This window comes from Oreochromis aureus, linkage group 3, assembly GCF_013358895.1.
Source record: "Oreochromis aureus strain Israel breed Guangdong linkage group 3, ZZ_aureus, whole genome shotgun sequence".
Classification (NCBI taxonomy): Eukaryota; Metazoa; Chordata; class Actinopteri; order Cichliformes; family Cichlidae; genus Oreochromis; species Oreochromis aureus.
Genome location: NC_052944.1, coordinates 43728339 through 43796711, shown reverse-complemented (window position 1 = coordinate 43796711; position 68373 = coordinate 43728339). Strand labels below are relative to the sequence as shown.

General features: G+C 40.4%; 3 protein-coding genes and 1 long non-coding RNA gene across 4 annotated transcripts; 2 read left to right on the top strand and 2 right to left on the bottom strand.

Moving 5' to 3' along the window:
* The first annotated feature begins 9035 nt into the window (after window positions 1-9035).
* LOC120438176 lies at window positions 9036-19033 on the top strand. The gene is made up of 4 exons (XM_039608620.1): window positions 9036-9057; window positions 14305-14625; window positions 15561-15778; window positions 18802-19033. Exons 1-4 carry the CDS (start codon window positions 9042-9044, stop codon window positions 18886-18888), a joined length of 642 nt encoding a protein of 213 aa, XP_039464554.1. The 5' UTR covers window positions 9036-9041; the 3' UTR covers window positions 18889-19033.
* A 10707-nt stretch (window positions 19034-29740) lies between these two features.
* On the bottom strand, window positions 29741-33070 carry LOC120438209. Its single transcript, XR_005611721.1, has 3 exons — window positions 32915-33070; window positions 30299-30457; window positions 29741-30082 (listed from the first exon to the last, which is right to left on the bottom strand). It is a non-coding gene; the product is annotated as an uncharacterized LOC120438209 (long non-coding RNA).
* A 4746-nt stretch (window positions 33071-37816) lies between these two features.
* LOC120433760 (oocyte zinc finger protein XlCOF6-like) lies at window positions 37817-41110 on the top strand (the record flags this gene model as incomplete). Its single annotated transcript, XM_039600616.1, has 3 exons — window positions 37817-37827; window positions 38507-40466; window positions 40787-41110. Coding segments are annotated over exons 1-3 (2295 nt in total), but the record flags the coding sequence as incomplete, so codon positions are not given.
* A 16234-nt stretch (window positions 41111-57344) lies between these two features.
* On the bottom strand, window positions 57345-59858 carry LOC120438162 (tripartite motif-containing protein 16-like). The gene has a single exon (XM_039608595.1). It carries the CDS (start codon window positions 59750-59752, stop codon window positions 58079-58081), a length of 1674 nt encoding a protein of 557 aa, XP_039464529.1. The 5' UTR covers window positions 59753-59858; the 3' UTR covers window positions 57345-58078.
* Between the last annotated feature and the right edge of the window lie 8515 nt (window positions 59859-68373).

Genomic DNA, 68373 nt, shown 5'->3' with positions numbered 1-68373 from the left:
ACTGAAGTTAACAAACAGTCCTTCAGTTTTGTTCAATGCAGGAGGATAATGATCCTAAACATACAGATAAGGCAGCCACTGACATGATGCTTATGTTGCATTTAAGTTTATGTTCATTTCAATTGTTTCTGTCCCTCAAACACCATCAAAGGTGAGAGGGTGCAGCAGGTGTCGTAGTTGGTATATGAGGCAGTAAACAAATTAAAGAGTTTTCAAACACATTCAGCTCCACAAAAATGTGATAAATGTTTGACAAGAAAAAAAAGAAACTCTGATCCTTCTTTAAAAGTATTTTTCTGTTACTATGGTCGAGTTGATCACACAAAATCATCTTGAGCAGGGACGTGGCTAAATACAGGTATGTGAGAACCAGTCAATATTAAGGTCTCCACTGACTGACTGCAGCATTGTTCATGTGACCTGGAGATACTGGATATCAGAACTTGGTGGTCTGTAACAGCAGCCCACTAGTATAGGTTTTACAGGAGGAAGCTGGACCTGTAACCACAGAACTTCCAGTTGGATCAACAGTCACAGCAAGAATCAACATCTGCACATTTATCATCAAGAGCAGCAGGGGGCGCTGTTACACACAGAGGCAGGTTCTCTCCCAAATTTGTCCAGAACAAGAGCTGAGCAGCTTTTTCTGTGAGTCAAAGTATTTCTAACAAAATACAGCAGATCACAGAGCCTGTGTCAGCTCAGCTATCAGAATCAAACAGTGAAGCTGACCTGTGTAAGTCAGCAGGTCAGACAGTATGTTAATGAGGGGAAATCTACAAAGCAGTAATGAACTTTTCACAAACCACATTTAAAAATGGTACAAATCTATGATACGTCCATAAGTCTGCACAGTCTGAAACCTCCTCACATTTCAGCCCTCATTTCTCATCATATTGTAATCTACAGTTATTTATGGTTCAATGAGTTTTGCTTGGAGTTTCCAGCTTCTGAGAGAATTATTTACATCACTGAAGTATTTATGATTCCCCTGGTATAAAAAAGCTTCACAGTAAAATCTAATTTTTCTAACATTCACACTGAAACATGTTTATTATACTGCATGATGAACACAGCTGAACACGACGTCCCCAGAAACATGTTTTATTATCAGAAACAGACAAAAAGAATCAGCTTTCCTGACCTACAGTTTGATGCTTCAAAAGCACGAAGGACAAAAAATGTGAAGAATTGAAATGTAAGAAATCTGTCCTCTCCTCATCCTCCCCACCACCCTCAGGGTGACCTTCATTTTCTTTGCTCTCTTTACCTTCATCATCCTCTTCATCGTCTTCTTGCTCACTGTCTGCTGCACACACACACACACACACACACACACACACACACACACACACACCTCTACATCAATGAAGGAAACAGCACAGATATGAGCCTCTTAACCTGCTCACAGTCTCATACTGTTTTTAACATCAGAGGTCAAACCAGGTCACCAAGGAGCGCCATGACAACTGTAACTAATACCAGAATAGGTCAAAGGTCAGAGTTGTTAAAGTAGTTAAACATATGAAATACTCAACAGTGTGTCAGAGAGAAGGGAGCAGCTATCAGTCTGAGTCACACACTGAGCAGTTTGGCAGCATTCATGGTTTTATTGACACAGTTATGATCAGTTTGAACTGTTGCAGCATTTTCACTCCTGCTCTGCATGTTGTGCAGTTACTGATGTGTTAAACCAGTGGTTCCCAAACTTTTTTTCCCAGGCCCCCTTTTTTACAAGAAAAATGTTCGCGCCCCCCCCCACCACCTAACACCCCCCCCCCCCAAACACCCACATTTTGTTTACAAACTCCATTGCGGTTTATTTCACACCTCAAACATTTAGTAAACGATTAAGCAAATACAAGTAAACGGCAATAAATTACAGGTAGTAATAAAATATACTACTAACTCTTTTACGCTGCGTCCACACCTACACAGGTATTTTTGAAAACTCAGCTGTTTCTATGCGTTTGGGCTTTTCGTCAACACGTAAACGGCGTTGCGATTCACCGAAAACGGAGATTATTTAAAACTCCTTTATTGCGTTTACGTGTGGACGAGGAATACAGAGTTCGTCACGCAACGTCAAGGGTATGTGCCTCTTTTCACGTCACGCTGTGCGCCACGTTATTGTTTACATGAGATGAATTGCAGAATCGCAGATAGAGACAAAATACTGTTTCTGTTAATCTGATTATCTTCAGGTTTTACACGCTTACACAGGCAGTTACTGTCCCTCCATTTAGAAAGGCAGAGGCGTCATGGTGTAATTATTTTACGTGTAGTTGTTTTTTTTCCTGTGTAATAATATTCAACATTGCTATCAATACATTTTTCAAAAAATGTCTCTCTGTGCAAAATGGGTTTAAACACATAAACAGCTGTGGGATACTGTTTGTCCGTGATTTGAACCGGGGAACAAATTACGGCAGGATCAGCCTGATATTATTTGTATCCCACTGTAACTTTACTGCATAAAGAGCTAACATGTCCAAAATGTCAGGAGCAGAGATGGGCAGTAACGCGTTACTTGTAACGCGTTACTGTAATCTGATTACTTTTTTCAAGTAACGAGTAATGTAAGGGATTACTATTGCAAAAACGGTAATTAGATTACCGTTACTTTCACGTAGGAACACTGCGTTACTGCGTTACTAAAACCGTGATTTTTTGCCAGAATGTCTCATGACAGTGACGTAAGCGAGTGCGACGTTCTTGACAACAGCTGTGTGCAGATCATAATATATCAAGTGCGGGAGAGAGTGTAGCATGCAGCGTTTAAAGCGTGGAAGTACTGACCTTACTTTGAGTTTGATTCCATAAAAAGTGACAAAAACATTAGTGTCCGTTGTGCGTGGGAAGAAAACTTCTTTTTACAGCGAAAAAAACCCCCTAAACTTCCAAGCAAGCGTCGAGTGCGCTACGACATAATGTGAAACTCACAGAGAAACTCGCGGATTCTTCCACTGACCGCTGCGGCACACCTGCACCAGGGTAAACCTCCGCCTACCCCCGTCCTGCTTTACAGGTGAAAATAGAGCAACAGGACTGCTAGTCTTTGATTTTATTTATTTTCTGCTGTGTTTTACTTTCATCTATTTGAAAGAGTGAGTGTAAATACAAAAAAATATTTTATTTTATGTGCTGGAATGTGCAGAAAATAGGTTTAATTGTTAAACAAATTTCTTCCAGTCAGAGAATGTTGCATATAATTAAGTTTTTGCTTGATGCATAAAGTTAAAAGATTTAAAGTTTAAAGTTTTAAAAAGAGACGTTTCCATTTGATTACATTTTGTATGATGGATTATGCAGAAAAAGTAGAATTGGGCTGAAAGATCTATCGCTTTATCACCTATTCAGGTTGTAAATCGTCTTTTTAAAAAGTAACTAAGTAACTAAGTAACTAATTACTTTTGAAAATAAGTAATCAGTAAAGTAACGGGATTACTTTTTCGGGGAAGTAATCAGTAATTAGTAACTGATTACTTTTTTCAAGTAACTTGACCAACACTGGTCAGGAGTAGTTAGTTATTACAAGAAGTGTTTGTGAACTAAAAATCAAGAATGTGGGATACTGTTTGTCCGTGATTTGGAGAGCCCAGCGTGTGCTCCCGACGCAGGGAAACTAATTCTGCAGGGGAGACCTACCTTGGCACTTGTGCAGGTGAAGCCAAAGGGAAGATATGCTTCACCATATTTTCCTGTCTTTGGCTTGGAAGGAAGTTGGTTTGGAAACATATTTGGCTATGCTTCATCTCCTGCTTTATGCGTTTATGTGGGAGCCCCGTCAAAAACCTGTCCACAGTGTCCAAGCACTCTTTTTTTTTTTTTTTCTTTTCATACCGCGCCCCCCCTGCAATGGCTCTGCGCCCCCCCTAGGGGGCGGGCCCCACACTTTGGGAACCTCTGTGTTAAACTGTGTGTGTGCAGGCTGTGGCTCTGTTTCACTTCCACAGTTCAACTACAGAGGGCGCTAAAAAAGTGTCCAGGTCATGTTAGTCTTAAATGCTTGAAAAGAAGTTCAGTTTCCTTCTTTTTAAGATATCCAGGCTGAACTTCATTACAACAATTAAAGCGTCTACCAATGAGAGTTCAGGATACTGTGATTGATCTACGACGGGGTGGTAAATACATCAGAGGGTGACCTCAACTGTTTTTATGTCTAGTTAACAGAAAGAGTAGGATTATAAGCCATGTTTGTTCAGCAGCAGCTTTATATTAAAGGTTGTAGCTTTAGTATTTTAGCTTTTATATAAATCCCTGTTTCACCCCCTGCTATGTGCCTATTGTGAAGAGGGAAGCTGTGACCACTAGAGGTATAGTAGTAGGTGGTCGGAGGAGGCTTTAGTGGAACTACAGGGTTGTTTTGAGGTGACAGACTGGGAGACACTCTGTGAGCCTCACGGTGAGGACACCAGTGGGCTTACTGAGTGTGTCACTCACTACATAACCTTCTGCACCAGCTCCATTGTCCCAGCACGAACATTATTTGTTACCCAACTAACAAGCCGTGGGTGACTAAGGGCATCAAAGCTCTCCTCAATAACAAGAAGAGAGCGTTCAGAGCGGGCGATAGAGAGGAGGCTAGAATGGTTCAGGTGTTACTGAAGGGCAAGATCAGCATGAGGGAGTTGTGGCATGAAGACAACCACTGGATTCAAGCCATCCAACAACAGAGGAGCTGGGGGCAGTGAGTACAGAGTGAGATACTTGAATGTGCTTTTCAACAGATTCGACACTGCAGTGAATGCTCACCCCCCTACTGACTTACCTGTAGCCAGCCTGCAATCCACAACCATGCCACTCTCTCTCCCTCCCTCACCACATTGCACCATTGCCGCCTCTCCTCCAACATTCACTTCCACTCGTGACCAGATTCAAAGACAAAGGAGAAGACTCCAGTCACGCAAGTCTGCTGGACCAGACCAGATGAGTCCTGTGTCCTCAAGGCCTGTCCCACCCAGCTTTGTGGAGTCTTTTATAAATTGTTCATGTTGAGTTTGCCATCTTCAGAAGTTTTATGATGACTCTGCAGTGGTTGGATGTATCAGTGTGTCATGGTCCGGGTGAGTGCAGGTTTTTCCATAGAGCCGGTGGTTCCACCTCTGGGCGGAGTCATTGCATTACAGCCTGCAGTCCACACCTGTTGACAATTAAGCTGCCAATACTTAAGACCAGCGTCACCAGATCTTCAACTAACCTCTGTTAGTGTAGGCCGACACAGCTCTTGTGATCTTGTTCACAGTGATATTATCTGCTCACTTGGTGTTTCTCTGCCTGTAGTCATCCACCTGATCCCGATGCTCAAACTCTGACAATACTCACCTTCATTTGGACGCCAGTTTTCTCTGCAGCTCTTCCTCCACAGCTCCTGCTCACTTCTCCTCCCTGCTACAGTTACCGGATACCACAGATCATCATCGGCTGGAACCATCACCGCCTCACTCGGACCACTTACCCCTCCCATGCCAGTCCTCCACCTACAATAAGTAACACAGTTCTTGTCCATATTTGCTCTTTCCTGACCTGCAGAAAACACCTTCTGAACTTTATCTCCTCTCGTTACAGTGACTCAAAAGACTCCTGGTTTCGTTCCCCCGGCCTGACTTCCCTTTCCCCATGTCACAGAATTCATATGTATATAGTTTCCTAGTACTTCATGTTTGTTGTACAGTTCACGTTTGCTACATTATTCCTTAGAATCTCACGTACATCATGGTTCACAGTTCATAGTCACATCATAGCTGTAATTCTCTGTTTGTAAATAACGTCTTGTTACCATGTTTACCAGTGACTCTGTTTGTTTCTGCAATGGAGTTCGTTTGTCTGGTTTGGCCTCTGGCTGTGACACAGTGACGGTGATGAGGCTGAATACTGGGCTGTTCTGTCACATGGTGCAAGCAGAATCACCTGCAGCTCAACATAACAAAGACCAAAGTGATGATGGGTGTGAGGCAGAAGGATTTGGGGAAAAATACATTACTTGTATCTAACTCAGAGGAGCAAGAAACATAAAGGGAATTCCTTTTCTTAAGTGTCAGGTCATTTCAAACGCTACATTTCTATCACCTCAACAAACATCAGCAAACACACAAACTGTATGTTTGCAGTTTGTCGCACAGTGTCCCACAGCTAAAGGTCCAGCTGCAAGGTGCAGTCTCCACACACCTACTATTACTTATTTCTAATTTCAAAGTTGCACATTAGAGCTGTGAAACTTTAAACTGCACATGTTTAAACGATACTGGTTACTCCCTGTATTCAGCTCTGACGCTCACCCACAGACTGAAAAGGAGACGAGGAAATGACTTTAGTTTGTCGACAGATCAGAGTGGAAACAGTTTTATTGGTTGAACAGAAGTTCTTGGTGATAAATAGCCTGTAAATGCTGCTCCTGCTTCTCCTGCATAAAGTTCCAGCATTGCTACATTTCAAACACCCACACCTGTCTGCTCCCATCTTCCCACACATATACTGGGAAACTGTGGGAGCCATCTGTACATTTTCATACTTGATCCCTGATATAAACTGGGGGTGACACACAACAAATAAACACAACAAATAAATGGATCTGGCTGTATGGGTACTTAATGATCAAGCTGGCAGTAATGTTGTGGTGTTTAGTAGACAGGAGGGTGGGGAGTGTAAGAGGAAATGACACACAGGACATGGTTTGAGGTAGATTCATACCCAGGCCCTGCAGTGAGGACTATAGCCTTCAGTACATTGGTCATCTGCTCAGCCATGTTAACTATAACAACACTATAAATTCAGTCTGACAGTGAGTTAGTGAGAGTTAGTTACAGTGAGTCAAACCCACTCCCTCCTCCAACTATGACGGCCTAGACAGAGACTTTATGCAAGCTTCTTTGAAGTTGGCAGACAGTGAAGGTGAAGGTGAGCATAACTGAGTTCTAGCGACTCGTTCTTACTTTAATAACTGGTAAATTTCACTGAAGTTCAAAACAACTCTCAAACCTCCAGGAAGGAGACAACAGAAGTATTTATTTTTACCTTCAGTGTAATTTCTTCCTTTGCCTAAGCTGGTGAAAGGTTGTTGTTGTTGTTGTTGTTGTTGCTTTCAATTTGTAAGATTCCTGCATGAAATGATTTAATCAAATTTTTTTAATTTTATATTTTTAATTTTATATTTATATTTTATGTTGATTTCTAAACAAATTAATTATTATGCCTCTTTATTCCTAAGAAAACAGTCAGCTTTGAGATGTGGTGTTTTTTTGTTTTAGATAGCAGAGTGCAGAAAGGAGACAGGAGGGTGATAAGAGTGTGAGGGGATATGACACAGGAAATGATCTGAGGTAGAATCAGACCCAGGCCCTGCAGTGACGACTCTAATTTTATCCATCTGTTAAGCTGCTGAGATGTTGTTGTTGTTGCTTATAAATTTAGTTTGTAAGATTTCTGCATGGGATGATTTGATCAGATATTTTTAGTTTTATATCAACTCTACGATTTATTTTGAGTATTTAATATTAAATAATTTCAGAATGCAACATCAACAAGTGATGGTGATTTATAAGTAAATAAATAAATATTCCTCTTTATTCCTTAAGCCAAACACGATATTCAGATGAGAATAAAATGCCAGAAACGTTTTATAACCTGGAGAAAAAAAAATCTATCTGCTTCATGTGTTGCTGTCAGAGGTTGAACCAGCTGTCGTCAAGTTTTCAAAGTCAAATTTGGTCTGAAACTTTTTTCATTCACACTTACGGCATCAGGGAAACTTCACAGTACTGATCTACATCATTGTGTGATGGATGCATCTAAAAAAGTTAAAGGAAGTGATAAAAAGGAAACAACTCATTCAGTAACTTGAGTTTTCTGATGATCTGACAGAGTGAAGAGTCAGACGCTGTTCTTCTGAAGTTTCACAACTTTTCTGCATCAGGATTAAAGTCAGAATGAAAATCCTCCATTTTCTCTTCTTCTGCTTCTTGTCAGGTGAGGACTGATGATCGTAATGTTGCTCTTTAACTATAATATTAACTCAAAACATACTCAACTTTATAAAACACCTTATTAAATACATATATTTACTAGAGCTGGATGTCTCGAGACCGGTCTTGGTCTCAAGACAACTTTTACGTGGTCTTGGTCTTGCTGTCTCAGATCAACATAGTGGTCGGGAGATTTGGAGTCAACAGTGTCCATGACACACAACATAACGTTCGATAATGTGTCATGCGCAAAAGCATCAGCTCTAAGAGCCGTGCTTAGAGAGTGCTTTATAGTGAATCAGAAGAGTCGACTCCCATTGAGCGAGAGCCGGCTCCTCGCTTAATTTCCTTTCGCTGCTCAGCTCTCACACAGTGGCTCAGCTGTGCTCCAATCCATCTATATTGTGGCCAATCACATGCGAGGATATAGGATAATATCATTATGTGAAAAACAGAGGGTGACGGATGCGACAGTCGAGAGGAGCGTGCGTCTGTCCTCTCAGTAAGTGAGTGAGACAGTAGACAGCAGTGAGGAGGGCTGTGCGAAAGCAAAAACCCGTAAACGAAGCAGCATCTGGCTGCAGTTTAAAGACTTTTTTGTCTCAGTCTGTCTTGGTCTCGATACACTCTGGTTTTAGTCTTGATTTAGGCGATCTTGACTACAAGTCTAATATTTACATACACTAAATAATGTTGTGATTATCCATATTGTTTTAACTTTATTGTTTTAAATTTTAAATTATTATTTTTCATCTGACAGGTCCAGCTGGGCTCGTCAAGGCAAAACATAATATTTGGTCTGCAGCTGAAGGACTAAATGCTACACTTAACTGCAACTTACCTTTGTCTGGAAGCACAAAGTTCTTCTGTAAGGAAAAATGTGAGCGAGATGAAGATATCCTCATTAAAACAGATGGAAGCACAGCTCAGAGTGGGAGATACAGCATGAAGTATAAAAATGGAGCTTCAGGAAGAGGAATTGTGTTTTTGACCTTCTCACAAATGATCAAGTCTGACTCAGGAATGTACAGGTGTGCTTTGGGAAGACCTTCTGCTCCAGATTCATACTCAGACTTCGAGATGAGAGTTTCAAAGGGTGAGTTTTTACTAAAGGTCACTGAAATTGAAAATGTGGAGACCCCAAGGTCTAATTTAGTAATGTGGACAAGGGCGTAGATTTGGTTTTGGCATTGGTGGGGACGGATGATTCAACCGCCGAACCCGGTTTCTTTTTTTTTTCCCTTTTGTCTTTGCTTCTTGATAAAAGGAGAATATACTTGCCTACATATGCTATTCTACTTGCTTTTAAACCATTTAAAATTACAATTCATAGTTTTATATGCAGTGTTGGGACTAACGCGTTATTAAGTAACGCGTTACAGTAACTACATTATTATTGTGGTAACGAGCACGGTAACTAGTTATTATGCCAAAACCAGGAACGCGTTACTCGTTACTGGGATTTAGATAGGCTCGTTATTCGTTACTTTGTGTGGTGGATATCGCGGAGCTTCCACAGATTCAGTAACATTAGCAAGTGGTGGAGGCCAGCAGGTGGATGAAGGAAAAGGGAGGCAAGAGGAGAGACCTGAAGCGGCCGCCGGTCCGAGTGTCAGGTGAACTGAACTTCAGGTAAGAAGTTATGACCTGCAGTCTATCTGGGTCAGATATAAACCAAGTTTAGGTGGAGTTTATTTTCGTTATGCTGACTTTTTCGTACTGCATGCTAGCTAGCATGACGGAGTTTCTATACAGCTGGGTGGGTGCTATGTTACTGATGTTGAACTTGATTTTGTTCATGCACAGCTGCCTCTTCTTCTCTCATTCTCTCCTCTCCTGTTTCTACTTCAATCATAAAGCTGATCGGCTTTTCTCTCTTGTTTATTTATCGCCCACTTTGCGCCAGAACGAGGAAACCAGCGCTAAACAACAGCAGCACATTTAAGCTTGATCAGCTGTTGTTAGAATTAATTTAATATTAATTTCTAGTATCAGCTGACGTTTGCTGGAGCCACAGCTGTGAAAGCTGCTGCTCATGATATCGGTTTGGTTATCTGGTGAGAGGGAAACATGAAGATGAGACCAGGAGATGTCCTTACTGAATCATCAGAGCTGAACAGGTGATGGAGAAACAGGTTTACCTTTTAGGTGACATGAATGAGTTGAAGGGAAGTTATGAACTGTTTCTGAGAGACAAATAACACCAGGATCCTTTTCTAAGTAGCTGACAGCTGGTAACTGTGCAGGGGCGGGTCTAGCAAAGTTATGCCAGGGGGCCATGTAGGGCATTAACGGGGAAAGGGGGGCACAAGGAAATACTTTTCTTTCTTATTCTCATTTAAAATGTCTAGCTTTAAAAAAAATAATTATCTGAGTCTTACAACAAACAATTGATAGATTGATACATATATACCATCAGAACAGTGTACCTCAGCGCTCCCCAACCCCCGGGCCTCGGACCGGTACCGGTCCGTGAGTCGTTTGGTACCAGGCCGCGAGAGTTGAGGCTCGGGTGTGAAATGTATTGTTTTCAGGGTTTTTATCGGTTTTCAGCGTTATTTTGTTATCGTTTTTATCGTTAACTCGGTTTTCCTGGGTCTTTTCACGTGTGTTATGAATAAATCTTCTTTTTTTCGGTACCGGTACTAGTTTTATTTTGTTGTATTTATCCGCGACACCTTAAAGGCCGGTCCGTGAAAATTATTGTCGGGCATAAACCGGTCCGTGGCGCAAAAAGGTTGGGGACCGCTGGTGTACATCACTGTCACAACAGTGTTTATTTTCATTCAAAGGCTTTATGATTTTTCCTATAATGGTGGGCTGGTCTCTAGTCAAATTCCCCGGGATGATTTTTCTTGTCCCAGTCCAGCTCTGTATGCAGCTCATCTGCAGTCTGGTGTTACCTACATCTTCCTATTCAGAAGGCAGAATTTCCGAGTTCTGAGTACAATCGAAAGCACCACGACTGCAGTTTTTGTGTTGGATGTAAAAAGCAGGCTAGAATCATGGCGGCGGTCAACGACGGTCCAGGCGTGGGATTTCTCTCGTGGAAATATGCACATTATTTTTTCCTTTCTATTGGTAGGTGGCACAGTGCACTTGTGGCAAGTAAGCAAGCTAGAAGACTGGAACTCTCGCTGGGTATCCAGTTACGGAAGCAACACATTAACAAGAGAAGTTACTTTCCCTAGTAACTAGTTACTCTGAAAGTAACGAGTAACTTGAAGTAACTGAGTTACTTTTGGTGGAAGTAACTAGTAATGTAACTAAGTTACTAATATAAAGTAACTTATCCAACACTGTTTATATGTGAATTATATAATGTTAAATTAATATTAAACAAATGACTGAAGTATTTTAGACTTTAGTTTACTTCAGCCATATTCCATATAAATCAGGTATCATACAAAAAATAAAAATAGCTTCAAATACAGTCATGACAATAAAAGAATATGACTTTAAGGACTTAACAGCATTACTTCAGTTATAGTACACCAACATCTCTGATACATTAGCACTAAGGGAACACTGAATGACCTGGTGGTTTTTGTCCATAAAACTACTCATCTAAGATTACCACAAAGTAAAAGATCTCTCAGCAAAATGATGCAACATTTTAGGCACTATTGCCCCGATCAACTCAGTGACCTGGGATTTTTTATTCTAAATGTGAACTACTGTTACAGCAACACACATGGACTACTGGTGCCTCACACAACAACTCAATGTCCACTATGTGAAGGAGCCAAACACATGCCTTCTCCTCTCGTTAACTGAGATAAACTACTGGCATATTGGTTTTACATCTGTACTGTCCAGTCTGTCCTGGTGGACATGGCATACAGCAGCATTTTTTAATCTCATTTGAGTCATTGTTGACCTTAGCCATGTTTTTAGTCTTGTGAGAGCACTGAAGCTTCTTTCAGCCTCAGTACATGCGTTTTATCCTCAGATTAAAATTATTATTCTGTGCTTGATGTGCCTCACCTTTGACCCTGGCTCTTCCCCTCTGACTGCACTAGGACATATTGCTACCTAATAAAATAACACATTGATTTGTGTCATATAAAAAGTGAGACATGTCAATTCAGATTCTTTGTCAAATATACACTAATGAATCAATTTACATCAGCAGCCTAACAATTGTCATGATAATAAATACTAGTTAATCTATAGCACCAAATCATCAGTCAGACACCTGTGACCTCGCCTCTTCACCTCTGTCTGAGTTACAACATGGCAGAGCTGCCTCTGACTCTAAATAACAGCGAGACACTCCAAATACATGCAGTCACACATGTGCTTCAAATACAGTAATGAACCATCAAGTCATCATCCAATTTCACCTGTGATCTTGTGTCACCGTTACTCTCTGAGCTTTGTGTTGGTTCTTCTGTCACCTGACAAATAGGACATACATGACAATAAGAATAAAATGTGTAGCTGCTTCAGTGTTTCTGTCACTTTGTGCAGATCTTGACTCGTCAGTAATGTTTGTAGGGTGAGTGCATTTTTAAAACAATTTGTGCAAACTGCACTACAAGGTGGAATATTTGCAAAATCCTGACTACCTCATGATATTTTGTCTCAAAAACTAACCCTATGAATATGTCAGTGCCATTAGGATGAAATTATTGTGTCACCAACATTTTAACGTTAGACAAATAATTTTAACAGCCTCTGTAAACTAATATCCTGGCTTGCTCGAGGCTCAGTTTTCTCTGACAGGTTCAATCAAAATTAGAAATCCTACTCTGGGACTGAGATAACTAATAGTGCTGCCTGTCGTGCAGTTAGTTTCCAAAACACGTTATTCATGGTTACATACACTTTTAGACTGATGTGGGCCAAAGCCTAGCATAGCCTGTAACGTTATTATGACGGACACATTTTATGAGTTAATTTGGCTTTAAGTGACTTACAGGTTTCTTTGAAAAATACTTTCTTATATCCAGGTTCTTCCTTTTTGCTGCCGTCCTCCTCTCCTCCTTGCAGGTCCTCGCAGCGCAGGCTTGGTGCTGCTAAAACTAAACAGAGCTCCCTGAAAGGCACAGCCAATCACATTGGCCTATTTGTCACATGAGGTAGGACTCCAGTAGAGAACATAATTTAACTCTTTCTGCACCGCTGGGTGAATGAGACGTTGACAGATCGTTTTTTTCACTTTCTATCGGGTTTGATTTTCTTTACTAGAAGAGATCAAATTATTGGTGGGGACATGTCCCTTCTGTCCATGCCAAATCTACGCCCTTGAATGTGGACCACTTTTAGATCAACCTGTTTAATCAATACATACAAGCACATTTTACCTGTTATTCCATGTCCATATTATATGGCATGTTACAACTGTACTAAGATAACGTTTTACCATCTCAGTGTAAAGCCTACAACAATATTCAATGATTTATTAATTCATATTTAGGCTCTGCTAAAACTAATTCAGTTTTACACCACCTCCAACTATCAAAGTCTAAAGCAAAATCTTGCTTTTATTCAGATTTTCTTTTCTCTATAACTGATTTTGAGCATCAGTATCATGGTTTATATCATGATTTAAATAGATAAAATCTACTAATTTAATTCCTACGATGGAGAGTAACAGAAGAAATGTTTGACCTAAAAAGTTGATGATCTTCCAAGAGTCTCATCATGCTAAAATGAAGTTACTCACCTTTTTATATACCAGGCTCATTTCTAGCTCTGAGTTCTGAGAAATGCCTCAAAAATAAGACAAATGAAAAAAAAAAAAAAAATTTGTGCTCACACCAGTGAACTTCAAGGGTCTCTAACGCCGCCCTTCAAGTTCATAGTATGAATGTAACATTTTGCATGGCTTCATTAAATATGGTGCAACAAAAAAGTTTTGATTTTCAGAGGATCAGGTAAGAATGTGTTCTTCAGATTTTTCTGATTTATTATGAAATGATAACTGTGCTTATTTGATCCATGAAATATAATCATAATGTAACAGTGTAAAAAATGACCCGACATACTAGTATGTTTTATGCTTGTAGGGTGCTCATTGAAGTGCCACACACATGTGGCTGTACGTTTCGGCACATAGTTCACCAACATTTCAGTAAGTCATAAGCACACAAACTCTCTCTCTCAGGTCTCCGCCTTCACTATATATATATGGTTAATCCTTGTGTCAAAAATGACCCGTAGGTGAATGGCAAACAAGTATATGGGAATCCCGAGGACAACACAAGGTTAAATCACCGCCACCAGTCCCTCCCCCTTGAGCTCACTGCCCCACTCCTCCCCTGCAGCTGAGCCAGGGACCACACCTCCCCCACAAACTGGTTCAGTTCAGACTAATTACTGTTCTTCTATTTCACAGATCTAGATAAAAACGTTGGTTTTTATCGCACACAAACTGAGGGCGAAAAGATCACATTGGTATTTTCCAACAACACGTATGGACACAGGAAGTTCTTTTGTAAGAATCAGTGTAAGAATGAAGGGGAGATCCTCATTGACACAACTAATAACAAATCTGCGAGTGGCAGATACAGCATTGAATACAGACCAAGATCCATGTATGGACTGTATGCAACCATCACACAGCTGACCAAGTCAGACACAGGACGATACAGGTGTGGTTATGGAAACCCTCTGTCTCCAGATTTATACAGCAGTGTAAATGTTCTCGTCATTGATGGTAAGTATCTTTTCAGAATAGTAAAAACTTTTTTCATATTTCATGTAGCTTAAAATACTACTAATAATAGATAATCACAACTCAGAAAGTAAGGTAAACAAAATTAGAACAACAACAAATAAAAACATGAAACTTTTGGTGATTTGAGGTGAGATTGTTGTTACTGCCAGAGATCAGCTGATGTTTGAGACATCATTAAATATTTCTAACATCAAAAACAGGACAAATAATGTCCATACTTTTCTGGATGTCCGATCTCAGAGTATTAATTTCCTGTTGTGCTGATAAATTTATTCCTGTTTATTCACAAATATAAACCATATTTGTTATGATGCTTTTAAAAATATACAGATATTTAAATATAGTAAGTTTCACAGTCATAATGTGCACTGAGGATTTTTAATCAGAGCACATATTATATATGAAACATCATTTTTTATATTATTAAAAGTTTTTTAACAATTTGAAATCTAAGGTTATGTGTGTTTAAGAAGTGTGTGCTCTACTTTGAATCATTTTTTAAAGTTGTGATTGTGGAGCTAAAATTGAGGGGAAAACATCATCATCATCATCTTTCACTAAAGCTGAGTGTTTCTACTCATACAGGTGAAAACATATGTAGTGTGCAGGATATGAGATTCCCCAGTCTAATGTGTAAAAGAGTATTAGCTTATCCATCAGCTGATCTGATGAGACTGAACGTGACTTTGTGGTTTATCTGAAAAAGTAATAATGATGTAAAGAACAGGAAAGCAGGCAGCTGAGTGATTACAGATCTTCCCTATTGAACTTACACATAAGCTTCATGTTAATGCTGCATTTAGTGAATGTGAGAGTGAATGAATAATGGCATTGTAAAGCGCTTTGGGTGCCTTGAAAAGCGCTATATGAAATCCAATCCATTATTATTATATTTTTGTGTTTGTTGTTCACAGATTCAAACCCACCTGCTTCCACACCACAAACAGCAACACAGAGTGAAAGTGTCACTGCAGGAGTCTCTACACATGGTCCTGACTCCTCCTGGCTTCTGGTTGTGCGTGCGTCCTTGGATGGTGTTTTGCTGATGGCTGTTTTCCTCATGCTCTTCTACATTAGTAAGACAAGGAGGAACTTTGGACTGAACACCAGAGAAAATGACACAAACATGGAGGTGAGTTTGTGTCACTTGTTTTCTGTCTGTTGTTGCAGGTTTCAGTGAGTGTTGTTGATTCATGCTGTCAGTTTGACTTTCTCAGTGAAATGTAGTGAAAAGAGGTGATGTTACCTGTTATTAAAGTTTCCTTAATAATACCATCTTCACCAGCAGAGGGAAGTGAAGACAAAGTGAACAATATTTAGACCAGACAGAAATATTTTCTATAATTATGTAGATATAAAACCATACAACATATTTTATGGTCCTTTAAGGTTATTCCACAGCATCATAATTTCATGATGTCATATCTAAAAGTGTGAAAGCACCTTTAGTTCTGTTTCCTGACACTGCAGCACATGTAAGCTGCTCTGAAGCAAATCTGTTGAACTTCTTATGATATTTATAATGTTACATGTTTTTGTTTGTTTGTTTCTCTGGAATAAACTTTGTGCTTCTTATTGTGTGGATGCCCTAAAGGGCTTCCACACTATTGTTTTCCTGTTTCTCTTTCTTCTTTATTATTATTCCCCTAGTTGCTTCCGTACACTTTTTGGCACTTATCTACTCCCTCAGTTTTCAGCCGATTTTCTCCGTTCAAACTCTAAACTGTTCTGCTCTTTCTGCTAATGCCGGCTATGACTTTTGGTGTTTATTACTGTTATACTTTTTAAAATATTACACTTTTTTCCTTTAATTTGTCCCATTGAAATGAATGGGAAACTTCCACAATTCTGCTAAAACTTGCTTGTTTTTGAAACTTAACTACTTTGTCATACTTTCACCTAGAAACTCCATTCAAACTTTAAAATGTTCTCAGATTATTGGGCTATTCCTGTCTGATTCAGCTTTTTCAGATCTTCTACCGTTTTAATTTTATACCTCTTTAAGTTTTCAGTTGCAAAATTGTGATTTTTCAGAAAATACATGCGTTGCTATGGTTGCTATGCAATTAAGTCAGAGTGAGTGCTGGTCCGTTCTGAATTTTCTCTTCATGTCTAAACAACTTCTTGCTACTCACTCAATTTCCACTCAACCCCCACAAATTATACATCAAAACGTAGGTATTTTTGCTGGCTTTCAGACAATGTCACTATCTTTATTGTGAGATTTACCGTTTTTTCGCAATGTGCCTCGGAGTGACACAAGGTCTGACAACTCCTCATTCAAAGTCTATGGGGAGGTTTTGAAATTCAGAGCTGAAATTCTGTAACGGGAGGCATTTTAAAATCGCCATATCTCTTGAACAAAGCAAAGTTAGGACATGAGGCTTGTGCCAATATATCTTCAGACACTGCTGACACTCACAGTGGAAGCAGTTTTTACAATTATCTTACCGTTGAGCAATGAATTACGTTTGTTTGAGGGTGGAAATCTGTCCTTCTCTCAGTCTTCAAACTCTGGAAATGAAGCCGTTTCTTCTCTCGTCATATCTCCGCGGCGGAGGTAGAACGAGCTATGAAAATCGCAGTCAAAATACACCAAAGTCCGCTGATTCACCCAGTACAAGAATTATGCTGCTAGCCCTCCTAGTTTTTGAGTTACACGACGTTTTGTAACTCCAAAAAGCGGCGTTTTTCGCCTCTCACCGCGATCTATTTTCTGACTGCTCAAGTATCTGTCTTTCAGACCGCCGCCCCTTTCCAGGTGGCGCAATCAGTAATGACACGGCTCTGCAGCTCAAAGGTCGTGGGTTCAATCCCACCTTGGTCCACGTTTTTTTTTTTTTCACTACAAATTTATACACTATCACAGACCTGTAATTTACATTGCTAATTTATTACAATTCTGCAAAGTTTTATGATTTTAGCAGCTTTTCTAATATGGACCTCAGATTCTTGTTAACGCTCCATGGCAGAAACAAGTACACAGCCTGATGAAGCAGACTGAGGCAGTACCTCTGATTGGTGAATTTGAGCAGAACCAGGTTGTTCTTTCATTTCATTTTCATTTATTTCACACATGGTTCAACAGTGTTTCTTTTTCTACATACAGAACCTTCTGCCTCTTTTCAGCAGAAATTCTGCTCATTCACCTCATCTCTTGTGTTGGAGTGCCCTCTTGTGGCGCCTTTTGGGTAGTGCCTTAGTAAACGTGAACACTGCAAAGAAGTGGTATCAGACTGGTTTGTAGTGGAGGAATTTGTTGCCAGTTTCTTTCATCTTTAATCCGTATTCATGTTGTAATGTAGTAGTACCACAATATGGCAGAAACACTATGTTTTGGCACAAATACTTTGATTTGGTATGCTTTAGCTTCTTCACCCCTTTTCAGCAAAATTTTCATTTTTTTCCACCCCTTTTCAGCACAAATTCCAGCTTTTTTGGCTGTTTTCAGAAAAAAAAAAAAAACTCTTTTCAGCAGAAACTGTTGATTCATCTCTTTTCAGCGCAAGTTTTATGATTTTAGCAGCTTTTCTAATATGGACCTCAGATTCTTGTTAACGCTCCATGGCAGAAATACATACAAGAACCCACCTGATGAAGCACACAGAGGCAGTACCTCTGATTTGTGAATTTGAGCAGAAACAGGTTGTTTTGCCTCTTTTCAGCAGAAATTCTGCTGATTCACCTCTATTCAGCACAACGTTCTGCTTCTTTGCCTCTTTTCTGCAGAAATTCTGCTGATTCACCTCTTTTCTGCAAAATTTTCAATCATTTCACCTCTTATCAGCGCATTTCTCAGCAGTTTCTGCTCATTTCACCATAATTGTCAGTCTCTCCATCTCTTACCTTGTGAGAGTGAATTTGGCACAGTGAGATGAGTAGCCGCCTTGCGCCCTGGAGGTCCAGGTTCGAATCCTGCTCAGGGTGACATTTTTTTTCCACCACCATACAACTTTTTGCAACTTTTCATCTTTTTCAGCTTTTCAGCAGACAGCTTCAGCGTTAAGGCATCCACACAGCATTTTCGCAGGAAATGCAAATTTTTCTAGTTTGTTTTAAAGTTCAATTTGCATTAAACTGTGATGTTGCATGAGGCTATTGAAAATCTGTTTGCATCTAAGGTTTTAAGTGTTTGTTTGTTTTTTTCATTTTCAGTTATCTGTAACACATGAGAACTGGGATCCAACCTCCAAACACAAAGAGTCCAAAAGCAGCAGGACCAAACCCACTCTGCATTATTAAAGACCAAAATCTAACAAGTAAAAATGAATTTTGATATTTTTGGACCTATATCTGAGATTTCATGATCACCTCCATATAATTTGCTTCACTATGCTTCATTTTGTTCCTGTTATTCAAATGCATACATGTACATTGATGTACTTCATTGCAGAGGTGGGAAGTAACAAAGTACAAATACTGTACTGCACAATTTTCAGGTATCTGTACTTTATTTGTTTTTCTTTTGTACTTTTTAATTTACTCCCTACATTTTTAAACAAATATCTGTACTTTCTACTTCTTACATTTTCAAAACAGGCTTTTTACTTTTGCTTTAACACATTTCAGGAGAGTTATTATTTTGTCTCTTCAAATGCAACGTTTCTATAATCTCAACAAACATCAGCAAATACACAAACTGGTGAAGCTGCTGTGTTTCACAGGGAGAGAAAAGAAAGAGCTAACTTCACTCAGAGAAGGAAAAAGATAACAAAGAGGACAGGAGAGGATTCAAAGGGAAGGACTGCTAAGTGGAATTTGATAACCTGGAAATGTAAAGCTCATGTTTTGAAGTTACACATTGGTTGAGTACAGCTTACGTTTTGTGTGAAACTTGGTGCAAAACAAACTGAGCCAGGCTGTGTTATTTGAAGGTTGCATGTTAGTGCAGGATAAACAGGTTAGTTTGCTGTGCTGTAAATGATTAAAGTAAAGAACAGTGTGGAACTGCTGCAGTGGCTGTGGTTTCATGCTCAGAGGTTCACATCAAGTGTGGCAGTCTTAGCTGATGATGCTGAAATCCATTGACTGAATTCCACCTTCATACCATCTAGAATTTTTTTCCTGTATGTATGTATATATATCTGTATATATATATATAGATAGATAGATAGATAGATAGATAGACATACATATATATAGGAGGGTGCAGCCACCCTTCGGAGGAAGCTCATTTCTGCCGCTTGTATCCGCGATCTCGTTCTTTCGGTCACTACCCACAGCTCGTGAACGTAGGTGAGGATAAGGACGTAGGTCGACCGGCCAATCCGTTGAGAGCTCAGCTTTTATGCTCAGCTCTCTCTTCAACATGAGGGACCGGTACAGCACCAATTGCTGATCGGAGCTGGCTTGGCCCTGGCTTATCGGAGAATTAAGAAAGCGGAACCGGCTGTTCAAACCCCCCCAAGGCTGCCCGCTGGGATTGAACCGATGGGACGAGGCGCGACTTCTCAGAATGGGCTCACTGAGTGCAGCATGGTTAAGATCTTGGAGAAGTTCACAGCTGCCGTGAATACTCAGAATAAGACCTCTGAGCATACACTGGATTACATCAAGGAGAACACCTCTGAGCGAAAGTTGGATTACATCTTGGAGCAGCTCACTGCGGTCGTGAGGTCTCAGAATCGGCTCTTTGAGCACAAGAATGACAAGACCACGGAGCGCAAGTTTGATAACATCATGGAGAAACTCACAGCTCTCCAACGGGAGATTAAGAGACCAGTATCAGCGTTGGAGTGTTAGAGAACAACTTGAAACTCTCATGAGCTGTTCGCATAAAAGAAAAACCACCATCTTAACTCCGCTATCCTTTTGGCGCCAGCTGTGGGCTCAAGGCTGGAGCCGAACAAAAACTCCCGGATAACGACTGTGTTTAGACTGTTGCTTCCAGTGGCGGTCCTAGCCTGTTTGGCGCCCCGGGTGAACAGTCCTACTGCCCCCACCCCCACACACACACACATACTCTAGGGTTTATTTATGGGATTTCACACAACCCAGGATTCAAGTCATGAATACATAATGGGCTTGGATTTACATCATTATGAATGAAATGTGCTCTATTTGGAAGCAGCTGCCCCCCCTCCCCTTTCGACAGGTTGTGTGAGACTTTAAATCATCAAACTGTAAATTATAGATTTTAAATTGTTATTGACAATAAAGTTTACTTTGACTTCAGCAGCGCGCAGGCGCACCGAGGGCTCTCGCGCTCACTTTTTGTGTATAGAATTTCGAAAAAACATTGGTGCAAATTATAAGTCTGTATCATGATGTCTGGTGTTTTCGTGTTTGTTGGTTTGTTTTTATTTTGTTTTATTTTGCGAGTTGGTTATTAGATGCTGCTCCAGCCAGAACAGAGACTCCCCCGCCGCCCCGCCCTCTCCTCCCTGTGCTGCAAGCAGCAGGCGCACCTCGCAAACGGAGGGCACCCTTACTCCCAGCAAATGGGCGATAGAAAACCGATCGGTGCCTATGACATTCCCAAAATGCGCATGATGTCGGGGCAGCATGAGTACGAGCAAATTTATTTATTTATTTTTTGCCGATGCCCGTGATGCCGCTCCCCACCACGATGCCGCCCCGGGCAACCACCCGTGTCGCCCGTATCAAAAACCGCTACTGGTTGTCACCATACTAGTGATGAGCAAAACGAGACTTAGTGAAACATTTGAAGTATTTGTGCTTGTCTTGAGGATTCCAAACAATCTGAAACCATCTCCACAGTGGCACCTGCTGGACAATTTGGCTATTGTCACATCTTGATCATATTCTGTGAAATGGTGACACAGACAAGTCCTGCACAACTTCAAACAAAACCACTTATTATACCAGACCATCAATAACTGTGATCATCACATGTTTTGGAGAAATCCTCAAACAAACAAGACGCTTTCTATTGGGTAGTGAAAGTGAGTGCGAAGAGGAAAGTGCAGAAGGGAGGGGGGGAGCATGCGGCAAAGGGCAGCAAATGACTTTTCCTATTGATGTTATTTAATTATTTCCTGTTGATGGTCTTTTTATAACTAAATATGTTGTTAAAGTATTTTTTTTAGAAGTTGGGTAATTAGTGGTACGATAGAGTACTAAGGTCGCATTAATGAAAGGAAAAAAATGAGTGTCCATTTTGAGATTAAACTTGAAATAGTATTTTGAGAAAAGTTGAAATGTGGAGATTACAGTTGTTGTTTCAAGCCAGACAAATGCCACAGCAGCTACACCCTCACAAAATGCCTCAGAGAAACAAATCAATCAGCTGTCTTATCGTGTCTTGTGATACAGCATGCATCCTCTTCATTGCACAAGGGTGTAAACATCAATATCCTTGCTTCTGTCCATTGCCAGACACTTCATTTTATACAAATCCAGCCAACAAGTTTGTGTTTTTTGTTTTTTTTTTCCCTTCTGACCTGATGCAGCTGTTGTCACAGAGGGTGGACGGGGAGAAAAAGTCAGACCTGGTATTTTTGGCACTGTTTCTGGTTCTTCTGTTGAAGGTGCAGCTGCTACGATGCCGAGTAGACTGACACATTTTACTGATACTTTTTCTTGACTCTTTCTTCCCCACTTTCTTTTCAGCTTTTCAGCTCCACCTCTTTTTCGCTTTTTTCATATCTCTGTTTCATCACCACTTGTTCCTTATTAAACTCTGATGTTGCTTTAAGACATTTAAAGAAATAATGCCAAACAAAAGTGAAACTGAGTGTGAAAAAGCTTCAGTGCAGTCACTTTTGTGCTGTACATGCTGCATCCTGTAGTGCCCACATTTTTGAAAGATGTCGTTTTCAAAGTTTGCGTGATGGTGGATAAAAACAAAGCTGTAGCTGATTTAATTTTGGTGGAAATTGGGGCAAAATTGGAACAAATGTTGTCGTCAGTGCTGGAGAAGTGAAGGCACAAAAGATGTCCCAGGTATGCAGGAAAATATTAAATTCTTATTCCTGTTGTCGCCTCTTGTTTCAGCTGGTAGCTGTTTATTCTCTTCAAACATTCGCTGCATCCTTGTTGTCCATGACTCTGTCCTGCAGCTGATGGAAACACCACTCTGTGGTTTCAGGTTTAAATGTTGTGAGCGATCAGGTAGCCAGTACAACAAAGTCCAGTGTTCCCACTTTTACTTTGTTCAGATTTCCCTGCTCTGACTTGGCCTCAGGATGTCTAGGGGAAAGAATCATATTCCCAAAGGAACAGTTTCATAGGACTGAGATGATTATTTGTCTCAGTACTTTGATGCTCTGTTGGTAAGATTAATTAGCGCTAATTACATCCAGCTATATTAGGACTTAAGTTAAATGACTTGTCTATTGTTTTTACTATTAGCAAACTTTGTGATGTGATATGATGCGAATCTTTGACCGACAGTGACCCCTTGTGGACATTTTGAGATATTGCTTGTGCCAAGTAGATGATGATATTATATGAAGTATTATAGATTTGCCTGTTTCTGTTTTCAGAAGACCATACTCTTAGTCACGCGTATACTATAAAGCAATAAGTTCACTTATGGCTGCACCGAATTTAGATTAACCCCGGCAGGCACTTAAACAGTTGTTCTGTGGGACTTTATTAAAGTCAATTAAGCCAGTTCCTGGACTGCTGCCATTATTGTCATGTTTGTGTTTTCTGCACAGACAAAAAGTCAAATGTTTGTAGCCACAGCAGCAAAACTGTTTCTGACCACCTGATAAACACAAAATAGATTTCATGTTTTAATCAGATTATTTTTATTGATTACGACATGAAAATGGAAATTTGCAAAGATCTGATGACGACCTTGATGAGCTGCAGTTTCGTTTGTACCAGTGTCAGACTCTCATTCAGTTATTAAGTTTCAGAAGGTACCTTTGGATCAACTCAAACTATTAAAGGTTTTGTGGATCTAGAAGCTGAATTTGTGTTTAACTAAAGTTTGAACCTCAAATTCTCAAATTCTGAGGACATGAAGCTGTGAAGGTGAACCTTTTGATTCATTCTGACTTATTTCAACGAATCTTCATTAATCACACGCAGTGATGGACCGCTCAGTCAGCTCAGCAACATTATCTCATCATTGAACTTGTTACGGTTTGGAGGAGGACTCAAGCGCAGGACTCCGGTTCCGATGCTCACAAGAAGGGTTTATTTACAATGCACCAGGTGTATATACAAGAATGTGCGGGGGGCGGGGTGCTATATACAGCTGAGTGAGGGGAGAGGGGGTCTCCAGGGAAGTCCAGGGGAAAGCACGCGTTCTTCAGAATATCCACTCACACGATCACAGGCTCACACTCCGACACTGCCACACGGGGGGAAAATCCAGGGAGCTCTGTAGACAGGGAGACAGGGTTAAGTACGACGCACACAGGGAAACACTCTTAACTAACTTGCTGTAGCTTGGCTTCACTAACGTGTGGTAGACAACGATCCAGCGACGAACAGCAGTCACCTCCTGGCTTAAGTGCTGATCACATTAACGAGACCCAGGTGTCTCATCTCCCGAGGGCGTGGGCCGGGCGTGAACCCACAGTGAGTTCCGCCCGGCGAGAGAGAGAGAGAGAGAGAGGAGAGAGAGTGCTGATCAGCGTGCAGCTGATCCGCCTGGCCGTGACAGTACTTGATCAGAGATGTTAATACGATCAGGTGCAGCTGTCATGATATTTGGATTCTGAATCATTGTCAGTTCTTGCTCACATTTCCTCCCTTTTAAATCAGCAGTCAGTGTCTTCAGCAGTGATGGACTCATTATTATGCACACTGATGTTCACAATGAAAAAAGGAACCACCAAAACACATCATCAGGTGTTCTTGTGAATAATTAACCGTTACTATCATGGTCCTGGGTCTGTGACCCAGTGTTCTGATTTGTTTGTTCTTTATTTGCAGGGTTATTGCTGTTTGTGTTTTGGTTTTGTATTCCTAGAGCTTTGGTTTTGGTTCAATATGTTCCCTCTGTTTTCAAGTCAGTCATGTCCCTCTGTGAAGCCTGTGTCCTTGAGTCTGTGTACTTCCTGTTTTACTTTGGTACTCTTCAATCTGTGTGCATCAGGTTCTGTTTTGCTCTCCTCCGTCTCATCTTTGCAATTAGTGTCAGCTGTGTCTCCCAGGTGTTTGCTCTTTGCCCTTTTTCCCTTTTGTATTTAGACTTTTAGACTTCCTTCACCTCTCTTCACTCATATTAAGGGTGCAAATGTCTTCCCAGAAAAACCAAAAACCAAATCAAAACTAAAGAACTTAAATGTCCCACCGACTGCTTCTGGTTTTCTGTGTTTGTGCTTCTGCATTTAATGAAGCAGAAAAGTGTTTTCTTGTAGTAAACACACAGTGGATTTGTTAAATGCACCTCAACATGACTTCAGAGTGAATACTGTGAGGACTCCTGAATCTCTCAAGCAGATTTTCCTGTTAATCAAACAGGAACACTTTCAGTCTGCACTTTAATAAAGATTAATGTCTACATGGTGGTTAACTTTGCATAATGTCTGTTTTCTTGTTCTCTGGACTCGTTCTCTACAGCAGGTTTGATGTGACTCAGAGGATCAAAGAAACATAAACACTGAATCAGTTTGATCAGCAGGAGTTATGCGTTTGATCTTTTTCTGCGAGTGGAAGCTTTAAATGTTTGAAGAGGTGATGTTAGATGAAACGATTCATTCTGATAAATGGCTTGAAATGGTGCCAGATCATGACCATCTATGGACCTGGAGTTAAGTGGCACAGTGGTTCAGAGGTAAGTACTGTATCCTGGTTCTGTACTGTGTTGCGAAATCAGTTTTACCCCAGTTCTTTTATTCGTCGAGGGATCCAGAAATGGCACCGGAACTCAGTAGTTATTTTTACAAAATCTTTATTCATCTTTATTCATCTTCATTTAAGCATGCACTTCTAGAAGGGAAGACGAGGCCGGTGTCCCTCTGTAACAATCTTCACCCCTTTGTTAGTCACAGCCAGCTTTATAGGAGCGACCCCATCATAAATCCCCCATGGTGTGCTCTAAACTCTGTCTCTGTGTGTATGCACAAGCACATGAGTGCCTGTGTGTGCATACCTGGTATGTGCGTGCACGTGAGTGAGTGTGCATATAGGTGTGGGAGTATATTAGTTAAAACACTGTGGGTGTGTGTCTCTTCCTAGGGGCCATAAATACCATCTCCCCTCCAGACCACAGTTATCCAGTTACAAATCTACTTCTAAGCTCATGACACAATCAGGCCTTTATTTATATCCAGGGCAGTGTCAGTGTCTCTACCATAATTCTAGATTCTATCTTAACACATTTCTAAACTCTAAAGCAAACTAAACATTCCTACATGTCTAAACTCTAAAGCAAACTAAACATTCCTACATGTCTAAACTCTAAAATAAGCTAAACATTTCTACAAATCCCCCTTTTTATCTGCCTGTGATGGTGGAGTCGCCGGAATGGATTCGGGTCTGTCTCTGGGCAATTCACTTATAAGAAAAATCACAGTTACAATAACAACAGTTATCACACCTAACACTACCGTTTCTCTCAAATTCCCCCTCAACCAGCCTAGACAAGTTGACATGATGTAAATGTAGATGAAAGGCTTGTCTGTTTACATCTTCTCCCATGCAGAAGGCTTCTCTGCAGAGCATCAAATCATTTGTACTGTTCACAGAATCACAATTCCATCGCTGGACTTCCTCTGCGCTGTCACTTTTGGAGCTTGGCACGCTCTCTCCATCCCTCGATTCTCACGTTCCAACGCTGCTGAAGATTTTAAGGCAGAGCACGTTGTACACCTTAGTTGTCTTCCTCAACGTCAACGTCGACACTCTTTCATTTTATTTAAGATTTTGCTGTGCAGAGTCTCCTCATGACGATCTCCTGCGCGAGGTCTGCTGTGCTGAAGGTGATCTCTGATCCTCCTGAAGACTCTCTCCTGGCCTCAGCTCCCATCTTGTAGACGATCTCCTCAGTCACTCCTTCTCGTCATGGCACCTCACGACATCTACAGATTTAAAAATAACACTCCTCTCCCCACATGGCTTTCACCATGTGTCAACTTCCCAATGAGACATAAAATGTTGCACAGTCTCCCTAAAACAATCTCCAGGGTTTCCCACTTGGAGCAGCCATACTCCAGCCTATAACCCTGTGTAAAAACATCAGTCAGCAATTAAATGTTTAGCTTGTCTAACTCGCAGCTCCACCCAGAGCCTGTATCCTGGAAAACAACGTCTGTTAAATCAAACTTCACATTTACAACCAACTATAAATCATAAGAATAATAAAGTATTCAGCATAAAAGACAAGTATCATGTGCAGGTTTTCTCAAATCATTAAATCACAATTATTATCATAATTTGTCCCAAATCATGAATCATCCCAATTTATTCCACAATTTAATCAGTGACTTTCCTTAAGCAATGTCACTCCACTCATTTTATCACTATGAGCTCAGTAGTGGCCAGCTAATGAGCCCCATATTCAACTATTCCATAAACACTGCATCTCTTATTTGTTTTCTCATGTCACTTGTCTGTTTTCTGCTGAATCCTCTACATGCACTCTTAGAAAAACAAACATTAACAAAACAGATGGACAATCCTGGTGGTCAGGCGCAGGTCGACAGGTTCCAGAGGTGCTATAAAAGGTCATAAAGTTAAGCCTGCTGTAAAAGGAGTGACACTGGTTTCAACACAGGATGTGTTTCACATTACTTTCACTTCTCCCCTGTAATAGTCAACATTTTCCCAAGAACACAGTGTAATAGCATAATCAACATATAGCCTGTAAACACAGTTCCCTTCACTCATAAACCCAGTAATCCTGTAGTAGAAAGAATATTAACCATTAGTGTGTCCTGCTGTAACTCACATAATCAAACACATGATTAACTCTCTGCTGTAGAAAAGAAATGTAAATGTTAACGCTACGCACAAGCCCATGAATAACACACCCCTGATAGATTCACAAACACAGAAAGTGGCATTTAAAAGGTTAAATCGTCACGCAACCTAGGATGCTGCTGTCATCTTCCTGCTCCTGTAAAAAGAAACACACATAAATTCATCCACCCTTTTGTCCTGTCTAGGTGGAGGTTAACCTTGAGTAGTGGTCAAGTCTTGTCAGCTTTTATCAGCTTTTACCAGTCAGTCAGTTTTTCCTCTTTCACTCATGCATTCATTCTTTCTTTGCTGGTAGTGGAAACTATCGTTGCATTTAGTTTCCACTCATAGCAAAATGACGTCATTCAAAAGAAAAGAAGAATTTAAATCGGATTGCCTCGGTGAATCCTTCTTGGGCAGGGACTCTCTTTTTAATTGTCCCAGATAAGTGACTTTCTCCTGAGCCCATTTTAATTTTTGGAGAAACTCACTTGCAACGGTTTTCTCGACGTGTCGTATATAACGCTTTAATTCCGTCGTGCAGATCTGCTTAAAGAAAAGAAATTCACAAACAGAAATCAGTGCACTTGTTCAAAAACAAAAATAAAATGAAAAACAACAGATAAAACTGAAAAACAAAAGTAAAAACAAAAGTAAATAAAAATACAGAAGCCCGGTCCTAGGACTTGCCCCAGAATATTCTTTTTCTAATAGGTGAAAACACACCAAGTCTAAGAGTGGGTGCCATGATAAAACCTTCCCCATACATCAGAAACGACAAACAAAACAAAACAAAACAAAAAACAAAAATCTGCTTGTTTTATTCATTTAAACTCTGGCTGCAGGATTCTATTATCATTCAGTCATGTTCCCCAAAATAATACTAATTCAGTGGTCTATGTATCACTTCTCAACCCACTAAATAAACCAGACAGGATGATGGTAACAGTATTACCTACTTAAAATTGTGTTTGATCCTAATGAGCTTCATTGCGTGTGTGTGTGTGTTAGTAGGGTTAAGACATTTTCTATTTCTGTGTGTTCTTTTATGTACCTTCCCCCTTTTTTCTGAAACAAAACTCCGTTCACTCCAAGTTTTGTTTCAGAAACATCTAAATGAAAATCTCTGTCATAGTCAGGCACAGCTAAACCCCAAGTGCTTGCAGGTTACCCTCGGCAACCACGCTGTGTGTTATTAACCCCTTCTACCAATACCCTCTGTTGATGTGTAACACTTTATGTATGATTTTGTATTCTCTGTAGTGCGTATCATGTACATGTGTGGTGTTGTCTTTCCATTTTCTCTAACAGTACTCTCGCATACCTCAGTGCTTGTCTTCCTCCCCCTTTTGTGGTGGTCTGGACACTTTGTCAATCCTCCACTTCCAGGCAGTCGTTTGTCTCCCCAGATTCCTTAACCCAATTTGAATCCCCACACTAAAACAGCATTCATCTGTCCTCACCTGCTCCTTTCTCTCCATTCTCCTCTCCCACTTTGCCGTCCAATCGCAGTCAGTTCTCTTCAGCTTTGTCCCGTGTTTGCTCCCACTGTCTCTTTCATTGCCATCTTGCTCCAAACATGGCAAGTGTCAAACTCCAACAATCTTCTCAAAAGTCCTTCACACACAGTGAAGTTGCAGCTTGCTGGAAACGCATCTCCATTCATCCAATCAAGATGATGGATCTTCTCTTTCTGATGCCGTTTGCCCATAGTGCTGCTGGACCTCTCTGCTCAGGTCTCTGGTATTGTCTCTTGGACTGCTGTCCACTGTTGATGTTCATGCTTGTGCTTCTGGAACTGCACTCTGTGTCTTCAGGGAGAGATTAGCTTCCTTGGAGCTTGCTTTTTCAGGATGAGGACGGGAAGCTGCAAAACAATTCAGCCAAAAATTCTGGCTGGGTGTTCCTATTTTTGTTTTTAATTTCTAATGATCTTAACCTATAATTTTCTTCCGACTGCTGCCCGTGGAGAATTGATCCAGGTCCGTTCCCCACCTGTTCCCCACAGACTGAGAGACTTTCATTATTCACTGTGACTGCATATGTTTTCATCACTCCTAAAGCAGCACTTCTCCGCTTATTTTGTTTTGAACTCTACTAACTTTAAACCCCGAAAATGAAATTTTATTTGTTCTTAACCGCAAACACAAAAAACTTCTTGATGTTGTTGTTAATTATTTTCACCCACAATACTCCAAATTATGTTTTCTTTTGTGTCCAGCAGGGGAAGAAGATGACCTGTAGTGTCACTGCTTTCCCCAGTTGGAGACAACATTTTTCACATTTATTTTGTCCAACAACTGTGATTTTACGTAACTGTATACCAAAGTGCGTAAACTTTTAAAAAACTAGAAATGTCAAACTACAGCAAAATTCCTTAGATATTTGGAACTGTAGCAACATGGGGAAAAAGTCAGATGGAAAACTCAAAAGTTTATCTTGAATCAGCAGGGTTTCGTTTTTTGTTTTTTTTACAGAGCCGTAAGTCTATTTTGTACCCTTGCAGCCCTCAGTCCTCCTCTGTCTTTAGCTCCAGTGAACCACTTGGACAGAGCCTTCTCTGCTTCTTGCAAGTTGACTTTTGATGTTAAATAATTCTTCTTCAGTGTCTCTGCAAATGAAGAAGAAAAATGGGCAAGCCAAAGTAAAGTTAATCTTAGCTTACTTCATTTGGTGATGATTTACAAAGAACAATGTTTATTTCACTTTATTGCCTCAAAAAATGTATACAAATTGCATGATAACCAATCTCAGTTACACTTTCAAACACTTTATTAAAAAAGTTTAGTTTTCTAAAGTTCAAATGTCTCAAGTGAAACTAACTTACCATACACAACATTAAAAAGACGCAAATCTCTGAACTTTTTTTCCCATGTCGGCCAAGCATGTTGTACTCCACAGCCAGCTCAGGTGATATGAGGAATTTCATCATCCTTCATGTGGCATCGTCTACACTTGTTCTCCCTGTATCTGCTACCATAGCAACCTGAGGGGAACATACAAAAAGGACAGATTAGATCCTGGCCTCTGGTTAGGATGCCTCCCTGGTGAGGTGTTTTGGGCATGTCCCACCAGGAAGAGACCCAGAACACCCAGGACATGCTGGAGGGACTATGTTTTCAGCTGGCCTGGGAATGCCTTGGGATTCCCCCCGGAGGATGGACCAAGTGCCTGGAGAGAGCGAACTCTGGGCCTCTCTACTTAGTACCGGATTGGGTTGCGGGGGGCAGCAGCCTAAGCTTAAGATAATGGACCAGGCATGGAGGATAAATGGACACTTTACATATTACTTAATGTTTACTGTGTGGTGATAAAAAAAAAAATGGTAGTAAACACAAGCTAAACTAAAAAATTAATTATGTTCCCTTAACCCTTTATCCCCAATAATGTTATGCAGGATAACCGAATTATATATTGTTTTAGCTGTAAAAGTGTCATAAAATCAGCTGTGAGTGTGTGTGCTTTTGTCCCTTTTTCAGTATTACTACTACTTTACACATCTGGTAGGTTTTTTCCTCTACTGTATACTATATGAGTGTAATCAAGGATTAATGACAGAAAAAAAAAGAAATTGAAATTTTGCTGTTTTTACTGAAAAAGGCAATCAAAATGTACATGAATAAAATATTTAAATTAGTCAATTCGAAAACACTGAACAAAATCAAGTATTTGACCCTGTGGTTTATTTTCGGACATCTCTTTTCTCCTAAAAGTCCAGGCGTGTTGGGCCCCTGGTAGAGCTCAGGTTTGACAAGACAGGTCTGGAAAAACCTGTCGCTGGCGACTTTTTGTGGGCTAAAGCCTATTAAAATAAATAGGAATTGGCCAAAATTTGTATAAACTATCATAGCAGAACAAAAGTAAAAAAAAATCTTTATCTGTTATCAGAATCAAATATTTGATTAGAATAAAACATTTTACTTTCAGGAAGATTTCTCGTTACATCTGTCATAAAAGTAACAACATCTCAGAAAAGAAACATGATAGTAACAGAAAAATATGATAGCAGTGTGATGTGATGGTCCCTGGCCAGATTTTTACACATATTATAAGCCCTGTGACACAAAAACCACTGAACTCGGACACACACAGACTGTTTTCCTTCATGGTAATGAAGAAAAATGCTGGCCTGGTATGTAAAAGGGAATTTATTCTTCCAGGACCTGAAGCTCCGTGAAGCAGCCCTCCAACAGCCAAACCTATCTGTTCTCTGATTGTCTTGATGCATGCTCAATCATCCAGGTAAGTAAATCTGCAAAAGTTGATTCTGTTCATCTGGACGTAGCGTTTTCAGCATTTTCTCCCACTGAAAACGCGTCCAGATGAACAGAATCAACTTTGGAGATGTTCTCTGATTGGATTGTTTAATTGGTGATTGACATGAAATTGACCAATCAGCTGAAAGGAAGAAAAATAGGGTCAAAATTTGTAAGTATAAATCCACACACAGCCAGGAAAGCCGAGCGCAGAGTTGTTTGTAGCACCAATTCAGCAAGAGTGGAGCCAGATGGATTTTCCATCCATCCACACTGTAAAGTCTATAGACCAGCAAGCGATAAATTAACAGTGTTGTTGGTATTTTCTAAAACAGTTGTATGCAATAGGAATTGCTGTTTATAGTCCTCCTGTATATCTGCATGTTGCCCCCCAATTAAAACCTGTGATAATGGAGATTCAAATTCATGTCATACCTATACCAACAGTTATCAAGTATCCGGATCGACCTTTACTGATGTGCTTAAAGAAAAATTGTTATTTCCATGTATTTTCCTGTTCTGCCTTCAATTTTGAGGAGTTCCCCCCACATTTCTAGTTGTGACAGTGCACCTACAACAACAAAAATTTGCTGTTATTTACATTTGTTGAATGAGCAATTTTGTGAAATAGTCTATTTTTGTATTCACAGTTTACAAATCTGTCCTGGACGGCATGGACTGATTGCATGCTAAAAAGTTGCTGCTTAAAAATAAAACAATACATTTTTAATTAGTTCATCAGTTCATTTTTGATCATATCAATACCAGCATATTACACGACTAGTGATGGGACTTCCGGCTCTTTTTAGAGAACTGGCTCTTTCGGCTCGGCTCACTAACAAGAGCCGGCTCTTTTGTCTCCGAAAAGGCTTCTCAGGCTGTTTTGTTGTTTTAATTAATTTATTATCAACAATAATATAAAATTATGCACAAAAGGAATTACTAATGTAAAAAAAAAAAAAGAAGCGTGGTTTTATTTATATATGTTTATATATAAATATATGCGGCAGCCCCTAGAGACAAAGCACGTGCAAACTCCAAAACCCATTTCTAGCGTTAACTGAACTTCCAAAACAGAGCTACCTAGATCACTTAAATTACACAACTGAAAGCATATGTGTATTGTTTGTGTATTTATACACAAGCACTCATATATATTCAAATAACTTAAAAAAATGTTCATTTACCTGCTACTGCCACACACCAAATCCGGTCGTTGGTACTTGCTGGCTGTGTAGGCTCTAGGTAACAAAAGTTCAACACTGCGCCGAGCATCCTGGAGCACTTCTGTTGTGTTTTGTACGTGTTTTGGAGTTTTTACGTGTTTTGGAGTTTGTACGTGCTTTGTCTCTAGGAGCCACCGTAAATATACCTTTATTTATTCACTCCATATAAAATGTAATAAATAAATCATATAATACAAAAACCAACTAGTCACAGTTCAACTTTTAACTATTTATAATTTCAGCTTTTTTCCTTTTAAACAAATTTAAAGTGAAACAACACAAAACACTGCAAACCACAACACAATTAAATATAAATTAAAATATGAAAACAAAAAGAAGATGCATATTCTCTGTCATATGGGCCTGCATGAATAAACTTTCTGAATCCTTTATCATCTGCAACTGAAAATAGTTGTGGATGATTACTATACCTTTCTATTGTGACGTTGTTATCCCTGGCTCTCTTTCTCTCTCTCTCTCCCTCCTGCTCTGTTCCTGTGCTGCTGAGTGTAACTACCACCCCTCCCCCCTCTGCCCAGCGCAAAGCACAAGGCTCAAGTGCGGAGTGAAGCGGGAAAAAAGTGAGAGAGAGAGGGTGAGAGAAAGAAAAAATAAAAAACACGGCTCCCGTCGTTCACGTCAAAGATTCGGCTCTAAGAGCCATTTCGTTCGCGACCGACACATCACTATTCTGAAGCAGTGTGTTGATCTTTTTGGCACACGCACCGGAGCCTCAGCTTCAAGCGGACCATCACTACCTCTCACGTCTAAAGGTAAGTGCCAAGGTAACTTTGAACTGAGTTCAGTCAATCTTGAGTTTTTCGAAGTTTTCTGAGTGAGGTTTTCTGTTGCTCTCTGTGAGAGAAGACCGTTAAAGGCGAGGCTCTCCAGAGTGTAGCAAAACAGGAAACCACAGCCGAGTGTGTGTAAGTGTGCAAACGAATAGATTAGAAGTGCAAGTGAGCCACGCAGTAGCGGTTTTAGATACGGGCGACACGGGCGGTTGTCCGGGGCGGCATCGTGGTGGGGGGCGGCATCACGGGCATCGGCAAAAAAAAAAAAAGATTGCTCGTACTCATGCTGCCCCGACATCATGCCAGCGCATATTGGGAATGTCATAGGCACCGATCGGTTTTCTATCGCCCATTTGCTGGGAGTAAGGGCGCCCTCCGTTTGCGAGGTGCGCCTGCTGCTTGCGGCACAGGGAGGAGAGGGCGGGGCGGCGGGGGATTCTCTGTGTGGCTGGAGCAGCATCTAATAACCAACTCGCAAAATAAAACAAAATAAAAACAAACCAACTAACACGAAAACACCAGACATTATGACAGAGACTTATAATTTGCACCGATGTTTTTTCAAAATTTTCTATACGCGAAAAGTGAGCACGAGAGCCCTCGGTGCGCCTGCTTGCTGCTGAAGTCAAAGTAAACTTCTCCGCTACATACAGTCCAGTATATAGAGAGACGAGACGACGAGGCTCCAGTTACAGCAGTGCAAGTAAACGAACAATAAATATAAGAAGAGTGAGAAAATAAATATTCATTTTAGGACCAGGGGTAAAGGGATCAATTTACAACTTGTAATTTACAGTTTGATGATTTAAAGTCTCACACACAACCCCTGGAAAGGAGAGGGGGACATGCTGCTTCCAAATAGAGCACATTTCATTCATAATGTTGTAAATCCAAGCCCATTATGTATTCATGATCTGAATACTGGGTTGTGTGAAATCCCAGAAATAAACCTTAGACAAAGTGAATCTGTGAACCAAGGTGTAGGTCTGTTAGGTTAATTGTGGTAATCCTTTGAGTAGAGTCTGAGTGGCTGCTGTCATGTAATTAATATCCTTAGTATCCTTATTTTCTTATTATATTGTTTTATGAACTTTAATAATGAAGGTTTGTAAAGCAAGGCCACTTTTGACTCACAAACTAAGTGCTCACCCAGACTGAAAACAGGAAGTGTAGAGCTGTACAGCATATTAATAGATACAGGAAGCCAGACAGAAAAGAGGAACTTTGCCATATAAGCAATGTTTGTGTCAAAACTGTGACGTGTAAAGTACCAAAATAATAATTATATGAGACACAGTTTATGATTCTAATGTTAGAGATCCTGCAACCGGCGTTTGGGCTGTGCAGGGGTCTCTCTCTTCCGGAAGATGATTGAATAAAAAGAAATATAAATGTTTTAACACACTATGAGTCGGTTTTCTCTGTTCTATCATGGGGACAAAAGAATCGGGGTTAATACTGCACTTACACTGGTGCATTCAAATCCACCCACAAACACATTGAAAGATGCAATGCCAGCAATGTGGATGGTCAAGACTCAAACCAATCATTAAGCAAAGACAGCAGGGTTTTAGTCTTGACCATCCACATTGCTGCCATTGCATCTTTCAATGCCAGCAATGCCAGGTATCAGTGCTCAAACCTTTTGTGTTTGTTTCCAATAAGTTGCCCACCTCGGGAAACAAAATGCGTTCCTTGTCTTGTCAGGTGAACATATGAGACACTTTGACTCTTCAGTGCAGTGTGGAGCCTAACAAAGATCTGTTTTGTGTCCCAGCTGATCAGCAGGAGGAGAAGAGTCTGACGGAGCAGCAGAGGAACATTTTCAGCTACTTGGACTCAGCTCAGCCACTACAGAGAAAACAATGAGCTCAACACAGAAGGTGACAGAGCAGGGCGATATAAATATTTATCACGATATACATTTGAAATTTGTGTTAACGATGTAGCTGACGATATAATTGACACTAGACAAAATACTTTACAACTCCACAAAAAACACAGTAATAACGACGGCCTGCTAGCATGCTCTACCACAAATAGTGCTTTGTTGTATATCTGACGGACGAACGCTAAACCAGTTCCACACCAGTGAAGTTGCTGCATTTTTACAAACCAATTCTGGTTCATCTGTTTCATTCAACGATCCGCTTTCACCCTTCTCATTCTCCGTCCCCGCCATGTTTTTTCCTCCATGTGATTGTATTTGACAGAAGACGAGCAACATCTGTTGTGGAAGCTAATGGGGTTCCTTATGAATAAACAAATACACAAACATAGGATTTATTATCACTGAATAGTTATGTATAAATCTATACAAATTATAGAAATATGTAATAGGAAACAACAATATAATATAAATTATAAAATAATATAAAAGTGTGTGTGTGTGTGTGTACATCAGTGTTGGGACTAACGCGTTATTAAGTAACGCGTTACAGTAACGCGTTACACGTTATTATTGTGGTAACGAGCACGGTAACTAGGTATTATGCCAAAACCAGGAATGTGTTACTCGTTACTGGGATTTAGATAGGCTCGTTATGCGTTACTTCGTGTGGTGGCATCGCGGAGCATTAGCAAGTGGTGCAGGCCAGCAGGTGGATGAGGGAAAGGGGAGGCAAGAGGAGAGACCCGAAGTGGCCCCCGGTCCGAGTGTCAGGTGAACTGAACTTCAGGTAAGAAGTTATGACCTGCAGTCTATCTGGGTCAGATATAAACCAAGTTTAGGTGGAGTTTATTTTCGTTATGCTGACTTTTTCGTACTGCGTGCTAGCTAGCATGACGGGGTTTCTATACAGCTGGGTGGGTGCTATGTTACTGATGTTGAACTTTATTTTGTTCATAAGGTTAATTATTAGAGTTGCCAACCGGCCCCTAAAAAACGGAATCGTCTCATATTCAGAGGAAATATTACGCGTTTCGTATTGAGGTGAAAAGGAACAGTTTGTCTCGGACTTCAGCTACAATGAAAAAGACACAAAGCTAAAGTTATTCTGTGTCTTTGCTGCACAGCTGCCTCTTCTTCTCTCATTCTCTCCCCCTCCCTCTCCCATTTCTACTTCAATCATGAAACTGATCAATGATCAGCTGATCGGCTATTCTCTCTTTGTTTATCGCCCACTTTGCGCCAGAAAGAAGAAACCAGTGGATGTTGCGTTAAACAACAGCACCGCGTTTGATCAGCTGTTGTTAGAATTTATTTAATATTAATTTCTAGTATCAGCTGATGTTTGCTGGAGCCACAGCTGTAAAGCTGCTGGTCATGATATCGGTTTGGTTATCTGGTGAGAGGGAAACATGAAGATGAAACCAGGAGATGTCCTTACTGTATCATCAGAGCTGAACAGGTGATGGGGAAACAGGTTTACCTTTTAGGTGACATGAATGAGTTGAAGGGAATTTATGAACTGTTTCTGAGAGACAAATAACACCAGGATCCTTTTTTTTTTAGAAACATTAACATAGGACATAGACTGTGAAAGTAAAACAGGAAACACACAGACTGACTCAAGACATGTAAACTTAACAGACTGGGGAGACAGAACATAGGGACCTGAAACATGGGACAGAAAGTCACAGTAGACACAACATGAACATAACAACGTCACAGGGAAGAGTAAAACAAAATGCAGGAACACAGGACCTCTTTCAAAATAAAATGGGAAGTATAATGAAACGCAAAACATGACAACATAAGAAACACAGACATGAAACACATGAAGGACAAGGGAGACTTAACAGGGGTTGGATACACAAGGGGAATCTAATAAACAAATGAACTTAGATAACCTAATGAACAAAATAAACTCAGACTTACAACACTGGGTCAAAAGACCCAGGATCATGACAGCCGGTCTCTAGTCAAAATGCCGGGCCGATTTTTGTCCCAGTCCAGCTCTGTATGCAGCTCATCTGCAGTCTGGTGTTACCTACATCTTCCTATTCAGAAGGCAGAATTTCCGAGTTCTGAGTACAATCAAAAGCACCACGACTGCAGTTTTTGTGTTGGATGTAAAAAGCGCACATGACGCTGTGACGTAGGCTAGAATCATGGCCGCGATCAACGATGGTCCAGGCGTGGGATTTCTCTCGTGGAAATATGCACATTATCTTTTCCTTTCTATTGGTAGGTGGCACAGTGCACTTGTGGCAAGTAAGCAAGCTAGAAGACTGGAACTCTCGCTGGGTATCCAGTTACGGAATCAACACATTAACAAGAGAAGTCTGAGTAAAACCAAAGTTACTTTCCTTAGTAACTAGTTACTTTGAAAGTAACGAGTAACTTGAACTGAGTTACTTTTGATAGAAGTAACTAGTAATGTAACTAAGTTATTAATTTATTGTAACTTACCCAACACTGGTGTACATACAATCAGGAGGGATGGGCATGATTTTAGTGTTTGAACAGTCATGAATTATTTTTAGCACCAGGTTGGATGTAATGTGTTACTATTACCAGCAGGTGGGGATAAGAGACCTTTAAGGTGTTTGGTGCCACCCTCCACCTTCAGGTTTAAAACTAGTGTTAATGGAGGGAGTTTGAAGGTTGAGGTTGTTCCACGACTGCATTTCACTCACTGCCTCTGTTTGTATCTCTGTCACTGCAGGACCAACATGGACCAAGAAGTCAGCGCTCTCAGGAGGCCGACAAACCTCACAGAAGAAAGAGAGAGAAAACATACAGCTGTGACGAGTGTGGGAAGGATTTTGCTGTGAAGGCTAAACTAAAACAACACGAACTCATCCACAGTGGAGTTAAAGCGTACAGCTGTGATCAGTGTGGCAGAGCTTTTACTCACAGTAGCAGCTTACAGAGGCATCTAGTTACCCACTCTGGAATTAAGGCATACAGCTGTGATCAGTGTGGAAAGTCTTTTTCCAGGAAGGGTCACCTAAAACTACACCAGCTCATCCACAGTGGAGTTAAAGCATACAGCTGTGACGAGTGTGGCAGAGCTTTTACTCGCAGTAGCAGCTTACAGAGTCATCTAGTTACCCACTCTGGAATTAAGGCATACAGCTGTGACGAGTGTGGGAAGTCTTTTTCCAGGAAGTCTCACCTAAAACTACACCAACTCATCCACAGTGGAGTTAAAGCGCACAGCTGTGATCAGTGTGGCAGAGCTTTTACTCACAGTGGCAGCTTACAGAGGCATCTAGTTACCCACTCTGGAATTAAGGCATACAGCTGTGACGAGTGTGGGAAGGAGTTTACTGAGAAGGCTAACCTAAAACTTCATCAGGTCATCCACACTGGAGAGAGACCGTTCAGCTGTGACTTGTGTGGAAAGTCTTTTTCCAGGAAGAGTTCCCTAAAAAAACACCAACTCATCCACAGTGGAGTTAAAGCGTACAGCTGTGGTCAGTGTGGCAGAGCTTTTACTCGCAGTAGCAGCTTAAAGAATCATTTACTTACCCACTCTGGAATTAAGGCATACAGCTGTGACGAGTGTGGGAAGGAGTTTGCTGTAAAGGCTAAACTAAAACTTCATCAGGTCATCCACACTGGAGAGAGACCGTTCAGCTGTGACTTGTGTGGAAAGTCTTTTTCCTTGAAGAGTTCCCTAAAAAAACACCAACTCATCCACAGTGGAGTTAAAGCGTACAGCTGTGATCAGTGTGGCAAAGCTTTTACTCACAGTAGCAGCTTAAAGATTCATTTACTTACCCACTCTGGAATTAAGGCATACAGCTGTGACGAGTGTGGGAAGGAGTTTACTGAGAAGGCTAAACTAAAACTTCATCAGGTCATCCACACTGGAGAGAGACCGTTCAGCTGTGACTTGTGTGGAAAGTCTTTTTCCAGGAAGGATTCCCTAAAACAACACCAACTCATCCACAGTGGAGTTAAAGCGTACAGCTGTGATCAGTGTGGCAAAGCTTTTACTCACAGTGGCAGCTTACAGAGTCATCTAGTTACCCACTCTGGAATTAAGGCATACAGCTGTGACGAGTGTGGGAAGGATTTTGCTATGAAGGCTAAACTAAAACTTCATCAGGTCATCCACACTGGAGAGAGACCGTTCAGCTGTGACTTGTGTGGAAAGTCTTTTTCCAGGAAGTCTCACCTAAAACAACACCAACTCATCCACAGTGGAGTTAAAGCGTACAGCTGTGATCAGTGTGGCAAAGCTTTTACTCACAGTAGCAGCTTAAAGATTCATTTACTTACCCACTCTGGAATTAAGGCATACAGCTGTGACGAGTGTGGGAAGGAGTTTACTGAGAAGGCTAAACTAAAACAGCATCAGGTCATCCACACTGGAGAGAGACCGTTCAGCTGTGACTTGTGTGGAAAGTCTTTTTCCTTGAAGATTTCCCTAAAACAACACCAACTCATCCACAGTGGAGTTAAAGCGTACAGCTGTGATCAGTGTGGCAGAGCTTTTACTCAAAGGGGTCACTTACAGAGGCATCTAGTTACCCACTCTGGAATTAAGGCATACAGCTGTGACATCTGTGGAAAAACTTTCACCCAGAGAGGGCACCAAAATACACACCTACGCATTCACACCAGACATGATGTGCACTGCTGTGAACAATGTAGCAAAGAGTTTACAACAGACGGAAAGTTACAACGACACATGTTTACCCACACTGAGGGACGACCTTATAAATGTGACCTGTGTGAGAAGACTTTTAAATCTCCACATTACCTGAGACGACACCAACAGATCCACACCAGAAAGAGACTCTACAAGTGCAGTTACTGTGAGGTATGTATTTATATTGTTATCATTTTAGCCTGACTGTGTGGAACAACTCTGCTCATTAAACTGTGTTAGCATGTTAGCAATTCTACTGCATGGAAAAGCAGCTCTGAGTGATAATTCAGATTTTCATTTCAGTTATAATTTTATTATTACTGTAGTGTTATGGTGGTAGTATTGTAGTTATTGCAGCCCAGTAAACTGAGTGTGTTAACTGAAACAGTCAAATGTAATTGGACGTCTGCAGAGATGCTCTTTATTTCAGGCGACGTTCAGGATAAAAGTGTTGAAGGACTGACTTACACTGTCTTTGTGTCTTTGTTTAGAAGCAGAGCGACACAGAAGGATCCAGTTCTCAACCCTGTCATCACTGTGGTGGTGGGAAAGACTTTCGTTGTGACCTCTGTGGAAAAACTTTCAGTTGCCAAGCTGACCTAAAAACACATCAACACAGACACACTGGAGACAAACTGAAATACTGCAAAGAATGTGGGAGAAGCTTCACCACATCACGTGACTTAAAACGACATGAACTGATTCACAGTGGGGTTAAAAAGCACCTCTGTGATCAGTGTGGGTCATCCTTCACCACTGCAGGTGACCTTAAAACACACAAACGAGTCCACACAGGAGAGAAACCACACAAGCACACACAACCACACAAACATCAGCGTGATCACTCAGGGCTGAAATCACTCCCATCACTGGATCACAGTGAATCTGAAGAGACAGAAAGATCCTCTGGTTTCAGAGTCAGACTCAAAAAGCTTGAGATCAGGCTCCACAGAGTTCAGATAGAATCATTTAAACTTGTGTTGAACTGAACTGGTTGCTGGGCTGAACTTCTACATAATACAGATGCACATGGGATCTTATTTTCTGTCGTTTTACTGAGTCAGTTTTGTCCTTTTTTCTCTCTCCTGGTTTTGCTCGTCTGTAAATAATTGAAACTCAGTCAAATAGTTCATTGTTCTCCAGCAAAACGTTTTGGAAACTCATGTTTAACCTTTAAAACTCTGACATGTTTTAGCACACAAGGCTTCATCGGGGAGTTCACTCATGATTGGACCATGAGAATAAAGGTTTTTAGTTCTTTCAAAGAGAGTCTTGGAGCTGTTTGATGTTTTTGTTTTTCTGAAACCACCTGAAAGAAAAACTATTTTTCTTGCTTTATGTAGTGTAGAAGTTGTTAATGTTTCTTTCATCTGTGATGTTCTTGAATGTGTTCACATGAAGCTGGAACAAATAAACTGTCCTTTTAGCTTTAGCTCCTAATTTATTCATTATTTATGGATGTAGCACAGCAGCAGTTTCTTGATTAACACATGGAGGGCTCGGGATCTGATGGTAAATAATGTTTTGTGTCCTTGTACACATCATACAGCTCAGCTGTTCCACAGATGTCAGGTTTACACAGTGGGATGGTTTGTAAGAACGCAGCTCTCCTGTGGATAAATCCTTACTCTTAGCCTCAGGACCTCACACAGTCCCAGCAGGTTCGGTCAGAAGATTTATCCCTTATACCAAAACGTCACAGAGTCTCCTTTGCTGTGCTGTTTTCACAAAGAAACGTAAACTGAAGACCTGCACTTACAATGTTTTAATTAGTTTAGCAGATTCAGTGTCTCCATGATCGAATCTGCTGTTTTTGTCCTGCTGTTGGTAGAAAGCTGGTTAATGCTGAAATGAACTGGCTGCATGCATCTCTGAATGTAAATGGGTGCACTACAGACTTGGATGCAAAAAAATATCTGATTGGCTGTTTTGGTCTCCAATCAGCTCAAAATGACGAAATGCAATATCCCAGAATCCATTTCGTCCAAAACTCAAACGAGGCAGTGGCGGAGGAACACAGAGTGGTGGAGTTTGAAATATTACTCTTTCTGGGTCACAAAGTAAACTTTTAAGATATTTTGTATGAATGTAGCTGTGTAAACTTCAAATATCTGCTCGATTTATCAAGACATCACATATTTCCATAAGTGCTCTAACGTTTTCGGAGAGGCTTGTTACCCACCAGCTGACCGGGTGGGAACTCGGGTTAAACATAATATATCAGGCTGAACTGACAAAAAATCACTGACTACACCACCAGGTATTATAGGAAAAACCATAAAGCCTTTGAACTAAAACAAACGCTGTTGTGACAGTGATGTACACTGTCATAATAACCCCAGCTTTGTGTCTTTTTTTCATTCTAGCTGAAGTTCGGGACGAATCACGTTCCTTTTCCCCTCAATACAGATGTATTGTAATTGGTCCAGCCCAGAGTTGATCATGACCAATTGGCTAATCCACCACCTTTCATTGTTTATACCGTTACAAAAACAAACAAACATAAAAATGAAAAATCATCATCGGACCGGGCAAATGCCCGGTATGCCCAATGGCCAGTCCAGCTATGCGGTGGGTAACAGGCATGTTTATTTAAATACTGTCTTGAAAAAGCGAGCAAATGTAGGTCAGCTGCTCTTTGTAACTTCCAGATAACCTGTTAATGTCAGCTACTACTGCAGTCATCCTGTTGCTTCTACTCAGACTGTGTTATCTTGTAATATTGTATATACGTCAAAGGTTAAACTGGCTTTAGGGACTGACTTGTTTTTAGAACCGGCCTTAAGTGGCCTTTAGAGGCATCACAGTTTTTTTGACACTTGGTTGTTGGCTTAATTTTTTCCAATTCTTAATTTTCAATCAAATTTGACCCTCGGAAACTAATTTCAGATTAAAAAGAACAAAACAAAACACAATACTGTTTAGTTGTGGTGAACAGTAACCACTTACCTCAACTTTGATGTTTTTTTTTCTCAGCTATTTATTCTTAAAAGAAATAATAATTTTACAAGGACAGATGTGGACAGTTTCAACACGATGCACAATGCAGAGTACATGAATGAGAAGTAGGAATTTCTCCTCTCTATACTTATACTCAATGAGCTCATCACAAACGAATGTCAAGTTATCATCTCCATACTGTTTGTATGTGTGTGTGTGTGGATTTATCCAACTTTCCAAGTTTGTAATTTCATTCGCTAAAGTACTCAGGTGTACAAGATGGAAAACAAATTTATTCTGACAAAATCCAGACCAAGAGTTGACCAACTTCGGAATCAGATCCAGGATCACAAAAAAACAGTAACACTTGGCTCCAAGCAGACACTGTCAGCAGAGAAGAAAACTGTTCACAGCCTTTAAAACAAACAGTACTAGAATCCACCTGCTGGAGGCGCTGTGAGCTCACTGGACCAAATCAAACTGAACGCACAGATTAAAATACTCCTTTACTTACCATGTACTTTCCTCTTTCTTCAATCCTCGGCATATCAGATTATTATTTTCATCCTATTCTCATTTTCAAACATGCATTTTTCATTTATTTACTGATTTTTAATTATTTAGGTTAAATGAATCCAAACAGTCACTTTTAAATATTCGTCACCACTTTCAGTGCAGTGTGCTGGTTCAGTCAGTATCTCTGCACTTTCAGTGATTAATAACATTTTCACTTCAAAGCTGTGTTTTAAATAAATTGGTTTGTATCGTCCAGTTAATCATTTCACTGTTTTTGAACATGTCTGATCATTTGCTCGAGTCTGTTGAACAGGTGCTTTTGCAAAGCAGCTTTTTCAGTGGATGAAGACAGTGTGTTCATGTTTAGCCTCCATCACCAGCTTACTCCAACGAGCTCTGGCAAATGCAGCAGCTGCAAAGTAACCACACATGGGCCTATAGTAGCTGTTAATCCATTTCTCCCTCGTCCATCAGCAGCAGCTGCCACAGCCACGTGCCTTTAAACATACTTTTTAACTCTAGTAAATGTCTACAGGACGCCATTATTAACTTTAACCTTCTTCTGACAGTGGAAGCTTCCAGTGTGGCCTTAAATCTACATCATCAAAGTACACAGCAAACATGGCTGAAATATTCTCTGGAATGCTGTAAGTCAGGACTTCTGTCCTCAGGTGTGTGAGGAGTTATCTCAGATCAAGGAGTGCCCTGATGTCACTAACCTGAGGAAATCCCCGGGTATTCCCCAGGGAACCTCTGTCAGGTATGCAGAGTATCTGCCAGCAGCAGTCAGGGCTTGTTTGCAAACTGAGTCTATTTGAGTTTTGTGGAGGTGGAAAGATTTACTTGTTCAGCTCTTCGCTGAACAATGAAAGCAGTCAAACAAGTAAAGACACAGTATGAGTTTACATATTCAAAATCATTCTTTCTTGGGTTTAAATCTTTATAATCATTCAAAAGTCAGCCTCCCATTATTAATATTTATACTAAAAATATATCCTGCATCATAGTACATGTTCAGGTACAAGGAGAGTGGCAGAAATGACGGTTTGCTAAAAGTGTTCACATCAAGTTAATGTCCTCAAATGTGTCTCTAACAGTGATGGGAATAACGGTGTTACAAGTAATCGTTACTAACGCCCCTTGAAAAAGGGACAAAAGGTAAATGGCTGCAAATAACTGTGTGGTTTGCAAACTTGTGCATATGATTTTAAAATTGACAATTTATATTTGGATTTAAAGTTATGAAATATGATTCATTAAACATGTTTGTGGTTGTTACAGTAAAAATATAACTTTTTCTACTCTGATTTTATCATTTTTGTCTGATTTTAGATCAATACAGTTTGTCAAAATGAAAACATAACTGTACATAACATAACTGGACCCCAGAGGGTTAAACATTTTTTAGTATCGCAATAGTTACTTTATAAGTAATTAATTACTTTTAGAATCTTGTAACTCAGTAACATTTTTGACAAAGTAACTAGTAACTATAATTAATTTCTTTTTCAAAGTAACTTGCCCGACACTGGTCTGCAGTGTTGGTCAAGTTACTTGAAAAAAGTAATCAGTTACTAATTACTGATTACTTCCCCCAAAAAGTAATCCCGTTACTTTACTGATTACTTATTTTCAAAAGTAATTAGTTACTTAGTTACTTAGTTACTTAGTTACTTTTTAAAAACACGATTTACAACCTGAATAGGTGATAAAGCGATAGATCTTTCAGCCCAATTCTACTTTTTCTGCATAATTCATCATACAAAATGTAATCAAATGGAAAAGTCTCTTTTTAAAACTTGTTTTATTAGTTTTAATCTTTTAACTTTATGCATCAAGCAAAAATTAAATTATATGCAACATTCTCTGACTGGAAGAAATTTGTTTAACATTTAAACCTATTTTCTGCACATTCCAGCACATAAAATAAAATATTTTTTTGTTTTTACACTCACTCTTTCAAATAGATGAAAGTAAAACACAGCAGAAAATAAATAAAATCAAAGACTAGCGGTCCTGTTGCTCTATTTTCACCTGTAAAGCAGGACTGGGGTAGGCGGAGGTTTACCCTGGTGCAGGTGTGCTGCAGCGGTCAGTGGAAGAATCCGCGAGTTTCTCTGTGAATTTCACATTACGTCGTAGTACACTCGGTGCTTGCTTGGAAGTTTAGGGGTTTTTTCGCTGTAAAAAGAAGTTTTCTTCCCACGCATAACGGACACTAATGTTTTTGTCACTTTTTATGGAATCAAACTCAAAATAAGGTCAGTACTTCCACGCTTTAAACGCTGCATGCTACACTCTGTCCCGCACTCCATATATTATGATCTGCAGACAGCTGTTGTCACGAACGTCGCGCACTCGCTTACGTCACTGTCATGAGACGTTCTCAAAAAAAAATCACGGTTTTAGTAACGCAGTAACGCAGCGTTCCTACGTGAAAAGTAACGGTAATCTAATTACCGTTTTTGCAATAGTAATCCCTTACATTACTCGTTACTTGAAAAAAGTAATCAGATTACAGTAACGCGTTACAAGTAACGCGTTACTGCCCATCTCTGCTGGTCTGTAACCTGTGGACACACTATGTCACACAAACATATCACAGAGCTGAAGAAGGACACTACAAACACCGGATATGAAAGGTTTCCTTGCAGACATGAGACAAGATAAAAGAGGAGAGGCCAGGGGCAGGCAGCGCTGCTACTCCTCTTTGCTGCTCCTCTTCCTCTCTTGTTATATAAGGTGCATTCAGTCATGCTAGAAAAGCTGGTGTGTTGGAGCAAACAATGATGGATCCACTGTTTGGACAACATGAGCAACGAGCAGCTGAAAGCAGAGATACCTGGAGTAAGTATTTTATTTTCTACTATCTTGGTTTTTTTCCTGGTTATCAGTTTAAAGGATTATTTAAGTGCAGTTCATTAAAACAGTCCTGTGATTATCATCACATATACTGATAGGCGGATGCAGATAAAGTAAGAGTTTTCTAATTGTGTAAGCTGCTGTAAACAAACATCTGTTTGCAGCTTCAGGTTGTTTCTGTCTTTAAGCAGCGCTGAACTCAGAGCACCTTTATGAGGCTTCAAGTTCAGAGAAATTCATTTTGTTGCTCAGCACAGAAACACAGGTGTCGTTTCTGACCTGTGATTGGATGAACAGTCTTCAGCTCACATCTGAAGTCTTGCGCTGTCCGCCCTCATAATGACATCACCGAGTAACTTAGAAGCAGAGTGTGTTTTGGAGCTGCAGGTACATTTCTGTTTGCTTCCACTTTAACTAATTTCACACATTGAATGTGATGATGAATCATAACTGATGTGTTTTGGTCAATAAAATTTTTCACACCCATCTGAGTTTTTCCTCGAGATCAGACGCTCCCACTGTGAGCGAGAATGAACTTTTTAATCAGCTGGATTTCACTTTGGCCTTAAAGGCGCATTCTGGTATTTAACTGTTTATAAACTCCTCTTTCATGGAAGGAACAAATTCGGTGAGCAACCCAGTGAGCAACTACTTTTTCCTCTGAAGAAATGAAGACATCTTCTTTTTATGCAACTGGAAGCATTCACTATAACAGTAATGAGCAGTGCTGGGAAACTTTTCTCTCTGTTCGTTGGCTTCTCTCCTGTTTATGGAGAGACTAGAAACCAGAAACCTGCCTGTTATAGCTCACTGCTCTAACCTCTAAGCTTTGTCCCACCCTGGTTTTCCAGTATTTGTTTTTCTTCCTGCACAAACAGCATCATGGTTTGAGATTTACTGCCAGATAAGAGCAGATCTTTCTGGTCTGTCTGTGCGACGTGTCGAGGCAAAGTTTACAGCTGCAGTTCACCTGAGTTATGTGTTATGTGAGTCCACATACTAACCATCAAACTGAAACCATCAAACCAACCATCAAACTGAAAGGAGAAACAAACAAACAAAAACAAATGTACATTTTATTTTAATTTTAAATACAAAACAGAGCCTCTGATCTTTTTTGATCATGTTTTAATGCTGAGGATTAAGATGGATAAAAAAATAGATTTTAAGAGTTGGTTTGTTTTTATGCATGTTGGAATGAAACACATCATAGAAAACAAGCTATAGAAACAAAAAAATTGTACAAATAAAAGTAAAAATATTTTAAAATGTTTTCTTACTGCCCAATGCTATTCAAAACAACTTGTGACAGAAAATAAAATCTGCAGCTTTTAAGACTATAAAAATATTTTCAGAGTAAATGAAAGTGCAGGTTTTTCTTCTGGTTTTACTTCATGTAGTTTTGGTCAGTCAGTGTAATAATCAGGATCACGAACAGGATTACATCCGTCAGACTGTAGATTTTCCTTCTTCTAGCTGTACTGACTGACCTTTGACCTTATGTGTTGATGACTCTTCACCTCTGTCTCCTCTCACAGGGAGAAGATGATCTGCAGGATCCTGCTGCTCATCATCCTCACCTCATGTGTCTCTGGTTAGTTTACAGCTTCACTTTATGAACTCCAAATAAAGCTCAACAACAGATTTGTTCCAGTTCTCAGTGTGTCTGCTCCTCTCTTTCCCTCTCTGTCTCCTCAACAGCATCATTTGTAGTCAATGTGACACAGACCTGCTATCAGGCAGAGGAGAACCACAACATCACACTGGAGTGGACGTTCACCACCAAACCTGACAGATCCACCAAAACTCTTTTTATCTGCTGTTTCCTGATAGCTGATCAACTCTCAGACCTGTATCAGGTTCATGAAGGTGTTGAGGTGTCAGAGTCTCAGCATGAAAAGTTTTCAGGACGAGTCCAGAGTGACAAAGACGCCCTCAGAGAAGGACGAATCAGACTTCAACTGTCCAGACTCAGGAGTAATGACTCGGGTCTGTACAGATGTGAAGTGCAGACAAATCATGGCAGCAGCTTTCAAGATTGTAAACTCAGCATCACTGGTAAGTTGATGTCATAAAATTTTAAAACTGAGTGTCATATTTTAGTTAAACTTTAGGATAATAAACTTTGCTGAATAGATTTTATGAACATTTGGGATAAAAGAATATTTTCTGTCCTTTCCAGCAGCTGCTGATGAGCCCAAACATCAAACTCCAACAGTGAACCCACAGACAGAGAGTCGAGGAAGGATCGGCCTCTATGCTGCACTCACACTGACAGCAGCTGCTGCAGCTCTGCTCATCACACTGAGTTTAAAAATCAAAGTCCTGAGACTTTAACTCTGGATGCTCATAGTTACAATGTGCAGTTTTCTACTTTTCCTAATGTTACTGTTTATAAAGTGAACATATTGTAAATAAATCTTTATTTATATGATAGAAGTTTTGACTCTTCTGTGTGTGTATCTGTCATGTTTTAACCTGTTTGTCTTAATGTATAGCACTTTGGTGTACCTTTGGTTTTAAATGTGCTATATAAATAAAGCTGTATTGTATTGTATGAGTGTTTTTATCACAGAGCCAGAAAATCTATGAGAGTAACACAAAGTATAATCTAATAAATAATATTGATACTATGACTCCACAAGGCTCATCAAAGGCAGCACGAGAGTTTAACCATCATTTAAAATGAATCAAACACTTCAATCTAAAAACTCAGAACAAACTGAAGTGAAGATTAAAATGATCTTATGTTCCTCAAAACCAAATGAAGAATTTTTCTGATAAAACATTCAAAGCTGTAACATAACATTAAAACATTTCCAGCTGGTTTTTATGTTATGTGGTGGATTTTTGTGTGACATGTATACCTATGTAACTATATACACTATATATCTATCTGCACTGAACATATATATTTTAACTTTCACGTGGTATATTAAGGTGAGGTGTTAAGGTATTAAGATTTAATAATTAGGATTAATGTGTGACGTTTGACCGTGTCATGACCTTTTGTAAAAAGCCAAAGCCAAAGGGTAGCCAGAGTCCTGACTGGCCTTTGGCCAAGACCTTGGCCGCTACATGACCCCTGCAGCTGTGTTTGGCCGGAGGATGGGTGGGAAAGTTACCCAGCAGCAGAGGGCAGGGATACTGGTCCCTATATATTAGGGAACCAGAGGACACCCCAGCACTTTTTCCCCTCTGCTGTTTCTCTCTGTCCGTCTCTGTGTTGCTCTGCTGTCTGTGCTTTAGGCTGTATATGGAAAAGTAACTATTGCGTTACTTTAAAAAATGTTTAAATGTGTAAAACAACTTGGATCCAGTCTTAATCAAAGTTACTAAAATAATAAAAAATAAATGACTAAACATACTTGAACATACTAAAATATATATGCAACTCTCTGTTATAAAACTAAATATATAATTGAAGTAAATATGCACTTAACAGAAGGAACTAACAGTAAACATTAATATATATGTATACAAACTATTTAAACATTACTGTGATAATATGACAAAACACCAATCAAGTAATATTTTATATTTGTAGAGAGAATTTTTTTTTTTAATTTGTAATAAATAATACAATATAACACAACAGATGTGTCAGAACCTTTGATATTTATTGCACATAAACAGGCTTTAACTGGCTAACAAATAAGTATTAAATTAAATTACGTTTTTTAAACAATGTAGTGCAAATTAAATGAGCCAAACTGTAACAGCTTTAGAGAACTCTGGCTAAACAAGTATTTTCCTCCATGCAAAAGTAAATAGTTGAGGTGATTTCAATTTAATACTGAAAAAGTACACTGTATAATAAAACTAAAACATTTTTATAAGGTATAGAACTGTAAACAGGTAATACAAAGTGTCAACTCCATGGCCATTTACAATCTATTTGAAGTCAAACGTGCTCTTCTTGCAGTAGAGGTATATTAGAGCTTCCTGTTTTAATGTCCTCTGCTTTTTTAAAACAAGAATAATTCTTATTTGCCACATCCACAAACCCCTTACATTCATTCTTCCTAGCCATTAAACCAGTGGTTGTATCTCAAAACAAGGAGCTTCTCAAATTTCTCATCAGAGAGTCTGTTACTCTTTGGAGAAGACGAGCTTTCCCAGGCTAAACAGTCTTTCTACTGGGGCACTGGATGGCGTGGCTGCATTGTATCTGAGTGAAATATTCTTTATCAGCGCATATCTGTTCAGAGAGTCCATTCCACGTGATCCTGATTTGAAATAATCTATGACTTGACTTTGTGAAGTAGCAGAGGTGTCGTCCTCATCTTCAAAGGAAAAAAAGCCATCCTCTGTGGCTGAGTCTGTGCTAAGTTGGCATGTTGGTGTGCTGTACCTGCTCGTTGGTCTTCGTCAAGGACAATTTTCCGTTACTCCAATTACTCTGCCAGCAGACTTGCCTTGGCCTTGTCCTTCCTTTCCTGTGTCCACAGCCAACGTAGTTTGAACTTGGGCAGAGTCACAGCAGCCAAGAGAGCATCTTCACTTTTTTTTAAACATCAATGTCTCCAGTGCGGGCAGGAGTATCCCATATAAAGTGTGGTCCTCTCCCTGAACAATGTCCAGGGCCACTGTAAGTGGCCTCATGACAGTGCAGTACTCCCTGATGAACCGATGTTCCCGCTCGGTCATGGCTGTCAACCCAAACTTGGAGAAGATGGCGTTCAGCTCAAGCAGAGAAATCTCACAGATTCGAGCCAAGGAATCATAAAACGAATTCCATCTTGTAGTGCAAGGAACCAGCAGTTTCTTTCCAATAATGCCATCCACTGTCTCTGCAGCCACTGTTGAACGACTGGCCTTGTTCCATAACCCTGTGCACTTTGTGGCAGCGCTTCTATATACTGCCTTTGTTTCTGTTTGTGAAAGTAGCCACTTGTCAACATCATTACAAGAAACGAGACTTAATGTGTGTGATGCACATCTGTGGTGTGGTGGCAGAGTGATCATCACACCTACATCATCATCGTTGTCATTATCATCACCAACACTGTTTTTTAAGGCATCGTTCATATTTGTAAAAGTTACCTCGTCCTCATCATCCTCAGAGTCATCCTCAGAGTCATCCTCCTCAACTGGCTGGTACTTTTTGAAGGCCTTGACAAAATTAGAGCCATTGTCCGTCACAGTTGATGCTATTTTGTGGGATATGCCATAGTGTGAGTGAATGTTGTCCAACTCAACAGCAATATTATCATGCGTATGGTGACCCTTAAATCTTCTACATGCCAGTGCTGCTTTCTCTCTCTGCATGCTGTGTGGATTTATCCAATGTACTGTTACACCAAGATAGCTTTTATTATATGCAGTCCAGATGTCTGCTGTAGTAGAGACATATTCTAACTCATTAAATGTCTTTTTGAGCTCGACATTCATTTTAGCATACTCGGTGTCAATGTATTTGGAAGAAGTCTTTCTGCATGGCGGGCCGACCCCTCCTCTTGCTGGTATCTTGGCAATAAGAGACTTGAAGGAATCCGACTCGACTGTTGATAAAGGCAGCATGTTCTCAACGACATACCTGGCTATCAATTTGTTTAATTCAGTCTGTGTCACAGTCACAGATGTTTGTGGAGAAGAGAAATCAAGCTTAGACTGCTTGGATTGCATCGCTCCATCTCCATCGCTCGCTGAGCTCATGTGAGCCTCACCTGGGTTTGAGCTGCTCCTGCTACACGTCAATGTTGGCGACCAGTTTTGTTGAAGCATGTGATGTTGAGAGGTGCTTCGTAAGATTTGAATTGCTTGTAACTGATGTGGAAAGGCACTTTGTTCAAGAGCATAGGTTACATTTTACATACAGATTCTTGCCTTTTATCTCTTTGAGTGGAAAATAACGTCTGTACCTCCACTTAAAAAATGCTACTACCTTCAAATTATCCGGGCTCTCCATGACTTCTGTTACTGTGCTATCTGTTTGTATGTGAACATCTGCCCAAGTCTACCTCTGATTGGTTTACTACCTTATTCTTACTCAGCCAATCAGCAGCACTTGTGTGATTGTTTTGCCCTCCTACCTCCCAGTAAGCAGAAGACTGCTTCAACCGTGTGTGTGTTGAAAAAATAGTAACACAGCCGCACCGCATTTTCTTGTTAGTAATGCTAATGGTGTTGTAACGATGAAAATAGTAATTCATTAGATTACTCGCTACTCAAAAAAGTAGCAGCATTAGTAGCGCCGTTATTCCCATCACTGTTCCTCAGCAACAGCAAAACAAAATAAATGGCACAGTCTATGTGGCTCCTGATGCACCCACAACTTCTTTCTTCCTCCAGAGTTGTTTAAAGCAAGCAGAGCCCCTTCTCATAATTCAGATCAAGACAAATTACTGCATCTACATGGCAGAAAGTCACCAATAACTCTTAAAATAATTTATCCCTTGTGCTCTTACTGAGCCAGTGTTGGAGGATCTGATGGACACACTGCATAACTGGTTTATTAAATGAGTATAGTCATAACAGTTTATGTAAAAATACTTGCACATTTCAAAATAAAAGTGAAACTTTTTTCCTGGGAGAAAACAACATAATTTCAAATATTTATTTCAATGATTTTTGTGAATTATTCATTTTAATTAGATATAATTATAAAATTCCTTATTGACAGTGAAATTTAACACAATCAACAAATAAATCTGTTTAGATGATGAGTCAGAGAGTGTGATCCAGGTTAATGATATAATTAGGAACGGGCTTACTGGTTTGCTGGCAGTTGCCATGAGCAGTTACTGATGTTTCAGTGTAGGAAAGCCTGAATTTAAATAACCGATTTTCAACAAGTAGTGACTGAGTTAAATGAAGCAATCAAAACAAGCCAGGAAGCACCTGATATAGTTTCAGTTTTCTCTCCGTTGTTTATTTGGGGCGATTGTGGCTGAAGAGTTGGCAGTTTGTCTTATAATCGGAAGGTTGCCTGTTCAAGCACCGGCTTGGACAGTCTCGGTTGTTGTGTCCTTGGGCAAGACACTTCACCCGTTACCTACTGGTGGTGGTCAGAGGGCCTGGTGGCGCCAGTCTCCGGCAGCCTCGCCTCTGTCAGTGCGCCCCATGGCAGCTGTGGCTACAATGTAGTTTGCCATTCTCACACACCAGTGTGTGAATGGGTGGATGACTGAATGTAGTGTAAAGCACTTTGGGGCCCTTAGGGACTAAATAAAGCGCTATAAAAATACAGGCCATTTACTATTACCATTTATTCACTGAGCAGCTTTCAGATGTGGTGGAATAGAGACTCCCATCATGGATGTGCACCTGACAAATATGCAGAAATGTGTGACACTGTCATGTCAATATGGATCAAAATCTTTGAGGAATGTTAATACAGAAACTAGGAACTCTGAGTTATAATAAAATGGCCAGTGAATGTGAAATGTAAAAACATTTCAAAAAGATAAAATAAATGGAGGCGACTGCACTCACCTCCATTTTGCATGGGGTTAATTTGCATAGCACAGCTCTCCAAACTCTTGAATATTCATCACAGGTGTAGATGCAGGAAATAATGACGCAAACAAAACCAATTGGCTGCACAGCATGGGGCTGGAGGAGACGCACCAGTTACATCAGGAAGGAGGTGAAAAAGCATGTGAAGTGGTTGAGACTCCTGCAGGAAACAAGAGACTACTCCCACCAAACATATTTGAGTTGTCCTGCGGGAAGGACCCGACTCACTGGTTCAAAAGACACCGAGGTGATAATGGTAATAATAACAAGTTCAAATGGATAACGCTCTTTAGTTGTTCTTGTATAATTTGGAGCTCTGAGCTGTTTATTATATAGACTGATGGCAAAGTCTGCATAAAAACAGAATAAGAAAATTAATTTAATTTAAGCAACTACTGAATGATGGCTGTGAACTTGAAGTGAACTCATTTATAATATTGCTTTTTGTATATTATAATAACCTGCTTACTTATGATGTTTAAAACTTACACTGTGATATACACAACATGTTTATAGTATTAACATTGTCAGCTCTCACTCCAAGATGCTTTTTTTGTATTTACTGACTGACAGTCAGCAGAAGAGTCTGAGAGTTAACAGACTTTAGTGTTTCCCGTTTTATTTGATAAAATAGCGCCACCTTGTGACTTTATACTACAGCAAATACTACTCTGGATTCAGTGGACTGGATAGGTTCAATGTTCTCATTTAAACTTTGAACATACAAGTGTCTGTGTTTTGATTTCTTTTTTCTTTGCACTAATTGCACATCTACTCCAAACTGAGACAACAACTTTTGAGTTCAGATGGCTGGTGTGGGATTGTTGGTGTGGGATGCTTTATAGGAAACAAACTCCAAATAAACTTGGGGAGAACAGTCCCATAAATTTATTTTTTAAGATGTGACTTAAACAAAGTGACTGAATTTATGCAGGTTAGTTCAGACCCTCAAACTCATGACCTGAACCCTTGAGTTAGGGTGCTAAAGTAGGAGACCGTGTGAGGCTTCAAATCTAATCAATAAAAGTTTTAAACTGATTGCATATCTAACAGAGGGCTAGTGTTGTGTAATGAAGATGGAGTAATGTGGTTTTGTTAAAAAGTGGGGAAGCTGAGTTTAAAAATTCAGGGATTAATTTCTTCATACAAGCTGCTTCCTGCATTGTTTAGGAATTTTTAGACTCACAGCAAGTTTAAAAAAATAGTATTGTAAGTTCTTATAGATCAAATAAGACATTCAGATTTCTGTGTTTGTGTTGGTGCTGAAACTGGTTCCATTTTAATAAGTCACAGGACACATTAAGTCATCTCCAAGAAGACAGTCTACAGGAAATATTCCCCATAGACTCCAGACCACAAAAACTAAGTAGTTTCCTTCCAAGACATCAATGTCACAACAGCTACACAAACCTCAGTCAATACAAACAACACAAACTGACTGAATTTCGTTGGTCCTCACTAGTTGGTTTAAATAAACTCAGTAAAAACTAAGTAATGGCAGCTTTTTGTATTCTCCTAAAATCTCTTCATTGTGTGCAGAATATTGTAACACCCTGCGTATATCAGCAAATACCAGCAAACTTTCATTCTAGAAACAGGAACACAAAAACCAAAAGGTACAAACACATCACCTTCTTCCATATAATCACCGCGATGTTCTTAGTGGTTCGTTAGTTGAATTTGAAGTTGTTTCTGATTACAAAGCTCTTGGTACTGTGTGGGACTTCCTCTGAGATGAACACAGGAAGTGTTTAAACCTACTTTCACCTCACAATTTCATTTTGAATGAGACAACGTCACAACCCAACAGACGATCTCACTTTAAAGTGGTGTGACTGACTTGGCTGATTAGTGAACAGTGAAAACTTCTAATCAATTCACAAAAGGCCGAGTCAAAGGAGTTTCTAAGTCTCTTCTCTGCTCTCATAAGCATTTTACCAACAGTGCAAATACCTATGAAACACTTTGCTTTCACTTTAATTACAAATTAAATAGTTTATTTAATTCTTCAATTCACCAAAAATGAATCAGCCATTAATTTCACCTGACCCTGAACTTTTGCACGTGGAAAAAAACATTTTTTTATGTTTTCCTGTAGATCATGGCTTCCTCTTGGACCCTTTCAGGTGGAACTCTTTCTATCCAAGTGACTTTTCTCAGACTTCCAGAAAGTAGTCACAGAGCGTCCTCATGCAATCAAAACAACCCTATAGTTCACAAAATAGGTCCTTTTGAACACCCGTTCAGTTCAGCTTCTCCCAAATCAAACCTGAGTCATCAGTCTAACTCAAACTGTGTGTGACAAGTGCTTGATCACATGTGTAATTATTATCAGGTGTAATTTTGGTAAGTAATGCAAGTTAGAGTACTACAGTCATACTAACCTGACATGAGTCAGCACTTAAACTGCGTATGTTGATACATACTCTATATTACCAAAAGTATTTGCTCAACTGTCTTCACACACATATAAAACTGAGGGACATCCCATTCTTAATCCTCAAGGTTTAATATGATGTCAGTCCACCTTTGTAGCTAACTCTTGTGGGACGGCTTTCCACAAGGTTTAGGAGTGTTTATGGGACTTTTTGAACATTCTTCCAGACACATATATGTGAGGTCAGACACTAATGTTGGGCGAGAAGGCCTGATTTGACTGGCTGAGTTCCTGTCTTTCCCAATTACTTCAGGTTTGTTATAATACCACAAGCAGTTGAGGGTTGAATTTTTAGTAGCAAATCACTGAGATCCTGAGAACAGCACACCTGATTTGAATTTGATTTGCAATGTTGAGTAAATGCCTTTGGTAATATAGTGTATATGTGAGAGTATGTTACTTTGTCTGAAACAGCTTATCCCTTATTATGTTTTACAAACAGTAGGCATAGAAGTCTGTCAAACCAAGTCACTCAATCTGCTGTGTAACCTACGGTTAATGTGGGATCTGAAAGATTGGACAATCTGAGTTTGGTTTTAGTGGTCTAGCATGGCACATTTAGAGAACACATTTAAAACAAGACAACAAAATTGTTTTTCATGTTATTAAGATTAAGAACTATATTTTATGTATGAGAGAAGAAGAAATACTTCGGGTAAAGCAGTTTGGATAAAACATGTCTGAACGGGGGGCAAACAAACAAACCAAAAAAAAAACAGTTTTTCCTCTTTGAAGCCAAGCTCCAAAGAAGCTTTGGAGGAACGATTTCATCCAGTTTTGTCCATTATTAAAAAAGACATTTATTTGCCAATCATTCAACATCACCACTTGTGTATAACTCTGCTGATTTTATTCCCTTTGTGTCCAGATTCCAGGTGTCTCCCTCAGATCATTTTCTCTAAATCAGAAGCATCAGATTTGTGGAGACGCTCTGTCTGCCAGACACAGCTCAGGGCAAAAAACCACAATATACAGGTCTGTATCATTTAATGTCTGTGTTTAAATGTATAAATGATCAAGTGTGATCAAACTTTTCATATGAAAAATAATATTAAATGTCAAACATTAAGTATTTAATTTTTGTTACATTTTAAAAGTTCAAACCTCAAAGACATTAAGTTTACGGTCATATATGATCAAGAAAATCAACAATCTTCACATTTCAGAAACTGGAACCAGCTTTAAATGTGACTAAAATAACGATAAAATAATCAATTCTCTAATCATTGACTAACTGATGAATCACTGCAGCTCCAATACATTGTTGCATTTGACAACCCACTACAGCAACTACAGAATAAAACCACTAACCAGACTGATGAAAGATTTCAAACATGCTGAATATGAAGAGTAGTATCATTTAAACTCACATGATTATCAGCCATAAGAACAAATTCAGATTTATATTGATGTAAGGTATATAAATGTAAGTACAGTTTGAATCAGTGCAATATTATTTTCACACATCAATGGACCACTGAACTTCTCAGCTTCTAAAATGTAAAGCCTCATTTAGAAACTACACAAGTACATATAATGGTCAGGGATCAACATGAACCTGTCTTCTCTATTTGACTTTAATCAACTCTGCAGTGGCTCCATCTCCATAAATATAAAGTCCAGCATAGAGCGGCTGAGTGAATGTGGTCTGGACTCTGTGGAGGAGAGTCATGGTTTCAGAGACGCTGTAGAAAGACAGAATACCTGCTCTGTGATCCAGGTACACTCCTACTCTGGAGGACAGAGGACCTGAGAGGACAGTTTGGACATTGTTGTGTTGAAATATATAACTGTTTGTGTCACAATATAATGCCCAAGATTTGTCATTGTTTCCAAATAAACATTCATTTACATTCCCTGCTCTCCTGATATTCTTGTATGCGACTGCTACACCAACTCCTCTCCCTCTCCACTTCGCCTCCCAGTAACAACGTCCAGTCAGACTCTCTCTACTCAGGACCTGAAACAATCCAGTGAATCTGTCTGGATGATCAGAATAAGACTGTTGTTGTTTCATAAATATTGCTTTTCTGTTCCCCTCAGATAATAACAGATGTGTGTGTGCTGTGTTTGGATCCAGTGTGATTTCATGTGAACATTTTAAGAATCCAGCTCTGGTCTTTGGCTCTGCTGGTGACAGTAAAACATCCACTTCAGTGACTGTCAGTGAGATGTTTGTCCATTCCTCTCTCAGAATGTCCTGTAGTTTATCTCTGGTCTCTGACACAGCTGCTGTCACATCCTCAAAGTAGCTCAGAGGACGAATATTGATGCTGGATGAGTGTGTAGACTCACTGAGTGCTGACAGTGAGGGGTAGTTGTGTAGAAACTGGTTGTGATCCTCTGTGTGTGAGAGCTGCTCCAGCTCGCCGTCTTTCCTCTTCAGCTCAGCGATCTCCTGCTCCAGCTTCTCCTGAAGCTCTTTGACTCGACTCACTTCAGTTTCCTGCTGGGATCTGACCTGCTGCTTCACATCAGAGCTTCTTTTCTGGATGAGACGGATCAGCTCAGTGAACATCTTCTCACTGTCCTCCACTGCTTTATCAGCAGAGCCATTGATGGCCTCCACCTCCTGTTGAAGCAGCTTCACATCTTTCTCTCGCTCCTGGATTCTCTGCTGGATGTTTAGTCGTCTCACCTCGAGCTCCTTCTGCTTCTCAGTCCTTTCTGCTGCAGCTGGGACTGTTTCATGGTCTTTATGTTCATCCACTGTGCAGAGATAACAGATACTCTGCTGATCAGTACGACAGAAAATCTTCATCACCTCATCATGACGAGAGCAGATGTTCTCCTGGAGCTTCTTGGAGGGGGCCACCAGCTTGTGTTTCTTTAATGGAGCTGCATCATAGTGAGGTTGGAGGTGTTTCCTACAGTAAGAGGCTGGACAAGATAAACAGGACTTGATGGCTTTCAGCTTCCTCCCAGTGCAGACATCACAGGCCACATCTTCAGGTCCAGCATAGCAGTGATCAGCTGGAGCAGCTTGGAGTCCAGTCTTCTTCAGCTGCTCCACTAAAGCTGCTAACATGACGTTTTTCTCCAGGACAGGCCTCGGTGTGAAAGTCTTCCTGCACTGAGGGCAGCTGTGGATTCCCTTCCTGTCCTCTTCATCCCAGAAACTTTTAATACAGTTCCTGCAGTAGCTGTGTCCACAGGTTGTAGCCACCGGATCCTTCAGTAGATCCAAACAGATGGAACAAGAGAAGGTTTCTCGGTCCAGCTGAACTCCTTTCTGTGCCATTTCTCCTCTCAGTGTCAGTGACTGTGTGAGTTCCTCTTCCTTATAACGGAAACTAGTCTGAGCTCTGATCTCAACAACATGTGTTTCTGCAATAAATGGAGCCTGTCAGCTCTTACACGTCACCACATGTTGGTTACACCCATCTTCAAAGTGCAGATCTGAAGGGGAGGGAACGAGGAAACACGTGGACAGAGAGGAGGTGCTGTGTTTAAGAGCAGGAAGAAGAGGGAGGGTTATCAGGCTGTGCTTCACTCCAGGAAGAGGAGCAGTTTGAGAGTGATACTGTGTGTTTAACCCTTTTTTATTTACTGCTCACATCAACTTTTCAGCTTGTTAACACTTTCTTCTATATAAATAAACTTTAGAAATGTCAGAGTTCTCACTGAAGTGAACAAACAGTCCTTCAGTTTTCGTCAATGCAGGAGGATAATGATCCTAAACATACAGATAAGGCAGCCACTGACATGATGCTTATGTTGCATTTAAGTTTATGTTCATTTCAATTGTTTCTGTCCCTCAAACACCATCAAAGGTGAGAGGGTGCAGCAGGTGTAGTAGTTGGTATATGAGGCAGTAAACAAATTAAAAGGTTTTCAAACACATTCAGCTCCACAAAAATGTGATAAATCTTTGACAAGAATAATAAAAAGAAACTCTGATCCTTCTTTAAAAGTATTTTTCTGTTATTATGGTCGAGTTGATCAGAACAATAATCTTGAGCAGGGATGTTGCTAAAGACAGGCATGTATTAATATTAACCCTTTATTGAAGAATCAAATGTATACTTTATGTATAATACTTTATTTATAAATTTTATACAGGCCGCCCAGACTTATTTGGTCATTTTGGCTGTAAAAGGGCCAGATCATACTATAAGTGAATGCTTTTGACCCTTTTTTCAGAATAACCTCAGCTTTCAATATCTGGCAGTCATTTTACATTATTGTATTGTTATTACAATGGAACAACAGTTTAAAGTGGAAAAAAATGGACTCTGTATTTTCAGATTTTTAGTTAAGTAGAAACTGATTTTCAACAGGAACAAAATGTAACACGACATCAACGTTAAATATGAATTATAATAAATATGTATAAGAAAGTTTGAGCCGAGGCCACTCAGGTTTTTAAATCTCCAGGCCTTTTTGGGAGACATTGGCACTTCTCCACACCTGCGTCTCTGTTCCGTGCGTCATCAATTGTTACTTGTGATTGGACCATCGTTACTCGTGCTTTCTAATGATGCACGGTAAAGTTTCGTAAAGCACATCTTCTCATCTTTCAGTAACCGTCTGAAATGTCTCTCTTGCCCAACTGGTCGAGGTGCTACGGTAGTGCAAATCACCCATGGTATTATCTAAGCAGAATTGACTTTTCTTTTTTCAGACAGCAGTAGCTTGTGAACAGTTTGTGTTACCATAATACACCAAATATCTCCGTAAAGTGCAGCTTTTCTTCTTTTCAAAACCGTTCATATTATATCTCTAACATACACAATGACGGAGTTACAGTCATTTAAAGAGCTCATATAAAATGGGCTTGCCAGTGGACATTGTAAACAAAGCGCACTGATATGAATGGCAGCATTTTACAGGATTCACTATAAAGATGGCTGAAGAGGATGGTGACACTACATTGATGTGACTGACTGCAAATCTCTTCTCAACTCATGACTCTGTGCTCAGTCTGCATATTAAAGGAGGGTTTGTATGAATTAGAAACTTTAATATAAAACTACTCTGTTACCAGTTGCTTCATGTACAGGTTGATGGAGTGGAGGGTGATTTTCCAGCATCTGTGCTGAATAAAATCCTTTGGAGGATTTGATGGACTGCCTCTGTGTGATTAACAGAGTGAAATAATGTTTCTCATCTTATCTGCTTTGTCACAAATAGTTCTTTAACATCTTTAATGACTGAGCCTCAGGTTTGATAACTGAAGGCTCCAATATTCTTAGACACTACAATAGGTCAACTGACTATTTAAGTTGCTTTGGAAGGTAACATTGTCTGTTTATCCAGTTGAAATGACGTTTGCAAATGTGAAAAGGGTAGTTTACATTTACATATTGCATTGATGTTAATTATAAGGCACTGCATGTATGACTGGCAGCTGACTGGCAATCACCCCTGCTGTCCATTATTAAAGCTGCCATTAATTTAACAATTATTCAACTTCTCTACTTGACTGATTCCATAAATGTCCACATCGAGGCGATAAAGTCAAACACAATAAATAAACTGCACAGCGGTCCACTGATATTTGACGTCCTGGCAGCTCATGAACCGATTGTCTCATTACCACCTTGAATCCATCTCAGCTGGAAAGAAAGAACAAAGAGGCTGAAGGTGGAAAGACAAATGAAAAAACTAAAATGTTTATTTAAAAAAATGCAGAGCAAACAGGAAACATTTGAATTTATTCATAGTTGCACATTATTAAAAACATGAGTGAATGTTGGAGTTTAGTTTGGACTCAATCAGAAACACAAAAGTAGAAATAAACATAAACCAAAAACAAACAGATCCAAATCTATCAGGTTACTGGAACCAGTCAGAGGTCTTTGGGTCATTTTAAAGAGCCTGATGGTGCAGAAACACACACAGCTGTAAACCTGCAGCCAGGTGAAGATTTCAATATAGAAAAAAGTGCAATAAAACAACACCAGTGTTAACAACTCACTGATTTCATGTCAGGCTGATTCACATTTACAGGATAACAATCACCATCAGACGCTGCTGCATTTACTGATTTTAATCCTGTGTTATTCAACACAGGATTAAAATCAGTAAATGCAGCAGAGTTTCAGATTAACAATAACAAGACTAATCCATAGTGTGTAAAAATTAAAGCTGTAAATGAATCCTGAATGTCTGAACTCACAGCTGCAGTCTGACTGTTTTTATGAGATCAGACAATAAAGAAGCAGATCACTGTGGATCAAAGCAGAACAAACACTGCAGCTTCATCAGAGGAGTCAAAAACTGGCAGACAGAAATTTTGCTGCAATATAAGTAATAATAAACCAATAGCTTTATGAATGGAAATACAGCAACAGAAACAAATCAGAATGGAAACTTCTACCACAACTTCACTTAGTTTCAAGGTGCATGGAGAAGACCCTCTACTCTTTCTCTAATTACTGTTAATTTTTTCTGCACATCCACACAACTGAGTGGATTTGGGTTGGCTATATTTCATTTGGTATTGTGATTGTGTTTTTTATCGCTCTACTCAAACACGTGTTCTATTTAAAGTGATATCGACCATCTGCAGCAGAGCTGCTGTCAGTCCACAGTAGAGGCCAATCCTTCCTCCACTCTCTGTGTTTGATGTCTCAAGTTTTCTCTCAGATTCAGGAAAATCCCTCCCTGCTGCAGAGACACAAACACATCTTAAACAAGTAATTAAAATCACTAATAACCACTAAAATTAATTTCACACACATTTTCCAAGCAGATTATTATTCATCTGAAAAGAAAGTCATGTAGAACTGAAGGAGTTTAAAATTTTACTTAATTACCTGATCCAGTTACCAATGTCACTGAGATAAATCTGCCAACGCCACATTGGCTGTGTCCCAATTCAGGGTCTGCACGCTTGAAGTACGCATTTTAGGTGCGATTATGTCACCGCCACGCGACGACGGCTGTCCCAATTCAAAGTGTACTTCAAATGCATACTCCAAATGCGCCGTCGATTTCCCCAAATATCAAGCGTGGTCCGGTGCACGCTTTGTGGTCCCATATATCCCACAATTCATAGCGCAGCAGTGGGTGTGGATAATTTTGCCGCAAAATACAGCAGACGGGAGCGGCCGAAGAGTGAACTGGCAAAAGTAAGTACCGAATATCATGTCACGTTTTTATATGCGAATGTTTAATAATGAAGAACATTAAAACATGACTGTTGGCCACATGTCGGCAAAGTTATGTGACATTAGTGATGTTTGTACTTTCAGCGTTTACTTTATTTTGAAGCCTCTACTTCTAAATATATATATATATATATATATATATAACAAAAAAAAAAAAAACACCATACCCAGCACGCCCCTGCGGGCGGTCTATCCTTCAAGCTCGGGTCCTCTACCAGAGGCCTGGGAGCTTGAGGGTCCTCTTGCAGTATCTTAGCTGTTCCCAGGACTGCGCTCTTCTGGACAGAGATCTCCGATGTTGTTCCCGGGATCTGCTGGAGCCACTCGCCTAGCTTGGGAGTCACCACACCTAGTGCTCCGATTACCACGGGGACCACCGTTACCTTCACCCTCCACATCCTCTCGAGCTCTTCTCTGAGCCCTTGGTATTTCTCCAGCTTCTCGTGTTCCTTCTTCCTGATATTGCTGTCATTCGAACCGCTACATCGATCACTACGGCCGTCTTCTTCTGTTTGTCTACCACCACTATGTCCGGTTGGTTAACCACCACCATTTTGTCCGTCTGCATCTGGAAGTCCCACAGGATCTTAGCTCGGTCATTCTCCACCACCCTTGGGGGCATCTCCCATTTTGACCTCGGGACTTCCAGGTTATACTCGGCACAGATGTTTCTGTACACTATGCCGGCCACTTGGTTATGGCGTTCCATGTATGCCTTGCCTGCTAGCATCTTGCACCCTGCTGTTATGTGCTGGATTGTCTCTGGGGCATCTTTACACAGTCTGCACCTGGGGTCTTGCCTGGTGTGATAGACCCCAGCCTCTATGGATCTTGTACTCAGAGCTTGTTCTTGTGCTGCCATGATTAGTGCCTCTGTGCTGTCTTTCAGTCCAGCTTTGTCCAGCCACTGGTAGGATTTCTGGATATCAGCCACCTCCTCTATCTGCCGGTGGTACATACCGTGCAGGGGTCTGTCCTTCCATGATGATTCCTCGCCTTCCTCCTCTTTCTTGGGTTTCTGCTGCCTGAGGTATTCACTGAGCACGCTGTCAGTTGGGGCCATCTTCGTGATGTATTCGTGGATGTTTCTTGTCTCATCCTGGACTGTGGTGCTGACACTCACCAGTCCCCGGCCCCCTTCCTTCCGCTTAGCGTACAGCCTCGGGGTGAAACCCTCCATGCATGGTCAGGAGCTTTCTTGTCTTGATGTCAGTGGCTTCTATCTCCTCCTTTGGCCAGCCTATTACCCCAGCAGGGTACCTGATCACGGGCAGGGCGTAGGTGTTGATGGCCCAGATCTTGTTCTTACCGTTCAGCTGACTCCTCAGGACTTGCCTGACCCTCTGCAGGTACTTGGTGGTTGCAGCTTTCCTAGCAGCCTCTTCATGGTTCCCATTCGCTTGCGGGATCCCCAGGTACTTGTAACTGTCCTCTATGTCTGCAGTGTTGCCTTCTGGTAGTTCAATCCCCTCAGTTCTGACTACCTTCCCTCTCTTTGTTACCATCCGACTACACTTCTCCAGTCTGAATGACATTCCAATGTCATTGCTGTATATCCTGGTAGTGTGTATCAGTGAATCGATGTCTCGTTCACTCTTGGCATACAGCTTGATGTCATCCATGTACAGGAGGTAGCTGACAACCGCTCCGTTCCGTAGTCGGTATCCGTAGCCAGTCTTGTTAATGATCTCACTGAGGGGGTTCAGGCCTATGCAGAACAGCAGTGGGGACAGAGCATCTCCTTGGTAGATCCCGCACTTGATGGTGACTTGTGCTATGGGCTTGGAGTTGGCCTCTAGTGTTGTGCGCCACATCCCCATTGAGTTCCTGATGAAGGCTCTTAGGGTCCTGTTGATCTTGTACAATTCTAGGCATTCCAGTATCCAGCTGTGGGGCATTGAGTCATAGGCCTTCTTGTAATCAATCCAGGCTGTGCACAGGTTGGTCAGTCTGGTCTTGCAGTCTCGGCTGACTGTTCTGTCTACCAGCTGGTTCATTTGTGCTGCCAGACACTCGTGGAGTGCAGTCAGCTTCTTCAGCCAGTAGGCGTGAACCATGTCGGGCCCTGGTGCTGTCCAACTCTTCATACTGGAGACCCTTTCTTGGATATCTGCCACTGTGATGGTTACTGGACCCTGTTCAGGGAGGTCGCTATGGTCTGCCCTCAGATCCACTAGCCACTGAGCATTGCCGTTATGGGTTGCGTCCTTCTCCCATATGCTCTTCCAGTATTGCTCCGTCTCCAGCCTTGGTGGTGCTGTTCTCTTATTGTTCCCTTGCCACTGAGAGTACACCTTTGCTGGTTCTGTGGAGAACAGCTGGCTTATTCTCCTGCCTTCTATCTCTCTGGTGTACCTCCTCAAGCGGCTGGCCAAGGCTGTGAGTCTTTGCTTGGCAGTTTCAAGGCCTCAGGTATGGACAGCTTGCTGTATTTCTTATGCACCTTGTTTGTCGCGCTTTCTGCAACTCCGTTAGTTGGCTAACCTCCCTCCGTGCTACTTTGATCTTGCCCTCTAGCCTCCTCCTCCATGGAGGGTACTGCCCCTTGTGGCTGTTCAACTTGTAGCCAAGCATCTCACTGATCACTGCTGCCGTAGTGTAGATCAGCTTGTCGGTAATCGTGGTTGTAGGTATCGTCCGTAGTGCTGCATTAACATCATCTAGCAGACCTTCTGAGGGTACTTCACGTAATCTTGGTAACCGCCACGGGGATCCAGGTTTCAAGCTTGGCCATGATCCTATCTTTCAGGTCAGTTCCTCTCGCACTCAACGATCCTTCTCCTATCGCACTTGGGGCTATGTACCCAATCTCGGTGGGGGGTGATGATATCTCCCCCTGACCTGGCGTCCTGACTCCTCCTTGCCGTAGCATTTATGTTGTACCTCGTCAATCTCTAGTTGTGAGAGCAGTCCCTTCTTTCGAATGTTGGAACACTGAGCTACTAGTTGTTTCGCCGTCATTGTGGATGTGGGGTATCGAAGAATCCATAGGTCCCTCATCCTATTCATGTAACCCCTTCCGCCAGGGTTACTTGCGTAGTAGCATTCCAACAACGCCTGTTTTCATCTCTTGCCCACCGATGCCTTCTTGTTCCAGTAGCCCACTTGTCGTCAGGGTGCCCTGGTTCCTCAACACCTGACGCGACCTTGTTGATCCGGGCGACGTCCGAGCCGGCATGCCTTCATATTTATCTGTCTCGCTCATGTCTGCGGTAGGCTCACTTAGCATAGGGGTCTAGCCTTAGGACCCTTACTGGATACAGATGCCCCAGGCAGGAATCAAACTTGCGATCTTCTGCTCCAAAGGCGTGTGGTTTAACCACTACGCTATCCAGCTGCTCATATATATATATATATATATATATATATATATATATATATATATATATATATATATATATATATATATATATATATATATATATATACACATATATATATACACACACACACACACACACATATACATACACACACACACACACACACACATATATGTATATATGTGTGTGTGTTATTATATTTACATTACCACAGTGAGATGATTTTAGTCTGATGAACAACATTAGCTAATTATTATTTACTAACTAATCTTAAATGACTGTTCAGTACAGAAATGAAGCCCAACTATCATGTTTTACAGTCCCGTGGTCTCAGCCTCAGATACTCAACTAATCAAAGTGATGTCATGACAAAAATGAATGACCAACAAAATATTTTTTCTCCTTCATTTCTGTCAAACCCTGCTGTATGTAACGTTTCTCGCGGTTAGCATCATGGTTGCTAGGCAACCTGAGCAGCACGACGAAGGCTAGACCGTCCCATTTCACAAGCCTCTCACTTCCGCACTTCTCGCACTTATAGTATGCACCGTACGTAGTACGCGTAGTGTGCGTACTTCAAGCGTGCATACCCTGAATTGGGACACAGCCCTTGATTCACCTCACACAGGTACAGACAAGAGTCATCATTCCTAATTCTGGACAGACTCTGATGCCTCAGTCCCTTCATGAACATGACACAGGACTGGGAGTTCAAGTATTACATGAGCTCCTTCTATTGCAGTGTCAGGTTGTGGTTCTCTTGATAGTTTCAAAATTCTTCACGCTACTTCCTGAAAAGGGGCGTGTCTTCCTGTGTTTGTCAGGGCAGCCCGGTAACGTTTCTGCTCAGCTGGACCGTTACATCCTGCACCGTTAACTGGAGGTAAAGTTGTACACCGTAAACCTTCATGCTAATCGCCTGCACTCATATCGTTTTACTGTTTCTTAGCTTTTTCTCTATTTTTCTTTTCTCTCTTGCTGTGATTTTGTTTATAGTTACAGTGACATGTGACGTAAAATATTCTAAAACATGAGTTTGTTTCCCTTTTTGCCATAAAATTAGCATTCTCTGGGTTTGTTAAAAACTACCCTTTCAGCTTGTTCGTGGCCAAAGGTGTCCAACAGATTGGGTCTGTAATTTGTTATTATTTTTTTAGTATTTTTTTGCCATTTTTTCTGCATGAAGCTTTTAACTAACTTCAGTTCTTTTCATAAATATAAAAGAGTTATTACTTTTTACATTTTTAACCCTTTAAACACCAGTTTGTTTGTCCACTGCACCAGTTAGAAGACAAAACTCAAATCACACCATTTTATATATCTGCAGTGCTACTGGAGTATCTTGTATCAATAATAGTAGAGTCTGGGACATGTAATTGATTCAAATCAACATTGATTATAAAGCATTGTAATTTTTTCGCAGG

Coding starts and splice junctions, on each gene's coding strand:
- LOC120438176 (XM_039608620.1), top strand. Junction 14,626..15,560: donor AAATGTTCTCGTCATTGATG/GTAAGTATCTTT, acceptor TGTTGTTCACAG/ATTCAAACCCACCTGCTTCC. Junction 15,779..18,801: donor AAAATGACACAAACATGGAG/GTGAGTTTGTGT, acceptor TTTCATTTTCAG/TTATCTGTAACACATGAGAA.
- LOC120438162 (XM_039608595.1), bottom strand. CDS start 59,752: ATGGCACAGAAAGGAGTTCAGCTGGACCGAGAAACCTTCTCTTGTTCC.